Source organism: Psammomys obesus, unplaced genomic scaffold, assembly GCF_907164565.1.
Source record: "Psammomys obesus unplaced genomic scaffold, mPsaObe1.curated_primary_1811, whole genome shotgun sequence".
In the NCBI taxonomy this organism is placed as follows: Eukaryota; Metazoa; Chordata; class Mammalia; order Rodentia; family Muridae; genus Psammomys; species Psammomys obesus.
This window is the reverse complement of record NW_026592890.1, coordinates 17962138-18034226: the sequence shown is the minus strand read 5'-3', so window position 1 is coordinate 18034226 and position 72089 is coordinate 17962138.

Below are 72089 nucleotides of genomic sequence, written 5' to 3'. Positions count from 1 at the left end.
TCCCTGGACTTGGGACATGGACACAAGAAAATTAGGAGTTCTAATAAGGAGCAACCTCTTTTTTTTTAAATTTATTCTCATTTTATTTGTTCACTTTACATCCCAACCATAACCTTTTCCCTCCTCTTCTTTTGATCCCCCCCTCCCTCCCTCTTTCTGCTATTTCGCACCCCTACTCTTTAGAAAAGGAGAAACTCCCAACCCACCACAGCGCATCAAGTCCCATGAGGAGTGAGCACATCTTCCTCCACTGAGGCCTGGCAGGGTAGCCCCGCCAACGGAAAGCGATCAAAAAGCAGGCAATGGAATTCATGTTAGAGACAGCCTCTTACTAGGGTACCCACTTGGTTGGTGCTTCAGTCTGTGTATGCCCCCTCGGATCCAGGTTATTTGACTCTATTGGTCTTCTGGGTTCTTGTTCCCTCCAAGTATGTGTATCCTTCCCCACATTCTTCAGCCAGGCTTCCCATGCTCTCCCTAATGTTTGGTTGAGACTTTGAGCATCTGTTTCAGTCCACTTCTTGGTGAAGCCTCTCAGAGGATGGGATAGGCCCCTGTGTGCAAGCAAAGCAGAGTGTTGTTAATAATGCCAGGGGCATAAGGTGGGTCATGATTTAGGCCAAGCACTGATTGGAAATTCCCTCAATCTCTGCTCTATTTTTATCCCTGCACATCTTGCATGTAGGGTAAATTTTGGGTTAAAGTTTTTGTGGGTGGATTGAGGTCCATCTCCCCTCCATTCTAAGTCCTCTTTAATTAGAGGATGACCTCCTCAGTCTCTGTGACCCCCACTACACAGAGTCTTAGCTAGAGCCACCTCCATACCCTCCCAGAAGCCTTCCTGTCATAGCTCTCCTGCTTATCTCAGTGATAACTCTGCCCTCTGTTTCTCTTCTCTCTTCAAGCACTCTGGTCTCTCATCCCTGCTCTCCCCACATCTGATCCTCATCCTCATTTGCATTCCTGCTCCCTTTCTTCCTATACTTCCAGTGTCTATTCTAGTTCCCCCTTTGAGTGAAAATTAAGCATCCTTCCTTGGGCCCTCCTTGTTATTTAGCTTCTTTGGGCCTGTGAATGGTAGGATATGTACCCTCTACTTTATATATGCTTATAAATGACTAGTACCATGTTGTCTTTCTAGGTATGGATTACCTTACTCAGGATATTTTCTAGATCCATCCATTTGCCTTTAAATTTCATTATTTCCTTGTTTTTAATAGCTGAATAGTATTCCATTGTGCAAATGTAACACACTTTCTTTATCTATTTTTAATATTTGTCATGTTTTCTATTCATTTATTTATTATTATTTATTAGAATTTATTCATTTTGTATCCCAGCTGTAGCCCTCTCCTTCATCTACTCCAGGTCCCACCCTCTCTCCCTCTCCCCTGCCTATATCCCCCCTAGTTTACAGGTAGGGGAGGTTCTCTTCCCTTACTATCTGACCCTAGTCTCTCAGATATCATCAGGACTGTCTGGGTTCTCTTTCTCTGTAGCCTGTTCATGAACGCTCATTATGGAGAGGCATTCAAAGAACAGGTCATGCAAAAGACTGCCCCTGCTCCCCTTATTAGGGAACCTGCATAGTGACTGAGCTGCCCATGGGCAACATCTGAGCAGGGGGTCTGGGTTCTTGGTTGATTCATCAGTCTTTGCAGGCCCCCTGATCCAAGATTTTTTTGGCTCTGTTAGTATCCTTGTGGAGATCATGTCCCCTCCAGGTCTTTTTATCTCCCCTTTTCTTCCATAAGTCTCCCTAAACTCTGCCCAGAGTTTGGCTGTGAATCTCAGCATCTGCTTCAATACCCCTGCTGTGTAGAGTCTTTCAGAGGCCCTCTGTGGTAGGTTCCTGTTCTGATCCCTGTCTTCACTCATTTCCTAAGTCTACCCTATTTGATCTTCTGAATGAGGATTAAGCCTCTTCCCTAGGGTTCTCCTTGTTGTTTAGCTTTTTTAGGACTATAGATTTTTTAGTATGTTTATCCTATTCCACTTATAAGTGAGTATACAGTATGTTTGTCTTTCTGCTTCTGGGTTACTGCACTCAGGATAACCTCTTCTAGTTTTTACCATTTGCCTGCACATTTCATGATTTTATTGTTTTTAATTGCTGAGTAGTATTCCATTGTGTAAATGTACCATAATTTCTGTATCCATCCCTCTGGAGTAGAGAGCTAAACAGAGAATTCTTAACAGAGGATTATCAAATGGCAAAGAAACACATAAAGAAATGTTCAACATTCTTAGTCATGGGAGAAACGCAAATCAAAACTACCCTGAGATTCCACCTCACACCCGTCAGGATGGCTAAGATCAAAAACAAGTGAAAACATATGCTGGAGAGGATGTGGAGAAAGGGGAACACTATTCCATTGCTGGTAGGAATGTGTAAACTTGTACAACCCCTTTGGAAATCAATCTGGCATTTTCTCAGAAAATCAGGGAATAGTGCTTTCTCAAGATCCAGACACACCACTCCGAGGCATTTACCTTAAATATGTTCTACCATTCAACAAGGACATTTGTACAACTATGTTCATAGCAGCTTTATTTGTAATAGCCAGAATCTGGAAAAAATCTTATCTATTTTTCTTTTGAGGAACATCTTGGATATTTCCAATTTCTGGAAGAGAAACCTCTTTTATAAAACTATTTCAAAGCAAGGCCATAATTTGTGAGCACTGTCTCAAAAGTAAAAAATCTAAAATATAATAAAGAAATACTGAAATTTAACTTTCTGATTCCTTATAAAGTATATTATTTTATTAACTCTCTGACAATTTTCCATATTTGCCTCTCAATTCTGTTCAAATCTGTGCTGTGTCTACCCTCACTGCCCTGACATCTAAATGTTAGAGAACCCAATCTGTGCTCCCCAATACACATAGATATGTGATCATTCACTGGAGCCCGGTCTATCTACCAGAGAAAACACCTTAAAAACTAACTCCCCTTTACCAAAGGCATCAGATGTCGATATCTCCCCAGTAAGGAGTGGAGATGGATAATCAACTCCCCTGTTTCGTGATGAGATATTGGCTTGATCTTCTGCAGCTATCATGCAGGCATCTATGGCTGTTGTGAATTCATCAGTGTGGTGGCCCTGTTTTCTACAGAAGACACTATTTTATTCCTATCTTGCTTGACTTCTCATTCTTACAGTCTTTCTGCTTTATCTTTCTCACTGGTCCCTAAGCTTTAAAGAGACAGATATCATATAGGTGTCTCATTTGTTGATAACTTAACAAAAGCTTATTATCTGCAATAACCACAGTCCACAGTTAAAAGCAAGTTCTCTAAAGTATTTTGAGTGGATAACCACTCTGTGGGTTAGGGACAAGAATTTATCTTATTTTTGAGCTCTTTCATATAATGTCTGTCTACCAAAATAATAGAGTTCAACCATTTATTTCTTTATTTCAATTTTTAAAAAAATTATTTATTTATTCATTAATTAATTAATTTTGAATCCCAACTATAGTCTCCTCCATCATCCCCGCTCACTCCCACCACCCTCCCTCTTCTCTACCCATGCTGCTCCTCCAGCCTCCTGATAGGAAGGCTGTGGGTTGTTTCCAGCTTCTGGCTATTACAAATAGAGCTGCTACAAACATGGTTGAGGCAAATGTCCTTGTATACTTGAGCATCTTTTGGATGTATGCCTAGGAGTGGTATAGCTGGATCTCGAGGAAGCGCTATTCCTAATTGTCTGAGAAAGCGCCAGATTGATTTCTAAAGTGGTTGTAGAAGTTTATATTCCCACCAGCAATGGAGGAATATCCCTTTCTCCACATCCTCTCCAGCATGTGTTCTCACCTGAGGTTTTGATCTTTGCCATTCTAATTGGAGTAAGGTGAAATCTTAGGGTCTTTTTGATTTTGCATTTCCCTGAGAGCAAAGGATGTTGAGCATTTCTTTAAGTGTTTCTCTGCAATTCAATATTCCTCAATTGAGAATTCTGTTTAGCTGTGTAACCCATTTTTAATTGGATTACTTGATATGTTGATGTTTAACTTCTTCAGTTCCTTAGGGATTCTAGATATTAGTCCACTGTCATGTCAGATATAGGGTTGGTGAAGATCCTTTCCCAATCTGTAGGCTGTTGTTTTGTTCTGATGACAATGTCATTTGCCTTACAGAAGCTTTTCAGCATCATTTATTGATTCTTTTTTTCTCCATTTAGTATAATGTTAGCTATAGAATTGCTGTAATTGCCTTTACTATGTTTAGGGATGTGCCTTGTATCCCTGATCTCTCCAACACTTTAAACATGAATGGGTGTTGGATTTTGTCAAATGCTTTTTCAGCATCTAAGGAGATGATCTTATGGGGTTTTTTTTTGTTTTGTTTTGTTTTGTTTTCTTTCAGTTTGTTTATATGGTGGATTATTTTGATGGATTTCCATATATTGAACCACCCCTGAATGCCTAGGATGAAATCTACTTGGTCATAGTGGATGATATCTTTGATGTTTTCTTATATTCAGTTTGTGAGTATTTGTTGATTATTTTTGCATCAATGTTCATAAGAGAGATAGGTCTGAAATTCTCTTTCTTAGTTGGGTCTTTTTGAGGTTTAGGTACCAAGGTGACTGTGGCTTCATAGACTGAGTTTGGTAATATTCCTTCTGTATAGCTTTTTTGGAATAGTTTGATGAGTATTGGTGCAAGCTCTTCTTTGAAATTATGGTAGAATTCTGTGCTAAAACCACCTGGCCCTGTGCTTTTTATGGATGGGAGACGTTTGATGACTGCTTCTGTTTCCGTGGAGGATATAGGAATAATTTATTTATCTGTTCTTGATTCAACTTTGTAAGTGGAATTGATCAAGAAAATTGTCCATTGCTTTTAGATTTTCAAATTTTATGGCATAAAGGATTTTGAAGTAAGACCTAATGATTATTTGAATTTCTTTAGTGTCTGTGATTATGTCCCACTTTTCATTTCTGATTTTGTTAATTTTGATAGTGTCTTTCTGCATTTTAGTTAGTTTGGCTAAGGGTTTGTCTATCTTGTTGATTTTCTCAAAGATCCTGCTCTTGGTTTCTTTGATTCCTTGAATTATTTTATTTGTTTCTAATTTATTGATTTCAGCTCTGAGTTTGATTATTTCCAACCATGTATTCCTCTTGGGTGTGTCTGCTACTTTATTTATTTATTTTTTTTTAAAATAGGGCTTTCATGTGAGCCATTAAGTTGCTTAAATGAGCTGTCTTGAATTTCTTCTTGAAGGCTCTTAATGCTATGAACTTTCTTCTTGGCACTGCTTTCATTGTGTCCTGTAATTTTGGGTATTGTGTACTTCATTTTCATTGAATTCTTAGAAGACTTTAATTTCTTTCTTTATTTCTTCCCTGAGCCAGCTTTCATTGAGTAACAAGTTGTTCTGTTTCCATGTGTTTGTAGACTTTTTGCTATTTCTGTTGTTGTTGAGGTCCAGCTTTAGTCCTTGGTGGTCAGATCGGATACAAGGTATTATCTTAATCTTCTTGTATCCATTGAGGAAGGCTTACGACCAACAGTATGCTATATTTTGGAGAAGGTTCCATGAGTTGCTGAGAAGAAGTTAAATTCTTTTATGTTTGGGTGAAAAGTTCTATAGATATCTGTTAGGTCTGTTTAATTCAGGACCTCTCTTACACTAATTGTTTCTTTGTTTAATTTCATTTGTTGACTTGTTCTTTGTTGAGAGTGGGGTGTTGAAGTAATGTATTAGGTGTTCTGTAGGCCTCTTGTATGCTTATAGGCCTCTCGTTTAAATGGGGGAAATTTTCTTCTCTGATTTTATTGAAAATATTTTCTGAACCTTGTAGATGGAAATCTTCTTTTTCCTCTATTCCTATTATTCTTAGGTTTTGTCTTTTCATGCTGTATTAGATTTTTTCCGATAGTTTGTATCAGAAATTTTTTAGATTTATTATTTTCTTTAATGAATACTTCAATTTCTTCCATTGTATCTTCCACGCCTGAGATTCTTTCTTTCTTACATCTCTTGTTGTTTATTGGTTATGCTTACCTCTGTATGTCCTGTTTTCTTCCCTAAGTTTTTCCTCTCCATGATTTTCTCCATTTGTGTTTTCTTTAATTTTTCCAATTCTATCTTCAGATTTTGAACTGTTTTGTTAATTTCCTTTACCTGTCTGACTATATTTTCCTTTTTTTCCTTCAGTTCCTTCACTTATTTATTTGAACATTCCTCTGTTTTTTTCTTTCAGTGATTTCATAATTTCCTTTCTGAAGGAATGTTTGGCTGCATCTTCCTGTATTTCTTTATTCATTTGTTTCCTCCATTATCCTCTTCATAAGCATGGATTTATGGTCATCTTTTTGAATTTCACTTATGTTAGTGTGTCCTGGCCTACTTTCCCCTGGATAACTGCATTCGGGAGATGCCATAATGATTCACCATTTGTTGGCTGTGCTTTTACACCAGCCTCTACCCATCTGGCTGTCTCAGGTGTTAGCTGTTAGCTTCTGGTGCCTGCTGGAATCCTAGGGTGGGGAGAATCCCTTTGCAGGATTTCTAGGAAGACCTCCTCAGCATTTTTAGTATGGTCAACTAAATGGTGGTGCTTCAGAAATTGCCACAGCTCGCCTCAGGCATATTGACCTGTGGTAACTGTGGTCCTTGATAGTCCAAGAGAAGTCCTGGAGACAGCTGCCCTGCTACTGAGTTTCTTGCTCTGAATTTAGTGAACTTCTGCTCTTGCTCTTACACTGTGTTTGTTGGGCACAGCCCTCTTGAAAAACCAGGTAGCCCCGAATTTGGGGCAATTTGGCTAAAGATAATTGGTTACACCTTGGAGCAGTATCAGGGGGATGATCCAGGGGCTCTCAGTCTTCTGTAGGTCTGAGATTACAGTTCTGTGCCCCAGTACCCAAGTGGTAATCTGTGATGGGTGAGTGCAGCACTGATGCATGCAGGAGGAGGCTAGAGCATGGAGCCTACCTGAACCCAGAAACTTTTCCTGAGTTGGATGTCCTGAGGTCCGACCTGATTTCTTTCTTTACAGTGGGGTTTTCTCTCTACTGGAAATCTCAATCTCTGGTATTGTGGTGCCCAAAGTTCAGTCTGGGATGGTGATCAGAATTCGCAGTTGTGTGGCTCTGGGCTGGGTATCAAGCACCTGCTGGGACCCGGGAACTCTTCTGAGGATTAGCTGGGTAATCTGAATTGGATTGCTTCCCATACTGTCAGGTTTCCTCTCACCTGAGAAACACAATCGCTGTTGTTTAGGAAGCAGAAATCAGTCTGTTGGTCACTGTGCAGTCACTGCTGTCCTGCTCCTGGAGCTGACATCTTAGATCCCCCAACTTTTTATTTCTTAATCAACATATTTAACAAAAATCTTCTCTCTATTTCTGACCTTTTCTGTTCTGTTCTTTTGACACAGTGTAGTCTAACACTTGAACCTTGGAATGTTCAATCTCTCCTGCTGTTTTACTATCAATCCATTTCCTTAATCTGTTTCCTTTTTCCAACATTTATTAGTTGTTTGCCTAAATGAATAAAAGGTTGATTTTTCAGTATCTTTTTTGTACTTACTAGAAAGTATTGTTATTATTTTATTTTTCACTCTCATCACATTCAATGGTGTTAAGTGATTGTGTGCACTGTGGTGTGTATACTCTGTTTTGCTAGCTGCTATTTCTAAAGCTGTATTTTCCATCAGTTTCATCATTCATTTTCTAATTTTTCCTGTTTGTAATCTTGTTAAGATATTTCAGATGTACATGTATCCTATGCTTAATAACAACAATATATTTTTTTTAAATCTATGGTAAATAAATAGAATAGATAGTTATTGATGGGATTATCAAGCCGGGGAAGGGAGGGAAGAGAGGGACAATGGTGGAAATATAAGAATAGAGATGGCTATGCTGTGTTATGATTAAAGCAGCACAACACCATTAGGAGTCATTTTATCACTACAGGTTATTTTTTTTCTTTTATTATATCAATATTATTGGGTTTTAGTCAAGGTCCTTGGGCTGGCTAGTCTTAGGTTCTTGGTAGCCCAAGCAGTTTAGGTATGGATCCTTCCTGTTGGGATGGGCCTTAAGTCAAATAAGACACTGATTGGTTACTCCCAAAAGCTTTGTGACATCATTTCACTAGCATATCAATGCAGGCAGGATGCCATTGCACACTGAAGATTTTGGGCTGGTTTTGTGTTTACATTGTTCTTAGTTCTGAAGTCTCTGAATTTCTTCTAGTATTCACATAAGAATTTTAGGTAATGGCATTAACGGCATTTAGGTAATGGCTTTACCATTCACAAATCTCTGAGGTGGGTCATTGAAAATTATAACAATAAGTTTATATAGAGTTAAAAAATATGACAGTGAAAAGAATAGGATATCTGTGTGTGGAGAGCCAAGCTCTGCCGCGCCCTAAAGATGGCGCTGGCTTCCGCCTCTTGTAGGCAAAAGCTCTCGTTAAACAACTCCTTATTTGGTTGTGTATGTGCATCGGGCTCGCTTCCGCAGTTGTGGACTAATCTGCAGGCGCCACGTAGCTTGTCAGGATTGGCTGGCCATAGGCTATTTAATTGGCGGGCTGGGCTTCCCGGGGGTCAGAAGATTGTTCAAGGTTCCTGAATAAACTGCATTGAGAAGAGTCCAGTGTTGCGTCTTCCTTGCTGGTCGAGGCGGTCACAACATCTGTGGTGATCAATTGACCCATCGTTCCCATTTGAATACACTCAAAGAAAATCAAATTATTTTAAAAAAAACTTTAAAATTTGTTTTAGAAAATCAAATTTTAATAGAAGATTTTAGAGTGAACAAATTAAGTAAAATATATCATATGATGTCTCTTTCTAACACTTTCATAATTTATGCATACCATAGGTGAAAAATACTGAAATGACTACATATTCATATTTAACAAAATAAGAATTATTTGACAGTTGTAATTCAGTAATGTGTATGCACAGTTAATATATGTACTGTCTATTTCTCATTTGTGTGCACCGTACTAACATGAAACTAGTACTCTATTTATTAACACTTTATCTGAAAAACCACCAAGTCTTAGGACAGAGACCTCTGTATTTTTTAGAAAACATTTTAATGCTGGCTTCAGTTAGGACGTCATTGTTAAAGATTATAAATTGGGAGTAGTAATAAAATTCTTAAAGGCACATAAATTGCTTATATTTTCTCCCTAATTGATGCTTACTTTCCAACCCACACATTTAGTGCAAAACTATCTCATGTTTTCTAAAATTCAACATCTTTCAATATAATCAGTTATAAAGCCTAAATTTTATTTGTTCAGAATATATGACAGGAGTAGGCTAATTGTTTTGTCATAATCTTTCAGCTATGTGCCCCTTTCCCATAATTCCAAAGTTGAACTCTCTTAGAATCAGTTCCTTATTTTGTTTGTTTTCAAGTCTGAGGTTTTTAGTAGTCTTGAAACTTATACAATATTGCCTTCATTCACATCCTTGTAATAAAGCCATATTTTCTTGCTCACGTACCTTACTTATGGTTCATTTCTGTGTTCTTGTATATTACTATTAATCCAGGCACATGCCTATCAAACACCTATAGTATTTTGCGTGTGTGATTTTCAAGAAGTTATTTTTATTTTTGTTTTTTGTATTCAGGTATAGACTTTCAGTTCTATTCTCTGTGCCTAAGCATCAGTATGCTTTTCATTGACACACTAACTTTGATCAAATTCTATCTTCTTTGTAGAGGAAAATCATTTTTATCTGACTGATACTGCTGACTGGGTTTCTCTTACAGATGAAAGAACTATGTGTTCACCATTTGATCTTGGGCTCATAATTTTCATTAATATCTAGGGCAGAGGGTAACTTCAGTACCAGAACATTCAAATATTACTGTTAAATACTCTCTCTTCATGAAAGTCTGAGTCCATCACACCTCAAAAATAACTTTGCATTTATGAAATTTCTATTGGTGTATTTATTTCTTTATTTTAAGTGCTGACTAGATTTCTTTTTGGATGGGTCATAAGAGTAGCAGATGTTTGAACATTAATGTATATGTTTGACTTCTGTCTCTTACTCACATTAGTAGTAAGTCCATGAGGCCTCAATTCTACATATAGAACTTCAGTAAACTAATAAATTGTGAGAATGAGAAAAATTGTTTTACCGAGGGAAGAATATATAAGTTAGTTATGAATTCCAAATGTTCACCCCTGAAAACACACATATACACACAAACACGTACAAAGATATACACATATATGTAAAGGTATGCATAGACATATATATATATATATATATACATATATATGCAACATTATATTATCTAAGTATGTTATATTTAAGAATATATACTTATATATAAAACATGCATACATAATATATACAAATACACATCTATAATTACCATATAATAACAATGGAAATAGAGGTTACGAATTTGAAAGTAGAAAGGAGAGAAACCATGGGAGGGTTTGGAGGGAGGAAAAAAGTATAGAAAGATGTAATCATAGTATAATCCAATAAATAAAAGAATGATAATTGTATTATAATATAATATCATAAGTGAAATAAACTATTACGAAATAAAAAGGAAGAAATATAGACGGCAGCTGAAAGTGCTAATTATACCCCATGCTAAGTGGGAAAAAAGCATGTGCTTTTCAAAGGATATGACAATGATTTTTTTTTTAATTAAAAAAATCATAGCACCTGTCTGTTGCTATTGTCATTTCTGACTGCTGTAAAGAGTAAACAATTTAAGAAATATTTGAAGGTATTACAAAAAAAGATAATACATTGGAGTTAAATTAAAGAAATACTTTTAATTTACCTTCACTATTACAAGGGTGGTACCATATAAGAATACCTACACTGTGTCAAATATTTTGCACCTACAGTCCAGGAAACATCTCAGAGTGGGGTGCAGAAAGATTGTAAGACCTAAGATATCCAAAAGTTTGCTGTGAATCAGTCTCTCCTAGTAAGTAGTGAAGGAAAAAGACAGGAAAATATAGAAATATGAACAGACAAAGTAACTTGAAATGGGGGATATTTCACAGTGTCCCACCCCTAGACAAAGAACTACAAGCACCTAATGATTTCTGGGAGAAAGAGAAGTCATGATTCACAGAGGTGAGTCTTTGTTGGTTGTATGATACAAAGTTGTCGTGCCTGAAACTATGCACACATAACAAAAAAAAGGAATATTTTTATATACTGTAGCACGTTGTTTTATATATTTGTGCATGCATATATATCTCTACATATATATCAACATATTTTTATTTTATAACATAAATTAAAACCATAACATATATAGTTTATATTTAATTTATTTTTCTGTTATTGTTGCCTCTTGAAAATATATTTTTCATTAAAATAGAATTATATAACTCTCCTTCTTTCTTTCCTCCTTTCAGCCCTTTTCAGATACTCTCTCCCCAACCCATTACATTGTCTCTGACACTCAAACTGATACCCAAATATTCTTTGATTAGTGTGTGTGTGAGTGTGTGTGTGTATACATACATGAATTTTTCTGTTTTTGTTATTTTTTTAATTTTGATTTCTTTCTGGAAGTTGTGTTTTTATGCTAAGTTCCCTCTAAGGTGAAACAAACAAAGGAGGAAGGAAAGAAAGAAAGAAAGAAAGAAAGAAAGAAAGAAAGAAAGAAAACAGAAAAAGATCAAATGGAAGTAGGGGGGATAGCAAGCAATAAAAACTAGTGAAAAAAGAAAACTGTACATATACACATAGACAAATAATAAAAATATAATTAAAATATAACATAATGTCCCTACCCAGGAGTTTTTATTATTTAAAAAAATCTGCTGAACTCACCAAGTAAAGTTGATATAAAATTCCAGTTGAACTCATAAAACATGTCTCTGGCTTGTATGGACATTTATAAGCAACCAATATTTCATAACTTAGCCAACATGTGCATTAGTGATGTCTTTTCTTTTCTTTTTTTTTTTTTCTTTTTTCTGAGAATCTGCTCAGCAAGTTTGTATCAACATAAATGACCCTAAAAGAAGTTTGTTTCTCACATTAACCCTTGGTATGATACTTAAACCATATTTATTATTTCACATTGTGTTACAGTAAAGTATTAATTTTCACTGCTTTATTGACTGATCTTTGACTACATAGAGTACTTTTAATGCAAATAGATACAATTTGGAATGTGTTTAATAAACATTTTTATACAAATGTCCAAGAAGGAATAAACTACAATCATCGTTAGGTTGAGGTAAAAAAAAAAATACTATGAACATGGAAAAGTTTACATGCCATTTGAGATATAATACAATATGCCTGATGTTTTCTCAGCATTGCAGGTTACCAATGAATACTATATAGAAACATTGCACATAGAACAGAGATGTATGAGCCACATGTGAGCCCCCACATCAGTCAGATCTCAAGCCGCACCTGCTTCTCCCTTACCTTGCTGTTCCCGAATATAAAACAGAAAAGGGCATATTATATGTGAAAAGTATATGATATAGTAAAATGAATCACAGTGAATATTTTAAGTGTTGAGGGTAATATTCCTGAAAGGTTAACACTTATATCATAATAAGGGCACAATCTGCATCTGTGCCCTTCAAACAAATTCAGGAAGTGTGTTTCTGAATAAGGCATTTGACATAAAAAAAAATATCTTGGTACATGTACTGACCAGTTTTTTTTTTTTTTTAATGTCAGTATTACACAATTTAGGGTCATCTGTGTAGAGGGAATCATTATTGAGAAAAATACCTACTTAGAATTAGCAAATCTGAAGGGCATCTTCTTGGTTGATTATTAAAGTGGAAGGGCCAGGCTCACTGTTGGCAGTTCTATTCATGGGCAAGTTGCACTGAGTTCTATAATAAAACACGATAAGCAAGGCATGAAAAAACAAGCCAGTAAGCAGACTTCTTTCACCAGTTCTGTTTCTGTTCCTGTTCCTACCTCCAGGTTCCTGCCCTAACTTCCTTGAATGATGGATTGTAATGTGGAAATGTCAAACAAATTAAACCATCTCATCCCAAATTATTTTGGTCCATGTTGTTTTATCATAGAAACAGAAAACCTAAGACAGTACATTTTTGTTGTTGTTATTGTTTTGTTTTGTTCTGTTTTGACTTTGGAGTGTGCTATCCAAGTGTTTATAAAAGTAAATACAAGTATAAATTTGGCAGTATTTGAACTTTTCCAAGGCTCATTATTTTAACTTTCAGAAATCCATCCTGTAACAAAAGCTTCAGTTTACCTTTTGGATGCACAAGGTAAGGAAAATCTATAACACATACTGACTAGAAAGTCACACAGGAATATATAGAGAAACACATAGCAATTTATTTATCCAAGAAAGATTTGAGGGTTTCCTTCGAACCCTGAGAAGCAATTTTTTTGGTAAGAGTTTTGTACTGTAAGTCATTGTAGTGTATCAGAAATCTATAAAATAAAGGTTATCTTTCTAGACACAGAAACAGAGAAAACATGGATGACATCTAGATGTTGGCCATGGCAAAAATTAACCATCATAAGCCTAACTTACCACAGATAAGATTATGCCTGTAAGATTTCACAAAGGGAATGTGTATATAAGGATCTATTGGCTTCTTATTATCTGTGACTTTGGCTCAGGGCAAGACTGTGACAATCCTGGATCATAATATAAAGGTAAAAAGCAATGGACAGTGCTAGATACTGGAATTTTTATTTCTTTGTTTGTGTGTGTGTGTGTGTGTGTGTGTGTGTGTAGGCTTTCGTGTTGTTTCAATGTAAGTTGTGTTTTTATATGTGCTAATATACGTATAATAATATAATATTCTTACTCTTAAATCTTCAGTTGAGGTATTCTAAGTGCATTCCAACCTACTCCATGATACTGAGAGACCAAAGGATAAAGTAGCAGCTATCCTTAAAACCTAGAGTAGGTGAGGTAAAAAGTTAGTAATGCCCTGAGGGGAGAGCTACCTCACTGCATTCTTTCCCCACCCACTAGAGATACGGTTGCTAGGAAACTGGACCCTCCCCCTAGGGAGGGACACCTGGTCATGGTCAATGGCCTGGGAACCTTCCTATAGCCAATTGATTCAAAATGTAGCATCTTGACCAATAGATGCTTGCCAGGCAGGAATTGCCCCTGCCTTAGGTATGCTGGGAGGGACCAGAATCTATAAATCACCCAACTAACCTGGGGACTCGCGCTCAGCTCCCACCACTTCGGTGGTGGGGCTGTGTAGGCCCGAGCTGCAGCTTGTAATTTACAGTAAAAAGACCCCCATGTGTTTTGCAATGGAGTCGATTCCTATAGATCTTTTGGGGGCTCGCGAACTGGGTATAACAATACATTGCTGCTTTCATCTTGTAAAACTGTAACACCCTCCCCAATCCCGTAACACCATTCCTCTTGTGTTTCTGCAATTAATAGACTCTAAATATTTTATGTAAGCGTTGCTGCATCTGTTTTGTGACTGAGTTGTTTCTCTTTGTCTAATGTCCTCATTGCTCAAATTTTCTTCTTTGGATTGGATAGCTATCCATTGCACGGCACAACTATATCTTGTTTATGCATCATCCATCAACAGATATACATGTCATTTTGACCAAAGCTTCCTGTGACCATAAAATGCCAAAAAACAGAAGATTGTACAGAATTCTCCTATGACACGGCCTTCTTATTCCTCAGAAGAGAAAAATAAGATTGGTCTATAAACCATGTTGATAAATATTACAAACTTGATTTCATTTATTAGTTGTATTCTCTTGTAAAAGATGAACTCAGCATATTTCCTTTCCTTTCATAAAGCAATAGTGCTACCTAAGAATTCAATGACCACTCCCCACCCTGAGGGAGGAGCAGCATTGCCATGCCATAGAGGAGGACATTGCAGCCAGTCCTGATAAGACCTGTTAAGATAGGGACAGATGGAAGGGGAGGAGGATCTTCCCTATCAGTGGACTTAGAAAGGGGCAGGGAGGAGATGTGGCAGGGAAGGTGGGATTGGAAGGGAATGAGGGAGGAGGCTACAGCTGGGATATATAGTGAATAAAATGTAATTAATGTAAAAAATAAAAATTTAATTTAAAAATAATTAAATGAGAGTTACTATTGAAGGATTAACATGACTGAAATATATAGATATCGCTGATATACTTATTTACATACACATATCACTCATGTTTTCTTTTTATATGTCTAGAATTTAGTTATCTAAATTTCTATTATACTATTTCTATTATATTACATTATACCAGTATTATATTATATATAGTATATAATATATATCATTCTTATTTTTTATTCATCAAAATAGTTCATTCTCTAATCATCTATGTTTTTCTTATTCTTTTATTGATTTTTTTTTGTTTGTTTTTTGTTTGTTACAAAGAGGAACACATCCCAGAAAACTACAGGTGGCTTTTTTTTCTAAGCTTAAAGGTATAAAATTGCCCTTAAATCAATGAAGTATTTGTTCAATGTATATATTTTTTTATTTCAGTTTTTCTTTACATCCGAAGGGTGGCCTCTCCCTCATCTCCTCCAGTTACCCTTTGCTCTTCCTTCCCCTCTCCATTTCCTCCCAAAAAAGGACTGCCTTCCTCTTATCAACCTTCCCCAGTATATCAAGTCACATCAGAACTGAGCATATCCTCATCCACTGAGGCCAGACAAGGCAATGCTGCCAGGGGAAAGTGATCCAAAAGGAGGCAAAAGAGTCTATTTTAGAAACAGCTCTCTCTCTCTCTCTCTCTCTCTCTCTCTCTCTCTCTCTCACACACACACACACACACACACACACACACTTGCCAGGTGCCCCATATGAAGACCAAGCCTCCCATTGACCACATATGTGCAAGAGGCCTAGGTCCAGACCATATGCTCCTTAGTTGATGTCACCGTCTCTGTAAGACCCCATGTGACTGGGTTAATTATCTCTGTTGGTATTCTTGTGAGGTTTCTCTCCCCTCCAGTCCTCCCATCTTTCCCCACAACACTTCCACAGGACCACAGGAGCTCTTCCCCATGCTTGACTGAAAGTACCAGCATCTGTTTGATCCACTGCTGGCTGGAGCCTCCCAGTCAAGGTAGGCTCCTGTCTGCAAGCACATCAGAGCATCATTAATAGTGTCAGGAGCTGGATCTCTACCGTGGGGTGGGTCTCAGGTTGGCCAAATTATTGTTTGTACATTCCCTCAATCTCCGTTTCCTCTCTATCCCTGCACTTTTTGTAGGTAGTATAATTTTTGGACAAAAGTAAGTGGAGGAGGAGAAGGAATGAATAAACAGGAAGAGCACATATGAATAAAAATCTAGGTAGTCTTATCCAGTTCCGAGCACACCAACTGGCTGTCCAATGCTAAATGATCAGGCCTAAACACTTATATAGGAGAAGTAACATTATAAAGATTGAGCAGATTATATTCAGGAATGTATGTATGTATGTATGTATGTACATGTATGTACACAGTAATAATTAATGGAAAAGAACCTTACATGTGAGAGGAACAAAGAGGGGTATATAAAAAAGTTTTGGAAAAAAATGAAAAGGAAGAAAGAAATTTGTAATTATTGTAATCTCAAGGGTAAAAAAGAGTAAAAAAATAATAGCTCAAAAAATCTTTTAAGGTGGCAACTGCATTACTTACAAGAATTATATAAATTTTATTTAAAAATAATCCACTTAACTGTGTGAATTTCATTTTTATTTTTGCCTTCAAAGCAAAATATGTTTCTCTTAGATAAACCTTGCCTTTGGAAAAACTCTGTAGCTGTGTTCATTAAATCCAGCATTAAGGGACTGTGTACATTAACTCTATAATTGTTAATTTGAGAAGTCACCTCCAGATGAGTGATTGGCACTGCTTAATTGGAAACAGAAAATCTCCTGGTTTTAATTACTCATTTCTGTGTGTGCTGATTTCTTTGCTCCTGTCTGAATTGCATGTCCTCTTCAGCTGTCTGTGCACACTGGTGATACTCTCTCGCTTTGCCTACTGCAATATGATGTAGCTGCACCTTCCGAGTAAAGATCCCTACATACCAATACGCCATCATGATCAATGTTACAAAATGGAGATCATTATTCCAAGTTTGTCTTATTGATTAACTATAACCCTCATCAACTGAGGTTCTGATTATGTCATTATTTTCCCCCACAGTAGCAATTTCTCTTTTTTCATTTCAGCTGTTATTTACTGATGTTTGAGTCCATCTGCGTCTGCTAAAATCAACATTGTTGTTTGGGTTTGCTGTTTTTTGTTTGTTTGTTTTGAACATTATTGTAGCACAGTAATAACTGAATAATTTTCTCTATTTTCAATCGAGATTTTTTTTAATTCATAGTTAAATCAGAGCTCTTTAATATGCAAGACTTGAAAATCAGTGAGAGGTCAAGAACTAAGACTGTTAAGCCGAGAATTAGTAGACTCAGGAGGTAGGAAAACAGATTAACTCCTCTTTTAAATTATTGTACTGTGGCTCATGTAGAGAAGAACTGGAGGCTGAAATTTACCTTTCTTATTTACGAATCAAATCTTAATAATTAGTGATGTTAGCATGTTTTGCTGTCTTTCATTAAAAATGAGAAGTAAAAACAAACGTTGGAAGCGTTTAACTAAGAAAGCTTTTATGTTTAACTTAATGTTGAGTTGTTGGTCTCTGCATCTGTTTACATCAGCTGCTGTGTGAAGCCACTTAGTAACTGTGATGCTAGCCTCCTCTCAGGAAAAATAAAATAGCAGAAAATTATTAGTAGTGTCTGTGGTGGGCTGTCTCTCATGGCATGTGACTCAAGTTTTGGGCCAGTCATTGATCTTTAAAGACATCTTCTTCTTTGGCTTGGGGAATTTTTTTTTATGATTTTGTGGAAAATATTTTCTTGACTATTGAGCTGGAATTCTTCTTTCTCTATGCCGGTTATTCTTAGATCTGGTCAGTTTTAGTGTCCCATATTTCCTGTATATTTCATGTGAATTTTTTTTTAGATTTAAGATTATCTTTGACTGATATGCCCCTTTCCTTCATCGTATCATCAACATACTAAAATCTGGCTTCCATCTCTTACATTTTCTTATGGAAGCTTTTCTCTGTAGTTCCTATTCAAAATTTTTACTTCCACAACTTCCTTTCTTTGTGCATTTTAAAAAAATTGATCCTATTACCGTTTAAAGGGCTTGAACACTTTTATTCATTTCCTTTAATTATTTGTGTTTTGGGGGATTCCTTAATAATAATTCATTTTATTCCATTTCTTTGTGTTTTCCTAGCTTTCATTAAGAGAGTTATTCATTTTGTGACACTGCTTGTTTCTGTTTCCCTAGATTTTTAAAGATATTATTACTGGATTTTTATATTTAATTTTATATTTTAAAATTTATTCATTTTATATCCCAATTGTAGCTCCCTCCTTAATATCCTCCCAGTCCCACCCTCCCTCCCTCTTACCCACTATCTCCTTCCTCTAATAAACAAAAAGGGTGAGTCCACCTCTCATGCCATCTGACCCTAGCTCATCAAGTCCCATCAGGATTGCCTGTATCCTCTTCCTGCATGGCCCATCAAGGCCTCATCACTAGGGGCAAATGAATTCTGGGTTACCTCACTCAAGATAATCTTTTCTAGTTCCATTCATTTGCCTGCAAATTTCATGATTTCCTTGTATTTAATAGCTGAGTAGTATCCCATTGTTTAAATGTGCCACAATTGCTGTATTCATTCTTCTTCTGAGGGATATCTAGGTTGTTTTCAGATCCTGACTTTTACAAATAAAGCTGCTATGAACATAGTTGAGCAAATGTCTGTGTCACTTGTTTTCTTGGCCTGCTCCCCTCGTGCATTGACATGAATACCTGCTCATTTTGGAGACTGGAATACTGGGATAAATTATAATGTAGGAGGAGAAGGTCCTTGTGATCTCTTTGGGAATGAGGCTAGTGCAGTTGATCTGAAGAGCAGCAGACAACCCTGTTCATGCCAGTGACTGCTCCTGCTCCCCTTACTAGGGAATTCCCAAGGAAACTGAGATGTCCAAGGGCTACATCTGAGAAGGGGGTCTATGTCCTCTCCATGCATGGTCCTTGGTTGATTCATCAGCCTTGGCAGGCCCTCCTGAGTCAAGATTTATTGGCTCTGTTGGTTTCCTTGTGGAACTACTGCCCTTTCTAGATATTTCTATCTCCCTCTCCCCCATCAAGGTGGCCTTAGTAGGCCACGAAGAAAGGATCCAGATAGTCCTGATGATACCTGATAGGCTAGGGTTAGATAGTAGGGGAGGAAGAGTTCCCCTAATTAGGGACTAAAGAGGGCATATGGCGGGTAAGTTGAGGGAGGATGGGATCAGGAGATGGGGGAGAGTGCTATAGCCAAGATACAAAGTGAATAAATTGTAATTAATAATAATAATAATAATAATAATAATAATAATCAGAAAAGGTGGAGGTCTGCCTTCAGCCTACAAATCACTCTGAGAGGAAAAGCACTTGGGTTAGTAAGAAGTACCAGCTGAGTTTGGGTCTGAGACAAAGTAAAATGTGGAAAAAGAAAAGTTTGAAGGCGGAAGCTCTGTGAGTCTGTATGATTGGAGAAAGGGCTGTGGGGAATGCTGTCAAGGGTGTTCTGTGCTCGAGCTGGGGATGATATTCGGGGTTGGAATTGGAGGTAGGTAACAGAGAGAGGAGAGAATATCGGTGGGCAGCGTACCTTGTTTTCTGTCAGGTGTGGTATATATTATCTAACTTTTATATGGAAACAAATGCTATTTAGAAAATTTCCATTCAATCATACTTTGTCTTGTACCATGTAGTAAAATATCCTTTCCTTTAAAAAAAATAAATTTATGCATATGTATAATCAAGTATTGACAAATTCAGTTACAATGTGTATAGCACATAATGGACCATTTTAATCAATTAATGATGATAAGAACTATTTGGACTTATTATTCATGTACTTTCCAGGGCATTTTTTCCCTGAAGATTGGGCAACGAACAGCCCAATCTATTTTACTAGATTGCCTTTGAGAGAAACCTAAGAAACAGGTGAGACTATGTAAACATTTGTCTCTCTGCATCTGCCTATGTTCACCTAAAACAGAAACCGCAGATCAAAACGGTAGGTAGGTACTGCTAAGACATGTAAAGTCTATTAACACACACAGGAGTAAAGCTAATAGTGCTGGTGGATGCAGTAGCATAAACTGACTTATCCATGAGGACAAATAAGAAAGTTCCTAGGACAAACATCTTTAAACATTATATGATCTCTCAATCATGCTTCCTGGTAAATATCCACACTAGTTGAAATCAGGATCTCAAGGAGATATTCGAATTTATATGACAACTGCAATACCGTTCATAGTAACAACCTACGCTGTTGCTGAGACAAGGGGTTGCTAGCTGAAAACTGACAGTGAGACATTGCTGAGAACACCACCCACACAATTAACTGAACACAAAGCAGTTGGCCTGCTGCATATGTACAGCCTTCACTCCTATGTTCTAGTGTGCTTGGTGGGGGAAGGTACTCTGAAGGCTAGCAAAAGAGAAACAAAATACCAACCAATCCACAAAATCTTTGAATTTGTTAAAAATATGGATAGGTTAATAGTGATATAGAACTTGTGGGAGTTGCCAACTAAGGATTGGAAGAGGGAAATGGAAGTAGAAGGGGGAAGGAAGGTAGGACTGGGAGAGGTCGAGGGAGGGCGCTACAGCTGGGATACAAAGCGAATACATTGTAATAAATAAAATAAATAAATAAATAAAAATAAACAGGCACTTTGAAGGTTTAAAAAAACAAAAACAAACAAACAAAAAGAAAGTCTGGTTTGATTGGAAGCCAACTCCAAAAGATGGAATCCATGCCTGGCGTTGCTTGGGTAACTAAGATGCAGAGACTAGATAGACATTAGTCCTAAGATAAAACCAAACACTACCAGTCAAGAAAATAAGGATCAATAAATGATATTCTGCTATACTCATAGATCAGTGCCTTATTTATAGAGTCATCCTTAAAGAGGATTTTTCTGTTAGCAGATGGGAAGAGATGAAGAGACACATGACCAGATAATTTGAGAAGATTCTAAGTGGGAGGTCTACACCAACAACCCCCCCACAGACACACACACAGAGCTCCCTGAAAACTCTGAAAGAGGAGGTAGAAAGAATGTTAAGAGCCAGAGGGAAGGTCCTCCTCCCCTTCTATCTGACCCTGGCTTATCAGGTTTCTTCAGGACTGGCTGTAATGTCTTCCTTTGTGGCCTAGCAAGGCTGCTCCTCCATGCGTGGGGGGGGGGGTCAAAGATCCAGCCACTGAGTTCATGTCAGAGACAGTCCCTGTTCCCCTTACTAAGGTACCCACTTGGATACTGAACTACCATGGGCTACATCTGAGCAGGGGTTCTAGGCTATATCCATACATTGTTCTTGGTTGGAGAAACAGTCTCATAAAAGACCCCTGTGCCCTAATATATTTGGTCTTTGTGGAGGCCTTGTCTAACTTTAATCTTTCTTTTTTCTTTATTTTATTTTCTTTTGCCATGTTTGGTCATTATCTTTGAGAAGTTTGTTCTTTTCTTTTATTTATTCTTCTTACATATGATGAATCCAAAAATGTTTCTCTTCTCTCTAATCTTCCCAAGTCCCTTCCCCAACTTCCTTCTCTCCCAGATCTCCTCTTCCTCCATCTGCCTTCAGAAAAAAGAAGGCATTCCATATTACTAACTTAACATAGCATAGCGAGATATAATAGATGTAATAAAACTGGACACAAACACTCATATTAAGGCTAAACTAGGTAACATAGTAGGAGGAAAAGAGCCCCAAGAGTAAGCAAAGGAGTCATAGACACTGCCAATTCCCATTGTTAGGAATTTCTCAAAAATCACCAAGATAAGAACCATAATATATGTAAAGAACCTAGTAAAAACTCACACAGGCTACTTGATTGTTACTTCAGTCATGAGCCTGGCTTATATGATTCTCTGGGATGTATTGTCCCAATGTCCTCAACTGATTGAGGACACTAACCCTCAATTCTTACAATTTTGTTACCTCTTCTGTAGGGTTCCCTGAGGTCCAAAGTAGAGGCAACCAATGGATGTGTCTAATTTGGGCTCTCTCTCTACCCTTAGGGTGTAGGTCTTTGCATTTGCTTCTATCAGCTGCTTAAGGAATAATCTCTGATGATGATGATTGGGCTAGGCACCAATCTATGAGTATACTGAATATCCCTAGAAATCATTTTATTGATTTTTTTCAACCTTAGGTCTCTGGTCTATCCAGCCTCTGGTTCCTTGTTACCCTGGCAGTGTCCTGGCAAATGCCTCAAATTAGACCAGTCACTGGTTGGCAACTCCAAAAGTTCTGACCTTCCAAAGCCCCAGCACGCATTGCAAGCAGGATAGATTGTATGTTGATGGTTTTGTGGTTCAGTTGGTATCTCAGTCCTATCACAAGAAGTTGCCTGGTGAGAGAATAGGCCATCTTTTCCAAATCTGTTCATTTCTAATAAATGACAAAAAAAAAAAAATTGGATCCAGAGGGGAGAGGAGGTAACAAAGGACCTGTAGGAATAGAGAGCATGGAAACCATAATCAGGTTATATTGTATAAAAGAATCTATTGTCATTAAAAAGTTAAGAAGTTCATGAGAGATAAATAATTAATAAAGTTTCGTAAGGTTATTGTAAGGGTTTTTAATTTTTACTATTGTTTTATCTTCTAGTAAAGCTTGCTGCTAATCTTAAACAGCTGTATAACCAAATCGCCACACAGAGGCTGGGTTTTTAGTTAACTTAGAACACAATGCTGGGCAATATTTACTCCCTTCTAAGACTTCAAGCCCTCAGTTTCCTAACATTTAGATTTCCCACATTATACTTGCTTTTTGCAAAATCTTAGGTCTGGTTCATGCTCCACGTCCTCCAAGATCTCTCCTTCAGCTCTGTTCTCTTTGCTCTCCTCTCCTCCCACCCTTTCCTGCTCTCTAGCTCCTCCTCTCTTTCCTGTCCTCTGGCTCCTCCCATTGCACAACATTGTATCTAGTTGCTTTATTTTCTCCTGTTTACACAAGAGTTGAGACAGGATGTTTATAGTGAGTATCACAATGCAGATTGAAACCAGAGAGTTGGGGGTAGGGAAATCAGCATTTGAATTAACAAGTGTAAGGCGTAGTATATATTTTAAAAGAACATTATACCAACACAAGGTAAAGATATCATAAGTGCCCACCAACAAGAACTAGTAAATAAGATCAGAAGCTGCTTCCTATATAGCAAGCCATTGGACCATCAGTGCTGACAACAGTGGCATTAAAGTGCTGACTTTCTGATTAACTCCAAAACAGTCTGTCATATATTAAGTAGGATTAATTGGGATTATTGATTGATTAGAAAATTCTCTTCCTTCTTTGATGTTCTGCTTCACTGGTAACTATAAAATAGTGTTTCATAATATATGTTCATAATGAAAATTTAACCTGCTTTAAAAGAATCATGTAACCAAGCTTTCAATGTCTTAGCTGGTTCACATAATCAACTTTTTCAACCTAAGCTAAATTCATAGTTTCAATTTTACAGGGTGTACTGTTCAATGCCTCTAACCCAGTAGATTTTGTATGTGCAGGGATGCATATGTTTGTGATGTGGTGTAATTTGCTGAAAACAAAAAAATCAGTTGAATGCGATCTTAAACATCCTGTATTCACTACAGTTATGAAGCAGCTTAATCACATTTGTTTGTGGTTTGTGTGCTATTCTGAGAAAATGGTGGTCAATAAAAAGGTTTTCCCTCTTGAACCTGTTAAAGATCTCTATAAAGAGTATCTCAGTCCCTTCCCATATCATCCTTTCAATAATGTTCAATACTTACAAAGAAAAGAACTTTGGTAGTGATAGGCAACACAAAATGACAATAAGGCCTGAAAAGGCCTATAAATGAGACTAGAGACAGGCCAGGGACCACAAACTGCAGACATTTGGAAGACATAGGAAGAAAGGAAGGTGAACTCTTCAAATTTTAGCTAATCCTTGATGTAAGCAACTCTAAGAGTTCTCCTGTTCCAATCCTTACTGCCTCATTAATGTAGTGTGGTACCTGCCCTAAGGAACACTTAACAGATCATCAACACAGAAATGATTTCGAAATTTTCATAATTGGACTACCTTTCATTTTGCATATTCAAAAAGCTATATTTTATAATCTTAAGAATACCTTTTTGACAACCCACCAGCAACAGTGGGGAGGTCTACCAAGGAAGGGTGGGAATATCACACAAAAGGGAAAATAGATTAGACAGCAGAAGTGGATGAAGAGAGGGACCTGAGCAGGAGATGGAATGGGAATTGAAACAAGGGGGATCAGATATGGGAAGAACAGGGTGGGAGGTCAGATGCTGGTAAGAAGCTAGGAAACTGAGAGGGAGGGCATTCCTTTGTCAAACTGGAGGCCTGCAATAGGGTAAGCTCCTGGGAGGATATGGTGGACATTCCAATTAAGACTCCTAACAGGGGATGACATGGAGACTGAAGTGACCGCCTCCCAGCCAGGTAGGACTACTGGAGAGAGGGAACAACCACCCACCTACAAAATCTTTGTTTCAAAAATTACCCCATCAACAATAAGTGCAGGGATAAAGAGGAAACAGAGATTGAGGGTGTGTCCAGGCAATGATTGGCCCAACCTGAGACACACCTCATGGTATAGAGCCAGCCCCTGACACTTATTAATGATGCTCTGCAATACTTGAAGGCAGGAGCTTAACATGGTCATTTATTTTCAGCACTTTGTTTAGTTATGGTCTTCTGATTTAACTAATTATCTATGGTCATAGATTTTTTTTTTTTTTTCTGACCAAGCTTGAAACTGTCCTAGTCTATGGATATAAATATAGAATACAGTTTAACTAAATGTTCAGTTGAACCAAACATTGATAGTAAAATGCCCAAATAGGCTCTATGACCTACATATCTATAGGCTTAGGCCAAATTTGTGCTCCCAGGCATGTATTAACTCCCATGGAGTGGGCCGCAGAGCCAACCAGCAGTTCCCCAGGCTGTCATACCACCATTACACCAACGGACTTCCCTTGTCTGGCAGGAGTATACTGTAGCACACTGCGTCTAATGCTAAACCAGGTGGTTAATGATATTTCTGCTCCAGCGGGGAGTGTGGCAGCCATCTTCTGGCACTATGGAGCTTCCCACTCAGTTCCAGCTTGGTTTTTCCATGCTCTATATTCAGTGCACATTAAGAATTAGGGTCTTACCTTCTAGCTCTGGTGAGGAACCAATACCAACGGCTATAGCATCCCTGACCACCAACTCCTAAGTAGATATTCTGAAAGTGATGTTTTGCTCAAAGCCCAGAGGTTAATGGGCATCGCTACCTACCCATGCATGCTACCAATATCCAAGCTTCTTTTGTGTGTTTAATCTTTTTGTTTTGTTAATTATTTTTTAGCATTTCATAAATGGATGTATGAAAATATATGGCAATTTTAGATATCTTCTCTCAACGTTACAGTTCTGGTTTTCAACATAGCTAGTATTTCTGTTCATCTTTAAATTTTATTTTTTAAGTGTTATATTTGGCTTAAATTTAATATATTAAGAAGTAATTTTTAATTTATTAATTAATTACAATTTATTTATTTTGTATCAAGCTATAGCCTCATCTCCTCCCAATCTGGCCTTCCTCCCTCTTCTTCCATGCCCCTTTCCCAGTGCACTGATAGGGGAGTTCCCCTTCCCCCCCTTGCAAGGGGTTGGGGCAGCCTTACCAGGCCACAGAGGAAGAAGTAATTTTTTTATGCTGTTCAAGTACCATAATCACTTATTGAATCTTTTCTTTTGAGTGAAATGCTATGACACTCCATATAAATTGTGTTTGTGAGGTGCTGGGAGACATCTTATTAACTCCCATTCTCATGAACTAATAAATGCATTTATTTCTTCAGTGTTACACCACCATTGTTACAAAAACTTGCTAATATTCTCTGGTAATCAGATACTTTGATTTTGGGGAGATATAAACACAGTATGTACTTCTTGTTCACCTCACATTTATATCCTGAGAAAAGAGTTTATGCTTAACTTATGTAGGACAAGCACACAAGGACCCAAACAACATGAATTTCATACATGTTGCCCTGTCAGGAAATTGTATTTAATAATGGAGTTGGACATTGATAACACAGAAGACTGTGGGATAGTCATAAAAAGAAGGTTGAATACATACACTGTATATGTTATGTGTGTGTGTGTAAGTATGTGTGTGGACCCTTCCTCCATTTTGAACATAAGGCTAGAATCTGCTCCTACTGTTTAACAAACTACTACAGAACATAAAATGAGGAAATTCACGCAGGCAACTCATACTGAGATATATAAAACGTTATTTTAATCTATTAATGGAATACAGTTAGTCAAGTAATAAAGTACTTAAAATTACATTATGCTATAATTAAAATTCTGGTTTTTAATACTATATAAAATGATATATGTGGGTGATATATGTATATATTCTAGGTATAAAGGTATAATTTTCTCTTTATGTTTACTGTCCTTTCCACTAATTAAAAATTACATAAAGGGGAGGCATAACAAATTAGAGTCTCTATAAACTAGTGAAATGCATTTGTTTATTTAATACAATAATAAAGAAATACATTCACAGAGTGCAGCATCTCAAACACTGACATTTTCTAGATAAATTAATATAATTTGTATTCAAATTTTGTTCACAGAGATATTTTTTCTTAATAATCTTTGTTCCATACTCATCTTTGAACTGCAGCATTTTGAAATACTAGTACCTCTTATATCCATGTTTTCTGTTTTGTAGAAACCAAACCAGGTACATACTTGGGATGTTTTCTGGAGAAATGCTTAACACAACTATATGCCAAGAGGGGAGAGTCATGGGTGTGATAATGGTCCCTAATGTTGTTGACCTCAGTGGAAATTGCCACAGCTACTGGTACAAAGATTTTACTTTCAAATGTTAGCATTTCTACAAAGAAATTTGGATTAAAAAATGACCTATTACACTATATTTGTGCCCACAGAGTTATGCTTTACCTTTATACAAGAGTAAATTATATATATATATTTTTCAATGTATAAATTATATTATACAATTACTTCAACACATCCTCACTGACCAATTTTTATTTTTCATTCTTTTATTTTACTTCTTTAAAAAAATTCATTTATTATTTATACAGTGTTCTGCCTGCATGTGTGCCTCAGGGCAGCAGAGGGCACCAGATCTCACTGTAGATGGTTATAAGCCAACATGTGGTTGCTGGGAATTGAACTCAGGACCTTTGGAAGAGCAGCCAGTACTCTTAACCTTTGAGCCATCTTTCCAGCCCTCATTTTTTAAAACTCACTTTATAGCATGATTTCAGCTCCTTCTCTTCTCTCCTTCCAGTCTCCCCTCATACCTCCTCCTCTTCCCCCCACCCCCTTCTTCTTTTAGAAGTTGTTGTGCCCAAGGGATACCACTTCTCTCAAGGTGCAGCAGGACTAAATGTATACTTTCCAATTGAGGTCTGACAAGGTAGGCCGGCTATGGGAAAAGGATTCAAAAACAAGCAATCGAGAGACAGCCCCTACTCCCATTGTCAGAGAACCCATATATTATTGAGCATGCTGCACATAGGCTGCAAATGTGTGAGGGGGTATGTCCAGCAAGCATTACCTTTGGTTGTTGATTCAGTCTCTCTGAGAAACCATGGACCCAGGTTTGTTTACTCTGCGGGTTTCCTTGTGGTATCCTTGACCCCTCCAGCTCTCTATCCTTCCCACTCTTCCACAAGACTCCCAAGCTCCACCTATTTATCTGTGGGTCAGTGCATCTGTTTCCATCAGAAGCTAGATGAAGCCTCCCTGTCCCCTAGTATAGTAGAGTATCATTAATAGTGACAAACATCAGCTGTCTCCCATGGGGTGGGTCCAATTTGGGCTAGTCATTGGTTGGCCATTTTCTCAGATTCAGCTCCATCTTTAGCCCTACACTTCCTGTAGGCAAGACAAATTTTGGGTCAACAATTTTGTGGGTGGGTTGCTGTCCTATTCCCTGCACTGGTAGTCCCACCTTGCTACAGAAGGTGGCAACTTCAGACTCCTTAACCTCTCCTGCTGAGAGTCTCAGCTGGGATTCTATGATGTTCCAGAGATGGTCCCCCACCAGTCTCTCTTCTCTCTCACAGCCCTTCTCTCCACCCCTGCTTTTCCTACACCTGATCTTCACATCTGTTACCCTCCCTACAGCCTTTCCCACTCAGTTCTGTCTGTCCATCTACCTCAGATGCAGTCAATTGTAATTAACCTAAAAACCTAGGACCAACATACAAGGCAAAGTAAGTAAAGACAATATCTTTATCTTTATTCTGGCAGCAGGTCAAACAGAAAAAATATAATATATTTTTAATAAAAACTTTGAAAAGCACAAGAATTTAGATCTCTTAAAGTGTAACTTAATTCGAAAAGATAGCAACTAAAAGCCATGCTAATATAACCTCAAAAACTGTCATAACTAAAGGAACAAGATAAATTTTCTAACAAAAAAAAAAACAGGCTGAACATTGTGATCACAGCCAAACGTGACAGAAAATACTAAAAGGAATATTTAAGATTGAAGACAGGGATGAACATACCCAATAGGCAAGAAGTTGAAAATGATGCTACAACTGTTGTTAAGAAAAGTAGGGAATTTGGGGCATGGTGGTACATGCCTTTAATTCCAATACTCAAGACAGAATCAGAACCAGATGTATCTCTGGGAAGTTTGAGGCTCTCCTGAATTACAAAGTGAGTTAGAGGCTACCAGCTAGCTCTACATATTGAGACTCTTTGTGAACAACCAATCAACATATCCTTCAGTAATATCTCTGAATATCAATGTCCTTGATTTCTCAATTAAAATATAGTAGCAGAGTGAATTAGAAAACAGATTATTCTTTTTGTTGACTCTAAGCATCACACCTCACCCTCAAAGAGAGGCATTGTCCTATAATACTCAAAAGGATACTCAAAGCAAATGGAACCAGAAAATAATCAGGTACAGCTGTTGTAATATTGTAACATGTTAACTTCCGATGAAGTATATTCAAAGGAGATAATCAGTTAATTCTGATCAAAGTAAAAATTAACCAAAGGGACACTACACGAATATGTATTTTACAGTCAGACCAAATTTCATAAAACTAGTACTACTGGTCACAAAATTACAGATTAAACAGTCTCACAGAGTAGTAAGTAGTGCATTCAGTGTCTTAATCTCATCAATAGAGAGTCTATCAACACAATACTATTGAGATTCTCAATGTCCGTCTTTACAACCACAGAAAAGTGCTTTTCCCTGCATTAAGGAAACTCTTCTTTGCAGAGTTGGGTACTGTTACTGAAAACCATAGTTAATACAAATACAGAGTTGTGGGTCTCAGTCCCAATGGACAGATGAACATTAAAAAGAAAAGAACTTTCACACCTAAAGTTCAAGAAACACTGCAAAAGTCAGAGGTTTGGAATTTTTTTTTTTTTTTGGCGAGACTGTACAGTCTCCTAGTATTGCTAGAAGTTACACCCATAAAATCTCGCAAACATGACTGCCCAAACATGAGCTGAGCTAAAACAAACATAGTCATGGGTTAGAAAAAAAAAAAAAAATCTCAGCCCTACCCAAAGTACTACAGAGAACTGAGAAATACTGAAAGTGGGAGAAAATACATCTCTCCCCAGGAAATGACACTTAAATTGACTATCCAATACCAAATGCTCAAACCTGAAAACATGTAAAATTACACAGACTGGTCATGATATATTTAAGAATATATATGAATACGTTCTGTAGAATTTACAAAAATAACTCTAATCAGTTCATTAGATTGGCCTGCTCTTTAATTACCTCCCCCTGAGGGGGAAGGAGCCTTACCAGGTCACAGAAGAAGACAATGCAGCCACTCCTGATGAGACCTGATAGACTAGGATCAAAAGAAAGGAAAAGAAGACCCCTATCGGTGGACTTGGGGAGGGGCATGCATGCAGAGGGTGAAGGAAGGAAAGGATTGGGATGGGAGAAGGGAGGGAACCACAGGGGGGATACAAAGTGAATAAAGTGTAATTAATAAAGAATTAAAAAACAGTTCAAAAAATAACTCTAAAACCTAAACATTGAATAAACAACGGCACAATTAAAAAGTGAAACATGAATCTGAACAGAAAGTTCTAAAGAAATAAAATATAAATGATTGAGAAATATTTTTCAAAATATTCAACATCCATAGCCAAGAGGGAAATACAATTAAAAAAAAAAAAACTATGAGCTTTCATCAAACTTCAGGGAGAAGCAAATGATAAAAATTCTACTATGGATACAGGTAATAGGGAATACTAACTCACTGATGGTATGAGTTCAAACTGGTGAAGCCATTACGAACATCAGTGTGGAGGTTATAAAAGCATCTAGAAGTAGATGTACTGCAAATTCAATCTATACAACACTTCAGCATTTACCAAAGGTTTCTTCTGTGTCTTACTGCAGAGATTCTAGCTTATTCATGTTCACTAATGTTCTATTCAAAAACCAAGTAACTGTAAATGGTGTAAATACTTATCAGTAGGTAAATGTAATATTTAAACTATTAATAGTAAAATGTTTATTTACATAACAAAATTTTATTCACTTACTAAGGGAAATGAAATTTTCACTTTAATGAATGAAACAGAAATGATTATCCTGAGCAGGGCAAACCAGAAACATTACCATCACATATTTTTTTTCATATGTGGATGTTAGCTTTGAATCATTATATATATATATATATATATATATATATATATATATATATATATATATATATATATGTGTGTGTGTGTGTGTGTGTGTGTGTACAATATTTAAATATATCTGAGAAATACATATTTATTTCAATTGGAATATTAACAGAAAACTTCTAAAGGGACCTATACAGTATCTTTCAATGGAAGGGAAAAAGAATACAGTGACACATAGGAGGAAAGAGAATATTTGACTGTAAGAGCTAAGTGAGGCATAAGATGGGAAGGCAGGGAATATGGGGAGGAACAATTAACATTAAAGGCCTTTTGAAAATGCTCAATTCAAATCTATCTCTCTACCACCTTTCTAAAATTTATACACATATACGAATACATGCATGTACAATTGTTTTACATTGAATTGTCTTAGAGTTGGTGGCAACAGTAGCCCAACTAAACACATGGCACCAGCAATAAAAACCTCACTATAATGAATAGGTTACCTTTTAATAGTTGTTAACTAAAGGAGTTACATAAATCCCTAGATGTTGTAGGATTATTGCCATTGATCTTGGTTATCCTCCAGAAATTGAGAATAAGACCCTATTGCTCAAGACACCACATAGATGTGTTATAAAATATGGAGAAGTCAGTAGGCACTTAACCTTGAAGCCTCCTTTCTACCAAATAACCTTCATAATATTGAAATGTGTTATTCACCTCACCAGAAGGGGAAAGAGCTCATCAGTCTTATCCAGCTGTATACCCAAGGAGTTACAGTAAAGAGTTCCTCAGTATGGGGATAACAAACCAGTAATTTTATATAACACCTGCACCATGAGCTAGAATATGTACCCTTGTACCATCACTGAGTACAAGAACCTGTAGTTGGATAAGTAATAGGCCTTAAGTGAGAGTCTACTAATAAATGTCCACAGCGTTAAACTGATTGCTAATGATGTATCGCTTATACTCATAGAAGAGTGAATGTCTCAGCCCTCAGAGAAGTTTCTTGTATCATATGGTAATTAGAACAGAGAACTGCAATTTGTCGATGTGAACAGCATAAGAGGCTAAGGAGAGTCCAATCTGAAAAAGGACTTCAAAATTATACTCCTCACCCTAGGGCTCATAAATCATGAGAAAGATGATAGAAAAAAATATTGTCAGAGGGTGGTGTGTGGCTACAAGGAAACATTTTTTTTTCCAGATGCAGTTCCACAGATGAACTCAGTAGGGCTGTGACAGTATGTGAGGAATCTTCTTAAGCTGAAGTAAGAAAAAAAAAAAAATAACAGCATTTGGGTATGCGGAATGGGCATGCTGTTTTACTGTTGGCTGAGGAATTATTGGCATATGATAATTTCTGGGAGAGTAAAAGTTGGTTTTGTGTTTAGTTACCAAACTTCACATATCCAAGAGTATTTGGGCAACAAAAAGTGGACTCATTAAAAGGGAGGGGGAAAAAAAGGGAGACATAATCTAATTACAATCTAATCTCAAAAACAAAAGAAATATTTTTAAATTTTATAAAACTATATATAATAGAAATAAATAAACACAACAAAAGAGAAAGAGAAAGAACATGAGGTTGTGCCAGTAGAAAAAACAGAATTATATCTGGGAGGAATTAAATAAGAGATGTGCATTTTAGGAAGAGTCCTCCCTCTTGATTAGTTTCTTTAGTAGGTTTATCCTATATTATATGTCTATATGAGTGAGTATATACCATGTGCGTCTTTCTGCTTCTGGGATAGCTCACTCAGGATGATATTTTCCAGATCCCTATCCAGAAAGGCAAAGAGGATGGACATCAGAAGAAGGAAAAAAGAGGGAACAAGTCAGGAGCCTGACAGAGAACCTCTGAAAGGCTCTTCCCTGCAGACTATCAATGCAGATGCTGAGACTTATGGGCAACCTTTGGGCAGAGTGCAGGAGATCTTAGGCAAGAAGTGGAAAACAGTAAGATCTGGAAAGGACAGGAACTCCACAAGGAGAGCAACAGAACCAAAAAATCTGTGCACAGGGGTCTTTCCTGAGACTGATACTCCAACCAAGAACTATGCATGGAGATAACCTAAGGCCCCTGCACAGATGTAGCCCATGGCAGGTCAGTGTCCAAGTGGGTTCCATTGTGATAGGAACAGGGACTGTCTCTGACATGAACTGATTGGCCTGCTCTTTAATTACCTCCCCGAGAGGGGGAGCAGCCTTACCAGGCCACAGAGGAAGACAATGCAGCCACTCCTGATGAGACCTAATTGACTAGGATCAGAAGGAAGGAAAAGAAGACCTCCCCTATCAGTGGACTTGGGAAGGGGCATGCATGCTGAGGTGGAGAAATGGAGGGATTAGGATGGGAGGAGGGAGGGAACCACAGGGGGGATACAAAGTGAATAAAGTGTAATTAATAAAAAATAAATTTTAAAAAATTAAAAAAAGAGATGTGGTTACAATAAAATTACGTTTTATGCAATTCTCAAAAATTAAAAAAATATTATTTAAATGAATTAATCTAATAAATCAGTTGTATGTGGAATCAAAATAAAAACAAAACAAACAAACAAAAAAAAAAAACCCTAAGCTGGGCCAGAAGAAAGTTCTTTAGTGACAGGTTCCTGAAAAGTCCAGGAGGTGAGAGTATAAAAAATAAAAAAAAAAAATAAAAAAAAAGTAGAAAAGCTGAGGTTAGTAGATATTCCCAAGCAATAGCTGTGCCATGCAAGTTTATTACAAAATACAGTATTTTATAGAAGGACAAATTATCATGCACCTGGAAAATGATTAAGAAGCTAATCAAGCTCCATTTTACCAAAGGAACACATTATATTTCAATTGGTTCTCAGACCTAAGAGCTATGTTCCTTGGAATCTTAAGTAAAATGTTTTTCAAAGCCCTGGCCTCAAAGTCTTATTGGCATTGCCAAGCATAATTACAGTTTCAGATAAGAAAGTGTAGTCCTTCTCTTTACATCAGGGCTTCTGGAAAAACCTTTGATTGGCCTAGTTATCAACAAAGTCAATACAAAAATCAATGAAATAGTGAGCAGGTCCACTGTAAAGATGAACAAGATTAACACATCTTACCCAAATTAAACAAAAAGAGAATGCCCTTTTAAGGGTTTCCATTCCTGTGATGAGACACTATTATCAAGATGCAAATCGAAGAAAAAAGTACTCATTTCAACTTAAACTTTCAAGTAACAACCTATTATTGAGGGAAGTCAGGGCTGGAACTCAAACAGAACAGAAAGCTGAATACAAGGGTGATGCAGAGGCCATGGAGGAGTGTTGCTTACTGGTATGCTTTTTATGGTTTGCTCAGACTATTTTCTTTTTTTCCATTATTATTATTATTATTATTATTATTATTATTATTAATTTATAATTTATTCACTTTATATCCCAGTTGCAGCTCCCTCCCTCATATCTTCCTGGTCCCACCTTCCCTTCCTTTTCCACCCCTATCCCTCTTCCCTAGTCCACTGATAGGGGAAGGCCTCCTTCCCCTACTGTCTGACCCTAGCCTATTAGGTTCTATCAGGACTGCTGGATCCTTTTCATCTATGGGCAGGCTAGGTCACCCCACCAGGAAGAAGAAATCAAGTAGCAGGCAAAAAAGTTCATGCCAAAGACTGTCTCTTTTCCCCTTAGTAGGGGACCTGAGCTGTCTGTTGGTTACATTTGGGCAGGGGATCTAGATCCTCTCTATGCATGGTCTTTGGTTGATGAAACAGTCTCTGTAGTCCCCCTAAGCCCAGCTTTTTTTGGCTTTGTTGGTCTCCTTTTGTGACTCCTGTCCCCTCCGGGTCCTTTCATATCCCTCATTTTCCATAAATTCCTGTGCTCTGTCCAACAGGCTCTACTCAAAGGATTTTCTTTTTTTTTTTTCTTTTTTTTTTTGATGTGAGTATTTTTTTTAATTTTTTATTAATTACACTTTATTCATTTTGTATCCCCCCATAAGCCCCTCCCTCCTCCCCTCCCAATCCCACCCTCTCTCCCCTTTCTGCATGCATGAACTCCCCAAGTCCACTGATAGGGGAGGTTCTTATAAGACACTGAACAATCCAGCTCAGGAATGGGAGTAACCACAAGGGGCTGAGTCCTCCACCATTAATCCCTAAACACATGCCTTCCAGCCAAATAGTTTGGGGGCAATTTGTCAGTTGAGGTTCCCTTTTTTCTAAACTCTAACTTGTGTCAAGATGACATAAAAATAGCTAGCATAAAGAGAGATTTTTCAAGTTAATACAATTGGCATATACCTTCAAACAAACTTTTCAAAACCAAACATGGTAAAATATTGAGAAGAGAGATGAAGATATCATACCTTTACACAAAAAGATTTATATTTAAAATACTTATGGTCACCATCACATGAAAGAAAAAAAAAATCTCAAAGCCAAAAATGTACTGTTTTTTACTTTAATTTAATATGATTCTAGAAATCTTAGTTAGAGATGAGAAATAAAAGGAGATTAGAGATATGAATAGATAAAGAATCTTTACATGCAGAGGATACTACTGTACATAAAGTATTATAAATACTCCTAGTTCTGATTAAAAAAAAACATTTAAAAAGAAGCAGAATACAAAATTAAAATACAAAATATGTACCTTTCCTCTATCCCCCTCTTTCTTCCCATGTTCCTCTCCCAGTTCACTGTTAGGGGAAGTCCTCCCCTAGTTTTGGTAGGTGTTGGGGTGCAGATCTGGAAGAAATTTGAGGATGAAAAGAATCTGATCAAATATATTTATTCTCATCTATTCATGTTGTGTAAATCTGCCTAAGTCATTAGATCTGATTGGCTAATTAAACAGCTTATACCTTGTCAGGGTAGAATGAGGTAGGTGTGGAAGTTTCCCAGACTTCAGACAGGAGGACCACGGAAGGAGAATACTAAGATAGGTTAGTGTGGAGAATAAACCATGTGGGCCTCGAGGAAGGACTCCAATAATGGTGTGGAAAGCCCATATGAAGAATAACATCAAGTAGTTATAAGATTATGTATGGAAGATAGATTAGTTGAGATGATTAAGGTGGATGGCATTGGATGGGGGCTGGGAGATGGATGGTGAGGCTATTGAGACCGTGTAGGTGAAATATCTTCCCAGTCCAAGGTAAATAAGGAAATTATAAATCTAACAGGTGCCTGTGTTTTATTAGTTGTGATAGCAGGTTAGATAATACTGCCATGATAACCATAGGGCTAATAATCAACATTATATAGCCCAACTCAATTTTATTTACTACAACAATCTTCCCTGTGTACATATACCCAGAAGATGCTTAATCCTACTACAGAGACACATTCTCAACCATCTTCATTTTTCTTTTATTCGTAGAGGTCAGAAACTGGAAACAACCCAGATGGCTTTCAACAGAAGAGTGGATAAAGAAACTGTGATATATTTACACAACAGAGTATTACTCAACTATAAAAAAAAAACTGAAATCATGGATTTATGAGTAAATCGATGGACCTAGAAAAAAAAGATACTGAAGACTTAGGAAGACAAATATGGTATATATTCAGTTAAATGTGGATATTAGCCCTTAAAGTCAGTGATGACTCAGCTACAATCAGTAGATCCACAGGTTAGGTAGAAAGTAACAGAAATACCTATTAGGAAAAAAAATATAATAGATATTTATGGGTGGATAGGTGGATGGGAATATGAGGATCAAGTGGGGAGGAAGTGGGGAAAGGAGGACACGGAAAGGAATACAGGGATAAAATTAAACATCATCTCAGAAGTAGTATCGAAACCTAATATAGTAGGAGCTTCCTAATACATATACATGTATCAAGGCAAGTAAATTAACTTAAGTTGCCAAATCATGCTGAAGACATCTCAACCAAGCATCTCTGGCCATGAAATGAAGGTAAGAGTACTTCTTATTGAGTAGGTTGGTGAAACAGTTGCCATGGGAATCCCACAAAACCCCGGAGCTACCAGGGCTCTAGGTTTTTCTCTACAAACTGATGGCAAGTCCCCACATTGAAGACAATTCCTATAAAATTCATTAAATATCAAGATTCAAGTTGACTCCAACATAGAGCCTTAGCCTCTTTGTTCCAGTGTCTTTGGTACAGGAAGGCACTTTGTATGCTACTAAAAGAGAAATATAAACAGAAAACCAGGCACAAACCCTTAGATTGACAACGATGCCCTGCATATAGGAAATCGTGACACAAAGATGGTGAAATAACCAGCTAAAATCTGATTTGACTTAAGGCTTTCTTCACAAGATGGAATCCGTACTTGATCTTGCTTGTGTGACCAAGAATCTGAGTCTAAGGTGTGTAAACAAGTGGGTATCTGCTTCTTGTGCTTTTTGTTAGGCTCTTCTGTTTGTTTTGTTGAATTCTGATGTATTAACTTTAGTTTTATCTTAATTTTATCTTATAATTTATTATTACCTTTTAAAAACTTGTTAATTTTCTTATATGGCCTAAAGAGAAACCAGAATATACATGTTATTTTTTTAATGAAAGACTGAAAGAAAGCATAATAGATGAGAGGGCAAGGGAAGAGAGAAATGATAATCCGGATTACAGGAAACCATGGAGTTGACCAGTCCTGGCTGCCTTGAGCAGCATAAATTATAGGTTGTTCTGGTAAGCATCCATGGCTTGTATGACACAATATGATTTTCAGTGCCTGAGGGACTGATACACTGACTCAGGTAGTAAGTCTTTATGTTCCTCTTTATATTCCCGTAGTAATAAAGAAAGCATAAAAGCTTGACAGACTCTGCAGGCCCCTTTTGTAACCTAGAAACAACCCAGTTGTCCCTCAATGGAAAAATGGATACAGAAATTGTGGTACTTTTACACAATGGAATACTACTCAGCAATTAAAAACAAGGAAATCTTGAACTTTTCAGGCAAATGGTGGGACCTAGAAAAGGTCATCCTGAGTGAGGTATCCCAAAAGCAGAAAGACACACATTGTATATACTCACTTATAAGTGGATACTAGACCTATAAGATAGGATAGACATACTAAAGTCTGTACACCTACAGAAGATAAACAAGAAAAAGGACCCGGGGTAAGATGATCAATCTTCACTTAGAAAGACAAATGGGATGGACATTGGAAACAAAGGAAAACAAGTAACAGGACAGAAGCCTAACACAGAGGGTCTCTGAAAAAGTCTACCTAGCAGTGCATCAAAACAGATGGACAGAGTGCAGGGAATCATATGAAAGATGGGGAGTTAGTATGACCTGGAGAGGAAAGGAACTCCACCAGAACCAAATATGTCTGGGCCCAGGGGTCTTTTCTGAGACTTTCTCCAACCAAGGACCATGAATGGCTATAACCTAGAAACCCTGCCCAGATGTAACCCATGGCAGCTCAGTATCCAAGTGGGTTCCTTAGTTAGGGGAACAGGGACTGGCTCCAACATGAACTCAATGGCTGGCTCTTTGACCTCCCCTCTCCCCGAAGGAGGAGCAGCCTTGCTAGGCCACAGAGGAGGACATTGTAGCCAGTCCTAAAGAAACCTGATAAGCTAGGGTCAGATGGAAGGGGAGAAGGACCTCCACCATCAACTGATTTAGAGAGGAGCAGGAAAAAGATGAGGGAGAAAGGGTGGGATTGGGAGGGAATGAGAGAGGGGACTACAGGTGAGATACAAAGTAATAAACCGTAATTAATATAAAATAATAAAAATTTAATCTAAAAAAAAGGTTGACAGAAGAGTTTGTCTTAGCTATAAACCTTGAGTATTCTGTATTACTTCTAGTCATCATTGCACCCTGGCAACAACAATGGCATTGATCTTGGAAAATTGCCCTTATAATCCTGTTTCTGATAAATTTATCAAAAGACTGATTATTGTCAATAAAATTGTCATAGCCTCATTTGTGCTGTAGCCTCTCCAGTCTTGACTGATTTAATTCATCCTTGCTACATCAGGTGACTTTGACCCAGTAATTAAGTGCAGGCACTTCTACAGGATATATTGTAATAGAAAAAGAATTTATTTTCAATAAAGGAAACAAATTTAGAAGTTTAAAACACTAATAGATAATGAGATAAAACCTCAAAGTATAAATATTATTAAATTTGTGCAGTAATTGTGACCTAAAAACAAGAATAAGACCGTAAAAACAAACAAACAACAACAACAACAAAAAAGAAAAAACACAGAAGTACAAACATTAGCATTCATAACGGAAGGCTAAATGAATCCTCACCAAATGATCCATTAAGTAAATACAGAAAAAAATAACAATAAGCATTATTTTTGTTTATTGGCAAACAAAACTCCACTTTTGATTTGTGGAAATGTTTTGGGATTAACACTATCTTTCAATAAGAAAATCATAGTTGAATCATGACCATAGTTCTCAGAGTGTGCTGAACAAATCTTATGATGAACAAAACTGTACTTAATAACACAAAGAATACCAATGTAAAACAAAACCAAAACAAACAAAAAAACATCAGCAAAAGTCCCAAGGGTAGTCAGGTTTGTTTCTTTGTTTGTGTTTTTAACAACAGTGAAAAGCAATACAGGCTGATAATGGTAGTATTTTCAGCACAGCGTAATTTATCCTCTCCCCAAAATAAGTAGAAGGCACAGTCTGTAATACCAGAAATCAAGAATTATTTTGGTGTTTAGAGAGTAAGGAAGATTTACTCTTTTGAGGGAAGCAATGGAAATATTTCATATTTTTATTAGGGTAACAATTTCCTAGAATAGATGTCCAAGATTAGCAAAATTTTGGGTTTAAGTCTATGCACTTTATTGCATATTATTTGTACTTCAATACAACTATAATAGTAAGTAAAAACACAATGACAATATATTTATATTGTCTTTTCAGTTTACAGTATCTTTTTATCATTAATCACAGATATTCTTTCACATAGAAGAGTTAAGAATATGACAATCATTGAGTAAATATCCCTGAGGCAAGGAATTAATGTTTATACCCTTAATTCTCACGAATACTTTTGAGTCAATTATGGTATTTTGAATGTATAATAAAGTTCACCTTTTGAAAAATATCTGTGGAAGTATTTTTGAAAAATCCTGAGCTTTTCTAATATTTTGTGTCTCTTTAACAATGTAGTTGATATATATGGATGGGACTTCATTGAGTGTTTAATTTGAAAATATCCCTCTGACTATAATGTGAAAGTAAATAGAAAGGAGGTCTTGGGAACAATTGGTTATAGGAAGATCAGGTGAGAAGCTACATCACTACTCTTTACAGTATGCAGCTGAAGTCTGGACCATAAGAATGGAAACAAAGGTTTATTCTAAATGTGTTTAAAAGACAACTATCACTTAGAGGATCCACCTGAACTTAAGGAATTGTATTTCACTTTCAAAAGAAGTTAAATACTAACAAATCAATTGCTCTGTTTAATTTATCTGGAATTATTAGACTACATTATCATTACATTCAATGCATTGTTTATTTAAAATAATTTAAAATATGTTCATTAATATCTTAGGCTAATTCATAATGCTTAGCTGAGAAAATACAATTCAAACTACATTATTACATATATATTACATATATTACACTAACGAATATAAAATTAGAAAAAAAATAATATCTGTGTGGTTTTCCGTTAACAATTTTGTGTGACTATCATTTGTTGTCAGGAATTACAATTTGTTTTTCAGCTTCCCTTTTGGTGTTATTCCTGTGTAGAGTCTAATCATGAGTGAAATAAGCAGAGTATTTTGTGCGTAAAAGACAAAAGGAGGCCACTATTCTCCAGAGACTTATGCATAGAGCATGCTCAAAGCTGCTCCAGCAAAGGTCATAGCAAGCAAGCTCTTGCTTCTTCTGAGAAACTTGGATGAAAGCTGCCAGTAGAGCACCCTGAGTCACTTGTTCCCCTCACAGTACAGAACTTCTTTGTAGGCTCTTGACGTTCAGAGAGATTCTGAAGAATAATTCTTGTATAACTCCTTCCTCCACAATGAGTTCTGGTTTTCTTGATCTTTCCTCTACCTTGCAATTATAACAACTGAGCAATCTTATTATTCTCTGTGTACCACTTGTAACTGAAGCACTGTCTCTCCCTTCTATCTGCACTATGTAAAATCACTGGACTATATAAACACTACCAGTATATGCATCATTAAGCTTTTATTGTGTTTTCCTTCTCTCGTGCAAACATGAATAACATGCTAATAACAGAGTGCCTTCTCACAGGCCTATACATTTCAATTATTGAGCCCTTCCACTTTGGACCTCTGGTCTACAACATGGTACAATGTCTTCCTGTCACCAATAAAAAAAATTAATGTCTTGTATGTTTAGTGAAATGTTTAGATAGTTAAGTGAACATATTTTTACAAAGGAATAAATTATTATGCATTTTGAAAACAATAAAAGTCATTATTAAAGTAACTATGTGGAGCAGCAAAATAGAAATATGGCTTTTCAGTATGCTTTATGATGTCTTTTGTGTATAGTGAAAGAATCTTGAAAACAATATTGGAGACTTAATGGTGTGTACCCATAGTTTTATGATTTTTAACAGGTTGAAAACTGAGTAACCCATAACAGTTTTTGATGACTTTTAAAAAAAAAAGCAGGAAACTTATCATATTCACTTAAAAGGGAAATGTGAAATGAAGTCTGTGAAGGAAAAATTACCCAGGGGATATTCTGATTTCTTTCAGTTGAAAAGGCTTGCCAATTCTACTTGTATTAGCTTTGTAGACAGAACTGCAAAATTAACAAACCATGAAATTCAACACCACACCAGTCAGTAGCAGATGCCTGACTTTGCAGTTGTTACAGCAAAAACCAACAACTATATTTCAAGAATTGCAAAAAAATCATTTTGCTTCCTTTGAAAATTTATACATTTGCATGCTTCATGCATACTCATTTAGAAAAGATTCATTTTAAATGTACACTCTAGCTCATCTTTGAAATATCAGAACCATTTTAAAACTCAGTGGAGCATATCAGCATAGGTCCAACTTACAATTATACATTGTACACAAAAATGAAATATCTTCCATGTAACAGCAGGTCTACCAATAAAATTGTAATCAGAGATTAAGTATTAACATTACAACCAAATTTTATCTGCAATTAAGACAATATAATAATGATTAACCTTTTTATGCATTACTGTGATAAGAAACTTTAATTTTATGGAGAACTGTATTTCTGCATTTAAAATCTTTCAGGATGCTTACATTTTTGTATAAAATAACTGAAATTATTGAGGCAAAGTTAAGGACATTCATAAAACATTCTTTAATTCTTTAATCAAAATCTTTAATTGTTGGGATCTTACATTAGAACTAAGGATATATACATTTTCATAACTAGTTTCAAATGTCAATATTATATACTTTGGAGAAGTGAATCTTAGTTGAAGAAAGCCTCCTTTGGATTGGCCTATGAGCATATCTGTGAGACATTTTCATGATTTTTTTTTATTGATAAAGGGAGAGCCAATCTCAAGTTGAGTGATTCCATAACTGGCCAAGTCAGCCTGGGAATATAAGAAAGATATTGGCTATTGTGAAGGTGTTGATATCTGATTTCTTTCTCGGCACTTTCGTCTTTGGTATACAGGAGGGCTTCTGATATTTTTGAGTTGATTTTGTATCCTGCCACTTTGCTGAAGGTGTTTATCAGCTGGAGGAGTTTTCTGGTTGAATTATTGGGGTCGCTCATGTATATTCTCATATCATCTGCGAATAGTGAAACTTTGAACTCTTCCTTTCCAATTTGTATCCCCTTGATCTCCTTTAGTTGTCTTATAGAAGCAGTCATCGACAGTTTCCCTTCAAAAAAAGCCCTGGGCCAGATGGACTCAATGCAGAATTCTACCGGACCTTCAAAGAAGTGCTAACTCCAATTCTCTTCAAACTATTCCGCAAAATAGAAACAGAAGGAATATTACCAAACTCATTATATGAAGCCACAGTCACCTTGGTACCTAAACCACACAAAGACCCAACAAAAAAAGAGAACTTCAGACCTATCTCTCTTATGAACATTGATGTAAAAATACGCAATATAATCCATGCAAACCGAATCCAAGAACACATCAAAGATACCGTCCACCATGACCAAGTAGGCTTCATCCCAGTCATGCAAGGGTGGTTCAACATATGGAAATCCATCAATGTAATCCACCATGTAAACAAACTGAAGGAGAAAAACCACATGATCATCTCCTTAGATGCTGAAAAAGCATTTGACAAAGTCCAACACCCATTTATGTTTAAAGTCTTGGAGAGATCAGGGATACAAGGCACATACCTAAAGATAGTAAAGGCAATATACAGCAAGCCTATAGCCAACATCAAACTCAATGGAGAGAAACTTAAATCAATCCCACTGAAATCAGGGACAAGAAAAGGCTGCCCACTCTTTCCATATCTCTTCAACATAGTACTTGAAGAATGGCTCAGATGAATAACTCAAGTGACAGCACAGGCAGGAGAGGTTGTGGAAAAAGGGGAACACTCCTCCATTGCTGGTGGGAATGTAAACTGGTACAACCACTTTGGAAGTCAATCTGGTGCTTTCTCAGACAATTAGGAATACTGTTTCCTCAAGATCCACATATACCACTCCTAGGCATGTTCCCAAAATTTGCTCAAGTACACAACAAGGACATTTGCTCAACCATGTTTGAAGCAGCTTTATTTGTAATAGCCTCAACCTGGAAACAACCCAGGTGTCCCTCAGTGGAGGAATGGATACAGAAATTGTGTTATTTTAACACAATGGAATACTATTCAGCAATCAAAAACGAGGAAATCATGAAATTTGCAGGCAAATGGTGGGATCTAGAAAAGATCATTCTGAGTGAGGCATCCCAGAAGGAGAAAGACACACATGGTATATACTCACTCATATAGTCCTATAAGATATGATAAACATAGTGAAATCTATACACCTAAAGAAGATAAACAAGAAAGAGGACCTGGGGTAAGATGATCAATCCTCACATAGAAAGAAAAATGGGAAGTGCATTGGATGTAATAGAAAACAAATAACAGGACAGGAGCCTACCATAGAAGGCCTCTGAAAGACTCTACCTAGCAGTGTTTCAAAGCAGATACTAAGACTCATAAGCAGACTTCGGCAGAGTACAGGGAATCATATGAAAGAAGGGGGAGTTAGTATGAGGTGGAAGGGATAGGAGCTCTACAAGGACCAAGTATATTTGGGCACAGGGGTCTTTTCTGAAACTGACACTCCACCAAAGACCATGTATGGATATAACCTAGAACCTCTGCTTAGATGAAGGCTATGGTAGCTCAGTAACCAATTGGTTTCCCATAGTAAGGGAAACAGAATATCTCTGACAGGAAGTCAATGGCAGGCTCTTTGACCCCACCCCCCACCTCCCAAGGGAGGAGCAGTCCTGCTAGGCCACAGAGGAGGACTTTGCAGCCAGTCCGAAGATACCTGATAAAACGGGGTCAAATGAAAGGGGAGGAGGTCCTCCCCAATCGGTGAACTTGGAAAGGGGCATGGAGGAAGGGAGGGATTGGGAGGGAATGAGGGAGCGGGATCAGCTGGGATACAGAGTTAATAAAATATAACTAATAATAAAAAATAAAAATTATAATAAAAAAAATAAAATGTGATTTAGGAAAAAAGAAAGATAGCTATACAAGATGTGGAGAGGAAGTCAGTAAGCAGAATTATTTCATGGTCTCTGCTTCAACTGATGCTTCCAGATTCATTCCATGTACAGTGTCCTAACTTTCTTTCAAGATGAGATGATGAACATTAACCATTAAGAAGAAACAAACCTTGGCTGGAGTATCAGTCTCAGAAAAGACCCTTGTGCCCAGACTTTTTGCATTTGTTGCTCTCCTTGTGTAGTTCCTGTCCTCTCCAGGTCTTACTTTCTCCCACTTCTTTCATAAGATTCCCTGTACTCTTCCCAAATTTTGGCTATGAGTCTCAGCATCTGCCTTAATACCCTGCAGGCTAGAGCCTTTCAGAGGCCCTCTGTGGTAGGCTCCTGTCCTGTTCCCTGTTTTCTCCCTCCTTCGATGTCCATCCTCTTTGCCTTTCTGAATGAGGATTGAACATTTTAGCCAGACTCCTCGTTCTTGAGTAGCTTCCTTATATGTACAGATTTTAGTATGTATATCCTATATTATATGTCTAATATACACTTATGAGTGAGTATATAGCCTGTGAGTCTTCCTGCTCCTGAGATACCTCACTCAGGATGATCTTGAGATGGCTGGGAACCCCTGCACAGAGGAAGCCCATGGCAGTTCAATGTCCAAGTGCCTGTTCTTTGATCACCTTCCCCTGAAGGGGGATTAGCCTTACCAGGCCACAGAGGAAGACAGTGCAGCTACTCCTGATGAGACCTAATAGATTAGGATCAGAGGGAAGGGTTGGAGGACCTCCCTTATCAGTGGACTGGGGGAAGGGCACAGTTGGGGAAGACTGAGGGAGGTTGGGATTGGCAGGGGAGGAGGGAGGGAGCTACAGGAGAGATACAGAGTGAATAAACTGTAATTAATAAAAAAAAAGAAGAAGAAAACAAACAAACAAACAAACAAACCTTTCTTCCCCAAGTCACTTTGGTTTGTAATTTATCACAAAATAAGAAAGCAAATAAAGACAAAAACAAAATATCTGGATGCCAATATAAATACTGAAAGTATGAAAATAAACCATCAGTTGACAGTGGAATGATTACCTATAATTTATTCATGCTCTCTAACTCACAAAAGAAAAATGTTGAGTGCTCTAGGAAGAAATACCTATATTAAAAATATGAAACAAATTTCAACAGTAAATTTACAAAAGCTTTTATAATATGATGTCTTATTTAAGAACTTAAGGAAAATACAAAAAATATGCAGTCAGACACTAAAAGTCTGCTACTTGCTTATTTAGATAAAGTATTAACATTTGAGATATATAAACTTAAGCATAGGCTTTTTTCTTAGCGTCTCCTTGTCATATTTCTGCATTAAAATGTTTTATCATAACCGTTACTAACAACTTAAAACAAATAATACTGCTTAAAAATTTAAGAACAGAACATATTATAACCTGTCAGTGATTATAGAAGAGATGCGATAGTTTTTGAGTTTAGCAGAATACTATATCTGTAAAGTCGGTAATGATAGCATGATTTTCTAGATTGGACAGAAGCAAAAGTTCTGAAGATCAAAATATTCTCAAAATTGACACAATTTTGAAAGCAGAGAGTTCTTGATAATTGATAATTATTTTTATTTTCATATTTTAATATTAATCACAGGTTATTTATTTTGTATCCCAGCTGTATCCCCCTCCCTTATTCCCTCCCAATCTCCCCCTCCCTCCCTCGAGGGAGGAACAGCCTGCTAAGCCACAGAGGAAGACATTGCAGCCAGTACTGATGATAGCTGATAAGCTAGGGTCAGATGGAAGGGGAGGAGGTCCTCCCCTATCAGTGGACTTGGAAAGGGACAAGGAGAAGATAATTGATAAATCTTAATAATAAAAACACAGTTATGAAAAATAGACACACATGCTATTATGATGTCAGAGGTTTTACATGGTAGTGATGGTTATATTTATATATATTTTTTCAATTATTGTTGTTTTATTTTTTAAGTTTTTATTTATTCACTTTACGTACTTGTTGCAGCTCCATTGACACCTGTCTGAGACCTCCCTCCTTCTCTCTGCCCCCCTACCCTTTTCCTCAGAAAAGGGGAGCTCCCTTTCCCATCCACCAGAATCATAAAGTTGCATCAGGACTGAGCACGCCTTCCTCCCCTGTGGCCTTGCAAGGCCGTCCTGCCAGGGGGAAGTGATCACAAAGCCAGCAAGTGAATCCTGGCGCAATGTAGTCTCCACTTCCCTTACTACAGCACCAATCTGAGGCCTAGGCTGCACATCTGCTTCATCTTGGTAGGGGGTCTGGGTCCAGTTCATGCCTGGACCTCCATTTGAAGCAGTGGTGGTTAGAGTTTCTCAGAGGATAACTCTACCAAACCCTGTCTACAACCTTGGTGGAGTATCCCTCATAGTGTCAGGGGCTGGCACTCTCCAATACGGTGGGTCTTTAGTTGAGCCCGGCTTTCCCCAGTATCTGCTCTATGTGCTCTATATTTATCTCTGCACATCTCCTAGGCAGGGTGAATTTTGAGACAAAGTTTTTGTGGGTGGGTTGGTGTTTCCCTCACTCTATTAGTAGAATGGACTAGATAGGGTGTGTCCATTTCAGTCCCTATGGCCTCTGCTAGTAGGAGTCACTGCTGGAATCCCTCCCATATCCTCCCATTTGTAGCTTGTCATAGCTATACCCCACCGTCAGTTTGTACTTTGTCTACAGGCCTTCTGTCCTCTCTCTGTTGTTCTCCCCAGGTCTGATCTCCAGCCTCATCTCCTAGCTTGTCCCCTCTCTTGAGCCACTATCCCTGTCTATTCTATCTCCCCTTCTAAGTGATGTTTATGCATTCTCCCTTGGAACCTCCTTATTATTTATCTTTTTAAATTAATTTATTTTTATTCATTTAATATCCTGGTTATAACCCCATTTTTCTTCACCTCTCAGTCTCACCTGCAACCCCTGTCACCTATTCCTCAGAAAAGGGGACTTCCCTTTCCCATCCACCCCAGCTCATCAAGTTACATCAAGACTAAGCATGCACAATTCTCCTGTAGCCTGGTAAGTCAGTCCTGCCTGGAGGAATGGGTCAAAAAGCTGGCAAGTGATAACTTGTCACATGCAGTCCCCACTTCACTTACTAGAGGACTCACACGAAGCCTAAGCTTCATCTGCTACATCCCTGGGGGTGGGGGGACTCTAGGTCCAGTTCATGCATGGTCTGTGGTTGATGCTTCAGTCTCAGGAAGCCCTGCTGGGCCCCGATTAGTTGGCCCATTGGTCTTCTTGTAGAACTCCTGTCACCTCCAGTTCCTTATCTCTTTCTTCCCATTTTTCCACAAAACTCCTTAAGCATCAGAGGGAGCCCATAGGCTGCTCAGTTTCCAAGTTTGTAAGGGAAGCAGGAGCTGTCTCTGACATAAACTCAGTGGCTGGCTCCTTGATCACCTCCCCTTGGGGGATTCAGGCTTGCCAGGCTACAAAGGAAGATGATGCATCTAGCCCTGATGATACCTGATAGGCTAGGCTCAGATAGAAAGAGAGGAGATCCTCTCCTACCAGTGTACTAGGGAAGGGTCTTTGGGGGTCGAAGAGGTAGGAGTAGGTTGGAGTTGGAGGAGATGAGGGAGGGGCTAAAACCAGTATACAAAGTGAATAGAATGCAAATGCTGGAGAGGATGTGGAGAAAGGGGAACTTTCCTCCATTTAATTAATTAATTAATTATAAACAAACAAAAAAGAAAGTCTGTTTTATGAGAAACTAGAATGGTTACTCCAGCTTGCTTCTTTTTTATCCATCTACTGCTGTCTTTAGCTTATGTCTCCCTTATCATTGATGGCAGTCATGCCATTTGTAGAATCATATAAAAGCAGGTTTAAGGACTGGGAGGTTTTTGTTTATATACCGGATTTCATTTCTGTATAGCTGATTGTCACTACCTCAGGGTACAAGTGTACTTCTGACTCTCACTAAGCTGAAGATGCTCTTCTGACTTTCTCCAGGTTTAGGGTGCTTGGAGAGCATCTGTGCTTCCTAGCAGGCACTGTTTGCAGTGAGTCTTTTCTACATTGACACATTGGCAAATTTTTATTCCCTATTAACTCACATTTTCATTAATTTGCAGCATTAATTATATTAATAATGAAATAAACAAATGTGTCATGTTAGCATTATATAGTTGACTAAGAACTTAAAGTTAAAGTTCTGTAAAGTAATAGTTTCACGTTGTCCTATTGGTGAGGAATATCTTCAAATCAAAATCCTGTGCAGAAACATATCATGAGGAAGAAAATTCGTGAATTCATTTATTTGAGATTGGAGGCTAGTTTACACAGGATTGAAATGTACAAAAACGTAGTTTAGGCAGGCAGATATTGCGATGTTATGATTAGATGTCTGTGTTTAAGATATAAATGCTGTTGTATCACGGATAATAGACATAAGTCATCCTTTTCTATAGGAAAAACCGTACTAGAAAGACAACCACATATACATATTGGTAATAAAAATGGATGAAAAGGCAGATTTATAATTGACTCAGTGGACAAAATGATGAAATATGGAGAAGACCAAAGAAACAATACACATTCGATGAATATTGTTATATTGAATAGATAGGGCTGAGTATTTGATTCCTAGAAATGCCATAGTGACTAGAAACATGTGAGGGATGAGCTGCAGATGATAACACAATGTGTTCTCCAGGTTTGGCAGTAATGGAGTGCCAAATAAGAAAATGTAGCCTTAACGTTAGAGCATATCAACTATTGTCCTGAGTATGAATTGCTTTCCGCAAGATATAGCTTCATTACGCAATAATTTTATGAAGAACACCATACTGAGATAGATATGACTTCTAGCATCATGTGCTCATCAAGCATGACCTTGTCCACTGCCCTTTCCACTGTGAACTTCTGCAAGTTTTAAACTCCTCTGTGTCTCGATTGCTAAGTATAACAGTTGTTTACATGCTGCTTGGTTAGGGAGGTTACCTTCTGTGCCCAGAGTATAGGAATACTGAGAAAGGGACAGGCTATCACTTTCTCTGCCCTGACTGCGCACTCTACCGCTGCACTGCCAATCACACGATCTGTTGGCCAAAGCTAAAAGTTCATGACTGCAGACAAGGATCACATTTGTGAAAGAACTCTAAAATAACAATTATGTAAAACCTGTATAATTGCAGGTCATGCTAATTCAATAAAAAGAAAACGGTCAGAGATTTATAATAATTAGAAATGTCTGTGTGAAATTCACCTGTTGAAACTAAGTTTGTTTCATTAAGGTAAATGAGCTGACAATATTCCCTCTTTATCTCTGACCAGTAGAGAAACCACTGATGACTTAATTTGTTCATGTGTCTGTGAGTAGCCAATTTAATATGATTCTAGCTGGAAATCCCCTAGCTATCCTTTAACTCTATTTTACAGCTGCACATGTGACTTGCTTTTGAGTCTGTTGTCTGTTTAGCTCAAAGTTTCATGCATGCTGCTTGGGGCTTCCTAACTAGTGCTAACATGTGGAGGAATCTTGACTAATTTTTTTCTTTGCCACTCAGTTGTTAATCCTTCGTCATGCTATGCTGAACATCTCTGTGTCTGTGTCTTGAGGTACATTCTTAGAACTGCAAAGTAGCGCCTATACTATTTTGTAAAGTCCAGGCTTACAGTAAACATTACTTACTCTATAATTGGCAAGACAAAAAAAAAAAATCACAATTCTAATTCAAGACAATGAGAAAAGTATAATTGTATTGATACAGTCCTTTAATCTCAGGACTCATGGGGCAAAAGTAGGTAGATCTCTGAGTTTAAAGCCATATGTTCTGCATAGTGCAAATTATTGCATGAAATAGAGAGCAACAGAGTGCACAAAGAAAATATAGAACAACAAAAACAAGGTAGTCAGGTAGGAGACATGCTGAAAGCAAAGACAAGGACAAATGTCAGTCCTCAGAGAGAATGGACTGAATCTAAACCTGAGCCCACCCAGGTTGAAAGGCATAAGACATGAGAGGGACTTGTTACATCATAACTGTATTTGTCATATAATGAATGAATGCAGTTTCAAAGTTTTAAAAAATCATTGAAGAAAAGCAAGCAGCAGAAACCAGTCATTAAAAGAACTTCAGGTGCAGAGGCAGTACATGCATTTATACAGTGTTTCATAACTAAATTATTGGCTAAGAACTAGCAGAAATACTTCTCTTTCTAAGAAAAGGAATGGATGAAAATTAGATCAGCGGCTATATTTTACAGTAAGAAAAATGGAATTAAAATTTTATTGATTAAAAATTATCACCATACACCTCTCTAAGGAAAAAAAAATAATAGCAAAAAAGGTAAGTTATGGTATTAAAATGTTACAGAAAATGAAGAACACTATAATGGTTTGAATAAGAAATGTCCCACATATTAGCAGGTGTTTGAACGTTGGGTTCCTATGTGGGTTGTTCCGTTTGAGGGAAGGCTGAGTGGTATATGCAGCTTTATTGGAGGAAGGCCATCACTGGGAGTGACCTTTGAGATTGAAAGTCTCATATGCTTTACAGTTGTCTCTCTCTGCTTCTAACTTACCAGAAAAGCTATAACTCCCAATCTACTGGTGGTACACTTCAATGCCATGATGGACTCCTGTCCTTGAATTATCATCCCAAGTAAACTTTTTTTTTTTTTATGTAAGTCACCTTGTCCATGATAGTTATCACAGAAACGGTAAAGTAACTAATACCAAGGCTGAGAATCAAAGAATCTTCTTATGTATTTAAGAAACTAGTCATAGTTAAGAGTTATTTGACTGAGTCCTATAAATCAACTGACCATTCTATCGGGAAAAGGGACTAAATTATTTGTTAAGTACATTGACAACAAAGAAAAATGATAGTAAAGTTTTTTTTTTCCGCAAAGAAATTTTATTGGTGCAATAATGTTGCATGTTTAACATATTTCCAGTGATTTGTAGAGGACATTGATTTACATAATCAAGAAAGACTCAAATACTTTTAATCAGGTTTTTCTTGAATCCATTTATACCAAGTAAATTTGTAAACTGATAGATTGAAAGCATGTGTTTGGTAAAACATTAATCATTGTTCTCATAGTTAATAAATTTACTAAGCTCCCAAACTTTGTGTGAAACTATTAGGATCTGATTTCATAACTGATCCAAATATTGTACTCTAAATGTTGTACACCACTGAAATCCCTAGATAAAGAAGATACACACACACACACACACACACACACACACACACACACACACACGCACCACATAACCCAACGAAGGGAGAAACAAGCTGTGAAACAAACATTAAGGACTCAGAACAGTCCTTTTATGCACCCCTCATCTAATTTTACTAGTGGATAAATATTAGGTATAGAGCTTAAGAAAAAAAAAAGAGTGAAACCAAGAATTTTTTCTTACTACCGGGGGATGTAGACCAGTGGTTGAACACTTACTCAATATGAATGAGGTCTAGTTTCAATCCTCAAAAGTAGGAAAATAGTGGGTTGTAATCTTTTGCATCACAGAATTAGACATTTGGCTAAAATTAGAATTTAAAAGAATGTAGTCTTATCTCCTGGTCCCGGATGCATCCCACATAATCCAGCAACTTTTTTTTATGTCTCCATTTGCATGTGCATTGGAAATACATAGGTATTTCACAAATTTTATTCATACACTTGCTCTGCCTGATAGGGGAGTCAGTACTCATAATCAGTGAAACTGTTTATACAGATAAATATTCTAAAAGTAAGTTATGAAATTTTTAAATGAGATGTTAGAAATTTAATTACAGGTATTAGATTAATGCTATACTAAATTATAAATATTATCCATTGTATCTGAAAGACATATTCCTGGCAAGTTATTCCACAAGACTTTTTTTCTGTATAAACCCAACTACCTGAAATATGTTTTACTTACAATTAAATGATTAAAACTATTATTAGCACTATACATTTGAAAGTAAAGTGCAAAAACTGTAAGTGACAGATGGTAGTACCTGTCATATTAACATAACTGCTGAAAGTGTAAGGCGCTCAATTTAGCAGTCTGGAAAACTGAAATAAAAACAATAATTAAGGTAAAATTGTCTAAGACACCATTCTAAAGTAATAACACTTAAGTAGGTAAATTAAAGAACTTTAAAATAGTGCGACTGCACATCTAAAGATAGGTTGTTAAAGTCTGACAATTTTTTAATTGGTTTTTTAAAATATTCCATGTGAATGTATTCAAATTCTCATGGGAGTTCTCTGGTAGGGCTGTGTTTAAAATCTTCTCCCATAGGCATGTCTTTCGTCTTTTTTTTCCATTTTTTTTTAACTTTTATTAATTACACTTTATTCATTTTGTATCCCCCCATAAGCCCCTCCCTCCTCCCCTCCCGGTCCCACCCTCCCCCTCTTTCTGCATGCATGCCCCTCTCCAAGTTCACTGATAGGGGAGGTCCTCCTCTCCTTTCTGACCTTAGTCTATCAGTTCTCATCAGAAGTGGTTGCATTGTCAGGGCTCTAGGTTATCTGCACGGATAGTCCTTGGTTGGAGTATGAGTCTCTGGGAAGTTCCCTGTGTTCAAATTATCTTGTTCTGTTGCTCTCCTTGTGAAGTTCCTATCCTCTCCAGCTCTTACTATTTTCCACTTCTTACATAAAATTCTATTCACTCTGCCCGTCAGTTGGCCATCAGGCTCAGCATCTGTGCCTGTGGGTTCTACTCGCCACCCCAGACAGAACAGCGGTCCCCAAAGCAAAGACTGGGTGTCTCTGGCAGGAGGAAACTCCCAGCGGGGGGGATCATCAGCTCTAACACTCAGGACACCCAACACCAAAAGACTTTCTGGATTCACGCAGACTCTAGGCTCTAGCTTTCTAATGCAGGCAGGAGCGCTGTGCTCAGCCGCCATTATTGAGTACCCCTAGGGCACTGGGGCACATAGCTGCATCCTCAGACCTACAAAAGCCAGAGAACCATTATAGCAGCCCTCAGATACTGTGCCAAGGATCAACCAGTTATCCCTAGCTAGACTGACAAAACTTTGGGAATCCCTGGTCCTTCAAGAGGGGTGCACCCACAGCGTCTGTACCAGAACAGTGCCTGCAGCCACCATCCCAGACAGGGACACACAGCTTCTGGTCTAGAGTGAGGCACCCAGCCTCCAGACCAGAGCGGCGCCCCCAGGCGCCAACTCAACCTAGGTGCACATTCTCCAGGCCCAGAGCGTGAGCACTCAGCCTCTGGCCCAGAGACTTGCTGGGTGCTCCTCTCACTTTCCCGGACAGAACTGTCTTTCTTCTTTTTAATTTATTATTTTATTTATTAGAATTTATTCACTTTGAATCCCAGCTTTAGCCTTCTTTTCATCTCTTCCCATCCCACCCTCCTTCCCTCTTCTCCTCCCATACCGCTCCCCAAGTCCACTTATAGGGGAGGTCCTCTTCTTCCATCTGATCGTAGCCTATCAGGTCACATCAGGACTGACTGCATTGTCTTCCTCTGTGCCTCCTAAGGCTTTTCCCCAAACCCCCATCAGGGGGAGGTGATAACAAAGCAAGCCAGTAACTTCATGTCAGAGACAATTAGCCCCTGTTCCAATTACTATGGATCCTACTTGGAAACTGAACTGCCATAGCTACATTTGTGTAGGGGTTCTAAGGTATCTCCTTGCATGGTCCTTGGTTGGAGTATCAGTCTCAGAAAAGACCCCTGTGCCCAGATTTTTTAGTTCTGTTGTTCTCCTTGTGGAGCTCCTGTTCCCTCCAGGTCTTTCTATCTCCCCCTTCTTTTATAATATTCCCTGCACTCTGCCAAAGTTTTACTGAGTCAGTATCTGCTTTGATACCCTGCTGGGTAGACTCTTTCAGAGGCCCTCTGTGGTAGGCTTCTGTCCTGTTCCCTGTTTTTTTCCTCTTCTGATGTCTGCCCTGTTTGCTTTTCTGCATGAGAGTTTCTTACCGTGCTAAAGTGTTGGAAAGGGGTTGGTGTGGTTGTCATCTCTTGGAGCCTCTCTCTTTTCTAAAGTGGATCTGGAGGAAAGGAAAGGTGGTGGCCAGCTAGTAGGATCAGAGGGAGGAAAAACTGTGGCCGGGATATATTGTACAAGAAAAGAATATCTATTTTCAATAAAAAAGGGAAAGAAGTACAGTTACCTAGGAAAATTAACTCAAAAGATCTATAACACAGCATGATACTGGCCAAAGATCTTCTAGTCTATTCTTTCATAATGAAATGAGAGCGGGTGTTCAGTTCTCACACATAATAATGCCTGTGGAGTTTTCCAATTTAACCATTCCACAATGTGTGGTACTTCGAACATTCTGTACACTATATGTCTCAATTTAAAAAAGAAAAAGAAAAAAGAAAAAAAAACAGCTTATAAACTTTAAATTACTTGATACTAGAATTTAGGCTAATTCTTGGAATTTTTCACACATATATATGGCTGTAGTTATAAGCCACAATGTACCAGAGGGCATTCTCAATCCCTTGAATAACACAGAAGTAATACTTGAAATCAAATTCAAGTACACACAGATTCCTAATAGCTTTGATAGTTCCTTTGTCTCCTGCTCACAGGGAGTCCCAACCTCTTGATTGTTTCTGGCCTTCCCTTTACTCATCTGCCTTCTAACAGTAGGGTTGATGCCAATATGAAAACATAACTCTGATTCCTCAGATAGCTTTTACAATTTAATGAATAATTGTTAATAATAATAATAATCTTTTTATTTAATATTTATTTTTATTAATTACAGTTCATTCACCTTGTATTCTCCCGTACCTCCCTTCCACCTCCCCTTCCAATCGCACCCTCCCTCTTCCCCACCCATGTTTTTCTCCCAGTCCACTGATAAGGGAGGTCCTCCTCCCCTTCCATCTGATCCTAGTCTATCAGATCTCATCAGGAGTGGGTGCATTGTCATCTTTTGTGGATGGGTAAGGCTGCTCCCCCTTCACGGGGAAGTGATCAAAGAGCAGGCCAATCAGTTCATGTCAGAGACAGTCCCTGTCCCCATTACTATGGAGACCACTTGGACACTGAACTGCCATAGGCTACCTCTGTGCAGGGGTTCCAGGCCATCTCCATGAGTGGGTCTTGACTGGAGTATCAGTCTCAGAAAGGACCCCTATGCCCAGACTTTTTGGATCTGTTGTTCTTCTTGTGAAGTTCCTGTGCTCTCCAGGTCTTACTCTCTCCCATTTCTTTCATAAGAATCCCTGCACTCTGTCCAAAGTTTGGTTATGAGTCTCAGCATCTTTCTCAATACCCTGCAGGGTAGAGTCTATCAGAGGCCCTTTGTGGAAGGCTCCTGACCTGTATCCTGTTTTCCGATGTCCATCCTCTTTGCCTTTTTGCATGGGGATTGAACATCTTAGCCAGAGTCCTCCTGATTAGTTTCCTTAGGTGTACTGATTTTAGTATGTTTATCCTATATTATATGTCAAATATCCACTTTTGAGTGAGTATATATCCTGTGTGTCTTTCTGCTTCTGGAATACCTCACTTAGGATGATCTTTTTCCAGTTCCCACCATTTTCCTCCAAATTTCATGATTTCCTTGTTTTTTTTTTTTATCCCTGAGTAGTATTCCATTGTATAGATGTACCACAAGTTTTGTATCAGTTCCTCAACTGAGGGGCATCTGGGCTTTTTCCAGCTTCTGGCTATTACAAATGAAGCTGCTACAAACATGGTTGAGGAGATGTCCTTGTTGTATACTTGAGCACCTTTTGGACATATGCCTAGGAATGATAGAGCTGGATATTGAGGAAGCGCTATTCCTAATTGTCTGAGAAAGTGCCAGATTGATTTCCAAAGTGATTCTATAAGTTTACATTCCCACCAGCAGTGGAGGAGGGTTCCCCTTTCTCCACAACCTCTCCAGCATGTGTTGTCACTTGAGTTATTCATCTTAGCCATTCTGATGGGTGTAAGGTGAAATCTCAGGGTTGTTTTGATTTGCATTTCCCTGATGACTAAGGATGTTGAGCCTTTCTTTAAGTGTTTCTCTGCCAGTCAATATTCCTCTATTGAGAATTCTCTATTTATCTCTGTATCGCATTTTTAATTGGATTACTTGATTTGGTGCTGTTTAACTTCGTGAATTCTTTATATATACTGGATATTAGCCCTCTGTCAGATATAGGGTTGGTGAAGAAACTTTCCCAATCTGTAGGCTATTGTTTTATTGTAATGACAGTGTCCTTTGCTTTACAGAAGCTTTTCAGTTTCATGAGGTCCCATTTATTGATGGTTGCTCTTAGAGCCTGTGCTGTTGGTGTTCTGTTCATGAAGTTGTCTCCTGTGCCAATGAGTTCGAGGCTCTCCCCCACTTTTTCTTCTAACAGGTTTAGTGTGTCTGGTTTTATATTGAGGTATTTGATCCACTTGGACTTCAGTTTTGTGCAGGGTGATAAGTATGGATCTATTTGCATTTTTCTACATGTAGACGTCCAGTTAGATCAGGTCCATTTGTTGAAGATGCTATGTTTTTTTCATTGTATGGTTTTGGCATCTTTGTCAAAAATCATGTGTCCATTAACGTGTGGGTTTATTTCTGGGTCTTCTATCCAATTCCATTGATCCACCATTCTGTTTCTTTGCCAGTACCATGCAGTTTTTATTACTCTTGCTCTATGGTACAGCTTGAGATCAGGGATGGAGATACCTCCAGAAGATCTTTTATTGTAGTGGATTGTTTTAGCAATTCTGGGTTTCTTGTTATTCCATATCCCTTATCTTAAGGCTTATAAAATTTATTGGTCTAAAAAACACAAATGTGCTAGCATTAGTTAAATTATTTTATTTATGATTGTACATATATAACACAGTATACAGGTACATGAGAGAGTTTTTTGTTTTAAAGCCCTCTAACAAAGATCCCTGTAAATTCTCGATAGGACATTTGCAGAGTGTGTGATAGCACAATTGCACAGATTGATATATATATATATATATATATATATATATATATATATTGGCTTTTTCAGGCACTGATAGTTTTATTAGTGCACATAGCTTGTACTAAATAATGGGTTTCACTGTAATATTTCAAGAGTACATATCAAGTACTTTGATTATACTTACATAATTACCATCTCTGCTACCTTTCTTGGTCCCTATTCTCTTCTCAAACAATCCCCCTACTATATATATTTCTAGAAAGCTATGGCCATGATGGAAATCATCACAGAGATTTCTCAATAAACTGAAATAAAAAACTGTATATGATGACACACACTTCTACAGAGGTAGCAAAGTCACACATATTCATACTAATCATCAAGTAATTACAATGCCAGCAGAGGATACATGAGATAAAAATCTCAAAATTCGAAACACAGAGAAGTCCCTTGTATCACTGACACAGAGGCTGCCTCGGGGAGAACAGCATGGGAGGTAGAGTCTTTAATCCTAAAGAAATACAAATCCCCTTGGAGACAACTTTCCTGGAATGGCGCAGTTAAACAATTGTGCTGTTTCCCAAGTAATTTATTCAGTCTTGAAAGGCTGTATACTAAACACAGCTTCAGCAAATACTAAATGGTTTTCTATGTCAAAGGCGTTTCTGTTGAACAAAGACAGATATGGAATTAATGGTGTTTTGTCAATGGAGAGACCTAGGGGATTGAAGATATCATTTACAACCATGATTGGGATATGGTGTATTCCCATTCTTTTTGTTTTATTGTTATTGTTATTATTATTATTTGCAATTTATTAATTTTGTATTCCAGAAGCAGCCTACTCCCTCATCTCCTCCTGGTCCTATCCCTCCTCATTCTTCTCCCTCTATTCTCCTCTCCCAGTCCACTGATAAGGGAGGTCCTCATCACCTACTATCTGAGCCTAACCTATCAGATCTCATCCTAACTGTCTGGATCCTCTTTCTCTATGTCCTAGTAAGGCTACCCGAAAGGAGGAGATGATCAAAGAGCAAGCAGCCTAGTTCATGGCAGAGACTGTCTCTTCTCCCCTTAGTAGGGAACCACCATGGAGACTAGCTGCCCATAGGCTACATTTGATGCCTTTGCTTTTTAAATTGTGTCTCAAAAATAAACTTTTTTGTTGTTTTCTTTGTTTTATTATCATTATCCTCATTATTAGTAATAGTAACAGTAGTAGTAGAATTTACAATTTATTCACGTTGTATCCCAGTTGTAGCCCACTCCCTCATCTTCCCCGAGAACCACCTTCCCTCCCTCTTCCTCCCCAACCCTCTTCCCTAGTCCACTGATAGAAGGCTTCAAAACTATGTTGGAAGACTTGATCATCTTGAAAAAATTTCAGCTGACCTTTCTTTGTTAACCCCTCATCCTTTTTTTTTTTTTATTTCTTTCACAGGCTCCCTTCTCTTATCCCACCATTGTCTCATTCTCTGAATAATTCCTTCAGAAAAATGTTCCTCCATGAGCTTGCCTCCTCTTCCTTTCACTTCACTTGATTGTTTTTTCATTGGCTTAAATCATGTTCACTGTAATTCAATTTTTTAGAATTCAATTGGGTTTGACATTTTTTTCAAGTGTAAAGTAATATTTGGAGCTGTCTAGGCTGCGATCAAACCTGTACTTTTTTCTTTTACATTTCTTAGAATTAATGTGATAAATTTGTGATGATATATATTAAAATATATTAATGTTATGAAACTTTGATCTCACAGGAAGCTCAGTGTATCAGACAATTCATTTAACAGAGCTTTCACACACACACACACACACACACACACACACACACACACACACACACATACAAACCAAAAACTATGGAGAGGACCTAGACCCCTGTTCTGATGTAGCCCTTGGGCAGCTCAGTCTCCATGGGGGTTCCCTAGAAAGGGGAGCAGGGGCAGTCACTGACATGAATTTGGTTGCCTGCTACGTCCCCAATGCCTGCTACTTCCCCATGGTGAAGTAGCACTACTAGGCCACAGAGAAAGAGGATCTAGAGAGTCCTGATGAGACCTGATTGGCTAGGGTCAAATATTAGGTGATTAGGACCTCCACTATCAGTGGACAAGGGGAGGGACATGGTGGTGTGAAGAAGGGAGGGTGGGACAAGGAAGAGATGAGGGAGGGTGGCACAGCCAGGGTAAAAAGTGAATAAATTGTAAATAATAATAATAATGAAAATTTTCAAAAATAAGAAATAAAAAAATTTAAAAATACAAAGCAAAAACAAAACACAAGATATTACAAGAAAATGACACAAAATAAATTTTCATTTATTCTTAAGTAACATTCCAGGGTTAATAACATGGATTAGGGCTGCTTCCTCTCCAAATGAGTTTCTTCTTTACCTTGCTAAGCCAATAAGCAATAGATCTTTCTGTTTTGCTTTTCTACTTCACCTGTGCACCGGTAGAGATGAACATTGTCATGGCAGATCTTGGCACAGTTTCTAGTCCTGAAATAAAACGTTGAGGTTGTAACATTATTTCGCCAGCCTTCCTTGCTGACATTGTCACTAACAAAACTATAATGTGCTTCTATTACCTTCTAAAATTTTGTCTGTACAATTTGTTATAATTGTCTCTATCAAAAAAACTGAAGAAGATACATCCCTTGTGTTCTTTGTGAACATGCATATGTATCTATATGTATGTTGGCTATTTTATATCACATGAACTTACAATGGCAAAATTTATTTTTCATGCTTGTTTGTAAATCATTGTTTTGATGTGGCAAAACAGTGAAGTCAATTCATATAACATATTTATAGCTTAGTGTATCTTCTCCAAATGACATTTTAAAAGAATTTTTAATATAAACTATATTCCAAGTATTCTTTTTTGAGTGTATTTTAAATATCAAATTTACATATATTCCACCTTCATATTCTGGAGGGGTGGTGAGTTTATGATTCTATAATGGAAGAAATAATGGTTTTCTAATTTAACCTATTTGAAATAAACAATAGTAAATTTCATATTTAAGACAAACTATCATCTATAAATAGAAAGGAAATAAGCTTTAAAGCTTATGACATAACCTAACCTTGGTTGATTCATCAGTCTCTGCAGAACCCCCTGGGCCAAGATATTTTGGCTCTATTGGTCTCCTTGTTCAGTTCCTGTCCCATCTAAGTCTTTATGTATCTTAAAGTATATATAAGTCTTAAGTATCTCCCACTACTTCCATAAGATTCCCTGAACTATGCCCAAATTTTGGCTATGAATCTCAGTATCTGTTTTGATACCTTGCTGGGTAGAGTCTTAGAGAGGACATCTCTGGTAGGCTCCTTTCCTGTTTCCTGTCTTATACTGCTTCCCATGTCTATCCTGTTTGTCCCTCCTAATGAGGATTAAGCATCTTCCCTATGGTCCTCTTTGTTCTTTACCTTCTAGAGGACTATAGATTTTAGGATGTTTATCCTGTATTATATGGCTAATATCCACCTATAAGTGAGTATATACCATGTCTATCTTTCTGCTCCTAGGATACCTCACTCGGTATTTTTTTTTTAATTTCCATCATTTGCCTGCAAATTTCACGAATCCTTGTTTTTAATTGCTGAGTAGTATTCCATTGTGTAAATGTTCCACACTTTCTATCCATTCTTTGGTTGAGGGATATCTATGTTGTTTCCAGATTCTGGCTATTACGAACGAAGCTGCTATGAGCATGGTTGAGCATGTACTTGTATGCCTAGGAGTGGTATAACTGGATCTTGAAGTAGCACTATTCCTAATTTTCTGAGAAAGCACCAGATTTACTTCCAAAGTGGTTTTACAAGCTTAAATTCCCACTATCAATTGAGGAGAATTACCCTTTCTCCAAATCCTCTCCAGCATGTGTTGTCCCTTGAGTTCTGATCTTAGCCATTTTGATTGGTGTGAGGTGGAATCTCGGAGTTATTTTGATTTGTATTTCTTGGATGACTAAGGACATTGAGCATTTCTTTAATTGTTTTCTGGCATTTGATATTCCTCTGTTGAGAATTTATCCCTGTACCCCATTTAATTGGATTACTTGGTTTTCTAGTGTTTGATTTCTTGAGTTCTTTATATAGTCTAGATATTAGCCCTCTGACAGATGTAGAGTTGATGAAGAACTTTTCCCAGTCTGTAGGTTGTCATTTTGTTCTGATGACAATGTCCTTTGCTTTACAGAAGCTTTTTAGTTTCATGAGGTCCCATTTATTGATTGTTGATCTTAGAGCCTGTGCTGTTGGTGTTCTGTTCAGGAGGTTGTATCTTGTGCCAATGAGTTCAAGGTTCTTCCCCATGTTTTCTTTTATTAAATTTAGTGTGTCTGGTTTTATTTTGATTTCTTTGGTCCACTTGGACTTTAGTTTTGTGTAGGGTGATAAATAGAGATCTATTTTCATTGTTCTGCATGTAGACATCCAGTTAGACCAGCACCATTTGTTGAAGATGCTATCTTTTTTCCATTATGTGCTTTTGGCTTCATTGTCAAAAATCAGGTATCAGTAGTTGTGTGCATTTATTTCTAGGTTTTTGATTCGATTCTATTATTCCACCAGTTCATTTCTACGTCAGTACTGTGCCGTTTTTATTAGTCTTGCTTTATAGTATAGCCTTAGATCTTTGATGGAGATACTTTCAGAGGCCTTTTATTGTACAGAATTGTTTAAGCTATTTTGGTTCTTTTGTTTGTTTATTTGTTTTGTTTTACCATATGAAATTTTGCATTGTTCTTTCAATATCTGTAAAAAAATTGTGTGAGAATTTTGATGGGAATTGCATTGATTGCTTTTGGTAGGATAGCCAATTTCACAATGTTAATACTCCTGATCCATGAGCATGGGAGATCTTTCCATCTTCTGATATCTCCTTCAATTTCTTTCTTCAGAGACTTGAAGTTTTTTTTTTTTTGTTTTGTTTTTCATTCTGATCTTTCAGTTGCTTGGTTAGAGTCACACCAAGGTACTTTAATGTTATTTGTGGCTCACGTTGTGAAGGGTGTTGTTTCCCTAATTTCATTCTCAACCCAAGGTCTTCTGATTTTTTTTTTTTTGAGTTAATTTTGTATCCAGCCACTTCAGTTGAGGACTGTATGGATTATTTCCTGTTTGTAGCTCTATAGGGTTTCTTGTGGGGGTGGGTAATGTTGTCTGTACTACTTGGCTTATCATTGCCTCCTTCTCCACTGCTGCTTTCTTGGCCATCCACCAACCAGAAGCTGTGACCAGCCAATTCAAGTCTTTCTGCCCTGTGGCTGCTCTCCCATCAGGCATCCTGGGGTAATACAGTTTTCAACAATAACTTCTTCCTCAAGGTGGTGCCCTGCCTTTGTCTGGAGGCACACAGTGCAATAAAACAGGATGTTTCAGTAACTGTGACAATTACTGCATAACCAAAACCAATTGGATTTTAAACTTGAGTTGGTTGTAGGCTTTTGCTGAGGATAGGCCTATTTGGCTTTGATATGAAATGATTTGAAAGCAATCACTGAAGATTGTTGAGACAATAAAAAGTTTCAAGTCAACACTAGTACTGGGTACAGCTAGTAATGGTGAAAGAAATAGAAGTACACATATTTTAGTGTAAAGATATAATGTAACTGAGTACCTATATTATATCATTTGTATGACACAATAAAATTAATAATCTATAAAATAAAAAGAAACAAAATAGCCTCATTCCAACATATACAGAATGCTCAGAACCTAAAAAAATGATATTTTTAGTATTTTTAATTAAGCTGGACAATACTGTAGATAATATGAAAATATTAGCATAGAGATGAACCCTGTTGAACAGTGATCCACTATTAAAACAATTTGTAATGTTTTATTGTTATATTTGCATATCAAATCATGTCTCACCCATCATCTGAGAAGTTTCTCCTTGCAGTAAATGATAATCAACACAGTCTGGTCAAGGTTCAAAGAATAAGAAGCTACAGAATATTCACCCTTAATGGAACTTATATTTTACAAATCCTCCTTCAAATGTTCAAGGGTCTTTGTGAAGATAGGACAGGAAGAGGGTAACAGCCAGAGCTGGTGGCTCTAATTACTAAAAGGAAATAGTGTCTACTTAACTCAACAAGGAAGCTGTATGTAAGAACTCACAGTGACTGTGACATCATGTAGAGGACATTTGAAAGTCCAATCCAAACTCTCAGTATAGGGAGGAGAGTTGGGTACAAAGTTGTACCCTTAGCCAAGAAGTTTCTGGCACTACTTGACTCTTGGGAGAGACAGAGTTAATTTTCTCAGGGAGTACAGTTCTTGACAACTCAGTCATGTTCCAGTGGAAGGAGAGACATCAAGCAATTGGGCACAACAAATAAACTTAATAGGAGAAAAAATAAAGATAAATGTGAAAGGGAAAGTGGAGTAGATCTAGGAAGCATAGGAATTATAAAGGTGAATACAATCAAAACGTATGCAAAGTTCTTAAAGAACTAAGAAAATGTTAAAACTTCAAAATTGAAAAGTACAATTATATACTCACCTTGGTACATACAGACCAAGTAAATACAAGTGATGTGAAAGCACTGCACACAAAGAAACACTGCACAGAAGACTTTCTTACTGAGGGTTCAAATGCTTTGAAGAACATGGAGAAGAAAGGTCAACCTAAGAGTTCTATACAAAGAAAAATAACTTCCAGAAGTAAGAACAAATAAATAACATTTTTAGAATGCAAAATAAAGAGAATTTATTACCAGATATCAGTAACAGGCAACAACCTACAGACGTTTTCTAGAAAACAAAACAGACTATCTGGAAATAAACATATGCAAAACATAGGAATACATTTAAAATTACCTAATATAGGAGTATTGTTATCTAATTTTAAATCACTGTAAGGCATGTATTCTCTAGTATAAATCAGTATATGTGTATTATGAAGTTTCTAGTGTATATAAAAAGGAAAAAGAAAATTGAGGTATAGACTTATAAGAAACTCATGCTGTACATGATGTAGCCTTATTACTTGAAGTCAGGATATAATGGGGTATGGATCATAACCATGAGTATGTCATAGAAAGCAAAATTAAAGTTGGGAGCTAATCCAACTTAAGAGATACTAAATTTAAAGAATACCCTATCCAAACAACCAGGGAATAAGGAAATAATAGAAATACAGGATATATAGAAGCAGCATGTAAAATTTTAGCTCTAATTCAAATTTATCTGTTGATAATTTAAGTTATATTTTAATTTTCTAATCACTCAAATTAAGAGAAATCATCAGTTAGGATTTATCTCTGTATTACTCTATTGCACATATAGATAAGTTGATAACCATAAATTCAAAGTGGAAGGAAGCATCACATAGCTCCAAAATTAAAGGTAATTGGAATGTTCACATTCACATCAGGCAATAAGAAACTTTTAATTTTTTTATTTTAATTATCATTTATTACAGTTTATTTACTTTGTATCCTGGCTGTGGACCCCTCCATATCCAACCCTCCATAACTCTTCTCCACCTATATCCCTCCCCTAGTTCAATGATAGAGGAGGACCTCCTCCACTTCTTACTGGCTCTAGCCTATCAGGTCTCATTAGGACAGGCTGCACTGATTCCTCTGTGGCCAGGCAAGCCTGTACCCCGAGGGGGAGGTGATCAGAGAGCCTGCCACTGAGTTCATGCCAGAGACTAGGGGACCCACGTGGAGACTGAGTCTATTTGCTACATGTGAGCAGGGGTTTTGGGTCCTCCCAATGCATGGTCCTTGGTTGGGGTATCAGTCTCTGCAGGGAACCCAGCGCCCAGTATTTTGGCTTTGTTTGTCTCCTTTTGGAGCTCCTGTCCCTTTCAATTCTTTATTTTTTTAAATTTAATTTTATTTATATATTTATTTATCACAATCTATTCACTTTGTATCCCCGCTGCAGGCTCCTCCCTTGTCTACTCCCAGTCCCCCCTACACACACTTTCTTTTTTCCCTCTATGCCCTTTCAGAGTCCCCTGATAGGGGAGGACCTCCTCCCCTTCTATGTGACCCTAGCTTTTCAGGCCTCATCAAAACTGAATGTACCAACTTCCTCTGTGGCCTGGTAAGGTTACAGCCACCAGTAGGAGGTGATCAAAGAGCCAGCCACTGAGTTCATGTCAGAAACAGCACCTGGAACCCTTACTAGGGAAACCACTTGGAAACTGAGCACTCTATCGGCTTCCTTTGAACAGGGGTCTAGGTCCTGAACATGAATGGTCCTTAGTTGGAGTATCAGTCTCTGCAAGACCCCCTGGGCCCAGGTATTTTGGCTCTGTTGTTCTCCTTGTGGAGTTCCTGTCCCCTCCAGGTCTTTCTGTCTTCCTTTTCTTCCATAAGGATTCTGTCACTCTGCCCAAAGTTTGGCTACGCGTCTCAGTATCTCCTTCAATACTTTGGTGGATAGTCTTTCAGAGGTCCTCTGTGGAAGGCTCCTGTCCTGTTCATTGTCTTCTTGTGCTTCTGAGGTCTATCTTGTTTGCCCTTCTGAATGAGGATTAAGCATCTTCCCTAAGATCCTACTTGTTGTTTAACTTCTTTAGGGTTATATATTTCAGTTACGTTTAGCCCATAATATATTTATAATATCCACTTATAAGTGAGTATATACCATGTGTGTCTTTCTCTTTCTGGGTTACCTGACTCAAGATGATTTTTTTTCTAGTTCCCACCATTTGCATGCAAATTTCATGATTTCCTTTTTTTTTTTTTTTTAATAGCTGAGTAATAATCCATTGTGAAATGTACCACAATTTCAGCATCCATTCCTCCATTGAGGGACATCTAGATTTTTTCCAGATTCTGGCTATTATGAATAGAGCTATTAGAAACATGAATGAACAAATATCATTATTGAATGGTGGGGTGTCTTTTGGAAATATGCCCAGGAGTAATATAGCTGGATGAGTTAGCACTATTCCTAATTTTCTGAGGAAGCTAGATTGTTTCCAAAGTGGTTGTTCAAGCATGCATTCCCACCAGCAATGGAGGAAGGTTCCTCTTTCACTACAATCTTTCCAACATGCATCTTACCTTGAGATTATTATTTTATTTCTATTTATTTATGTATTTATTTATTTATTTATTTAAGATTTAAAATTTTTTATTAATTACACTTTATTCACTTTGTATCCCCCCATAAGCCCTTCTCTCCTCTCCTCCTGATCCCACCCTCCCACCCCCTTCTTCACACATGCCTCTCCCCAAGTCCACTGATAGGGGAGTTCTTCCTCTCCTTCCTTCTGATCTTAGTCTATCAGATCCCATCAGAAGTGGCTGCATTGTCATCTTCTATGGCCTGGTAAGGCTGCTCCCCCTCAAGGGGAGGTGATCAAAGAGCAGGCCAATCAGATTATGTCAGAGGCAGTCCCTCTTCCCATTACAATGGAACCCACTTGGACACTAAACTGCCACGAGCTACATCTGCACAGGGGTTCTAGGTTATCTCCATACATGGTACTTGGTTGGAGTATGAGTCTTTGGGAAGACCCCTGTGTTAAAATTCTGGTTCTGTTGCTCTTCTTCTGTTGTTCTTTCTGTCCTCTCCAGATCTTACTGTTTCCCACTTCTTCCCACAATATGCATAAGATTCCATGCATATTGCCCAACAGTTGGCCATAAGTCTCAACATCTGCTTTGATAGTCTGCAGGGCAGAGCCTTTCAGAAGCCCTCTGTGGCGGGTTTCTAGCTTATTTCCTGTTTTCTTCTTCTTCTTCTGATGTCCTTCCTCTTTGCCTTTCGAGATGGGGAATGAGCATTTTAGTCAAGGTCCTCTCTCTTGATTAGTTTCTTTAGATGTACAGATTTTAGTAGGTTTATCCTATATTACATGTCTATATAAGTGAGTATGTACCGTGTGTGTCTTTCTGCTTCTGGGATAGCTCACTCAAGATGATGCTTTCCAGGTCCCACCATTTACCATGCAAATTTCATGATTTCCTTATTTTTTCATTTCTGAGTAATATTCCATTGTGTAGATGTACCACAATTTCTGTATCAATTCCTCCGTTGATGGACATCTTGGTTGTTTCCAATTTCTGGCTATTACAAATAAAGCTGCTACAAACATGGGTGAGCAAATGTCCTTATTGTGTATTTTTAATTTTATACTAATCATAATTTAATCACATTGTATACCAGCTGTAGCTCCCTCCTTCAATCCTTCCCAACTCCACCCTCCTTCTCTCATCACCTCCCATGCCCCTCTCCAAGTTCACCGAGAGGTGCAGCTCAGTATCCAAGTGGGTAACATAGTAAGGGGAACAAGGACTGTCTCTGACATGAACTCAGTAGCTAGCTCTTTGAGGGGCCTTACCAGGCCACAGAGGAAGACAGTTTAGACAGTCCTGACAAGACCTGATAGATTATGGTCAGATGAAAGGGGAGGAGGACATCTCCTGAGTTTTTTGATCTTAGTCATTTCGATGAGAGTAAGGTAAAATCTCAGGGTAGTTTTGACTTGTATTTTCCTAATGACTAAGTATTTTAAGCATTTCTTTAAGTGTTTCTCTGCCATTGCCATTCAATATTCCTCTGCAGAGAATTCTTTGTTTAGCTGTGTAACCCATTTTTTTTTTGTTATTTTGAACATTTTTATTTTTGTTTTTTTAACTTTTATTAATTTACACTTTATTCAATTTGTATCCCCCCCATAAACCCCCCATCCTCCCCTCCTAATTCCACAATTCCACCTTCCTTCCCCCTTCTTCACACATGCCCCTCCCCAAGTCTACTGAAAGGGGATGGCCACCTCTCCTTCCTTCTGATCTTAGTCTATCAGATCTCATCAAGAGTGGCTGCATTGTCATCTTCTGTAGCCTGGTAAGGCTGCTCCCCCACCCATTTTTAATTGGAATTACTTGGTTTGTTGGTGTTTAACTTCTTCAGTTTTTTATATATTCTGGATATTAGCCCTCTATAAGATACAGGGTTTGTCAAGATCCTTTCCCAATCTGTCGGCTGTCATTTTGTCCTTTGCTTTGCAGAAGGTTTTCAGTTTCATGAGGTCCCATTTATTGATTGCTGGTATTAAAGCCTATAAATTACAGTTTGTTCATTTTCTATTCCTGCTGTAGTCCTCTCCCTAGTCTCCTCCCTATCTTATCCTCCCTCCCTCATCTCCTCCCATGCCCCTCCCAAAGTCCACTGGTAGGAGAAGTCCTCCTACCCTTCCCTCTGACCCTGGCCTATCAGGTCTCATAGGACTGGCTGTATGGTTTTCCTCTAAGGCCTGGTAAGGCAGCTCCCTCATCATCGGGAAGTGATCAAAGAAGTAGCCACTTAGTTTATGTCAGACAGTTGCTATTCCCATTACTAGGGAACTCACTTGGAGACTGAGCTGCCATGGGTTACATCTTTTCAGGCATTCTAGGGGTTCTGGGTTATCTCCATGCTTGATATTTGGTTGGAGTATCAGTCTCAGAAGAGACACCTTGGTCTAGAATTTTTGGATCTGATGCTCTCCTTGTGGAGCTCCTGTCCTTTCCAGGTCTTCCTATCTCCCCCTTCTTTCATAAAGTTACTTGCAGTCTGCACAAAGTTTGGCTATGAGCCTCAGCATTTCCTTCAATACCTTGCTGGGTATATCTTTCCGTGGCTCTCTGTGGTAGGCTCCTGTCCTATTTCCTGTTTTCTCCTTCTTCCAATGTCCATCCCTTTTGCCTTTCTACATGACGATTAATCATCTTACCCAGGGTCCTCCTCCTTCCTTAACTTCTTTAGGTATATAGATTTTAGTATGTTTATCCTATATTATATGTCTAATATCCACTTATAATTGAGTATATACCCTGTATGTTTTTCTGCTTCTGGGATACCTCACTCAGAATGATCTTTTCTAGTTCCCACCATTTGCCTGCAAATTTCATGATTTCATTGTTTTTAATTGTTGAGTAGTACTCCGGAGACAATTTCCTGAACAGAACACCAAGAGCACAGACTCTAAGATCAACAATCAATCAAAGAGACCTCATGAAATTGAAAAGCTTCTGTAAAGCAAAGGACATTGTCGCCAGAACAAAACGACAGCCTACAGATTGGGAAAGGGTCTTCACCACCCCTATATCTGACAGAGGACTAATATCCAAAATATACAAAGAACTCAAGAAGTTAAGCAGCAAAAAATCAAGTAACCCAATTAAAAAATGGGGTACAGAGATAAACAGAGAATTCTCAATAGAGAAATATCCAATGGCAGAGAAACACTTAAAGAGATGCTCAACATCCTTAGCTATCAGGGAAATGCAAATTAAAACGACCCTGAGATTTCACCTTACATCCATCAGAATGGCTAAGATTAAAAACTCAAGTGACAACACATGCTGGAGAGGAGAGGATGTGGAGAAAGGAGAACCTCCTTACATTGCTGGTGGGAATGTAAACTTGTGCAACCACTTTGGAAATCAATTTGGTGCTTTCCCAGACAATTAGCAATAGTAATTCCTCAAGATCCAGCTGTAGCACTCAGAGGCATATATCCAAAACAAGCTCAAGTATACAACAAAGACATTTGCTCAACCATGTTCGTAGCAGCTTTATTTGTTATAGCCAGAAGCTGTAAACAACCAAGATGTCTCTCAACCAAGGATACAGAAATTGTGGTACATTTACACAGTTTTGTTTTCTTTTGCTTATTTGGTGTGACGGTGGCTTTTTTCTGTGTTTTCTTGGGTGAAGTTGATCTCCTTGGGTTGAAATTTTCATTCAAGTATTTTCTATAGGGCTGGATTGCTACATATATATTGTTTAAATTTAGTTATGTCATGGAATATTTTTTTAATATTTTTTATTATTATTAATTACACTTTATTCATTTTGTACCCCCCATAAGCCCCTCCCTCCTCCCCTTCTGATTCCACCCTTCCTCCCCTTTCTGCATTTATGCCCCTCCCCAAGTCCACTGATAGGGGAGGTCTTCCTCTCCTTTTTTCTGATCTTAGATTATCAGTTCTCATCAGAAGTGTCTGCATTGTCATCTTCTGTAGCCTGGTAAGGCTGCTCCCCCGAATATTTTTTTTTCTCCATTCAAGTGATTGAAAGCTTTGCTGGATATAGTAGTCTGGGTTTGTATCTCTGATCTGTAAGCATCTGCATGATATCTGCCCAGGCCCTTCTGGCTTTAAGAGTCTGAGAAGTCTAGTTTGATTCAAATCGGTTTGCCTTTATATGTTACTTGGCCTTTTCCCTTGGCTGCTTTTAACATTTTGTCTTTTAATATTTTTAATATGTTGTTTTCATTTTTTAGATTTAGTGTTTTGATTATTATGTGGTAGGAGGATTTTCTTTTCTGGTCTAGTCTGTTTGGTATTCTGTAGGCCTCTTCTATATTTATGAGCATCTCTTTCTTAAGGTTAGGGAAATTTTCTTCTATGTTCTTCTCAAAAATATTTTCTGAGCTTTGGAACCTGGAATCTTCTTTTTCATCTATTCCTGTTCTTAGGTTTCATATTTTTATGTTGTTCTTTATTTCTTGGATGTTTTGTATCTGTAACTTTTCCAATTTTATTTTTTCTTTGTGAGATGTATCAATTTCTTCAATTGTATTTTCAGTGCCTGAGATTCTCTTTACCATGTCTTGTATTCTGTTGGTGATACTTACCTTTGTGTTTCCTGATCTCTTTTTTAAGTTCCCTACCTCCAGGGTTTTCTCTGCTTTTGTTTTCTTTAAAAACAATGTATTTATTTTTATTTTATGTACATTGGTGCTTTGGCTGCATATATGTCTGTGGGTGTCAGATCTTGGAGTTATAGACAGTTGTGAGCTGCTATCTGGGTGTTGGGAACTGAACCCAGTTCCTCTGGAAAAGCAATCAGTGCTGAGCCATCTCTCCAGCTTGCCTGCTTGTGTTTTCTTTATTGATTCTAATCCTATTTCATATCTTGTAACATTTCTTTCATCTGTTTGAATATGGATTCTTGTCTGTCCATGATGGCCTATCTAATTTGTGTTCATTTCCCCCTTATGTGCCTTGAATAACTTCAGGTTACAGATTTAAGATAATTTTCCTAGGTTTCAGCTGCAATAGAATATCTGTTTTGGAGTTTTGGAGATTCTTATGAAGCCATGATGTCCTGGTTTTTCTCGCCTGAATTCTTGTGCCAGCCTCTAGCCATCCTGTTGTCTGTAGTCCTAACTGATTATTCTTGGAGCCTATACTGCAGACTGGATCCACCTGTCTCTGGTTTCTTGAGTAGTCTCCCATGGAGTCACTGTCTCTGCTGGCCCACTGTTTGTGACCCGGGTAGCTGGGGCACAGGTGGAAAGATGTCTGGGTTTCAAGTGACAACCAAGCTGGAGAGGTTGTGGAGAAAGAGGAACCCTCTTCCATTGCTGGTGGGAATGTAAACTTGTACAACTTTGGAAATAAAACTGGCACTTTCTCCAACAATTAGGAATAGTGCTTCCTTAAGATCCAGCTATACCACTCCTAGGCATATATCCAAAAGATGCTCAAGTACACAACAAGGACATTTGCTCAACCATGTTTGTAGCAGCTATATTTGTAATAGCCATAAGCTGGAAACAACCAAGATGCCCTTGAACTGAGGAATGGTACAGAAATTGTGGTTCATCTATACAATGGAATATTACTCAGCAAACAAACAAACAAACAAAACAAAACAAAACAAAAAAACAACAAGGAAATTATTATATTTGCAGGTAAATGGTGGGAAATGGAAAAGATCATCCTGAGTGAGGTGTCCCAGAAGCAGAAAGACATACATGCTATATACTCACTCATAAGTGGATGATAGACATGTAATATAAGAAAAACCTACTAAGCCCCTCCTTCATTCCCTCCTGGTCCCACCCTCCCTCT